Source organism: Podarcis tiliguerta, assembly GCF_965153285.1.
Source record: "Podarcis tiliguerta genome assembly, chromosome: 1".
Taxonomy (NCBI): Eukaryota; Metazoa; Chordata; class Lepidosauria; order Squamata; family Lacertidae; genus Podarcis; species Podarcis tiliguerta.
The window spans coordinates 92,655,153-92,714,340 of record NC_139534.1 but is presented as its reverse complement, the minus strand read 5'-3'; the positions used below and the strand labels follow the sequence as shown (position 1 = coordinate 92,714,340).

General features: G+C 43.6%; 1 protein-coding gene across 1 annotated transcript; it reads left to right on the top strand.

The window, feature by feature from the left end:
* The first annotated feature begins 696 nt into the window (after window positions 1–696).
* Window positions 697–58,475, top strand: ITPKA (inositol-trisphosphate 3-kinase A). The gene is made up of 8 exons (XM_083450703.1): window positions 697–1,765; window positions 46,002–46,098; window positions 48,415–48,628; window positions 49,464–49,668; window positions 51,465–51,566; window positions 52,623–52,694; window positions 53,826–54,959; window positions 55,129–58,475. Exons 1-7 carry the CDS (start codon window positions 1,322–1,324, stop codon window positions 54,027–54,029), a joined length of 1,338 nt encoding a protein of 445 aa, XP_083306829.1. The 5' UTR covers window positions 697–1,321; the 3' UTR covers window positions 54,030–54,959; window positions 55,129–58,475.
* Window positions 58,476–59,188: the final 713 nt, after the last annotated feature.

Genomic DNA, 59,188 nt, shown 5'->3' with positions numbered 1-59,188 from the left:
GAATTAACAAGGATTTGAGAAGCTACTCTAGTGACTAAGTAATATATATATGCAACTAATTGAAGGGGTGTGAAAAAATAAAGCTTTTCTTGGCTGTACCATTTTAGGTGCAGGTTGGGGAAAGAACATCTTTGAATGCTCTTTAATCTTAAAAATAAACTGTAAGAGCCTGTTAGATCAGGCCAATGGCCCATCTGGTCCAGCATTCTATTCTCAAACGAACTTTCAGAAACATAGAAAACCACCATGCTGGGGAGAAGGATTCAATTTAGGCTTCTCACTGACATGCTATTTTTCTATTTAAGGGAGATTTGGGAAAGAGAGAGAGAGGCTATGCTACTTCATTCAGCTGCATGGCTAAACTTAACTTCAGGATGCTGAATTCTGAAAATGACCCTGTGGGATTTGTGTGCTTTGCATTTGAAGTAAGCAAGCAGAAGGAAAATGGGCCTCTCGTCCATAAAAATGGCTCTAGCCAAGAAGGAGCAGGAGAAGGAACCCTCTTCTCGCCTTCTATCAATGTTTCAACTTGACCTTATCCGTTCCATGCTATTTCTATTATATTTAGCGGTGTGCTAGCCACGTTAGCTGCTCTGATCATCAGAAACGTTTGCGCTTGCCAACCGTCCCATCCCAAGTGGGCAAAGGCATTTCACGGTGCTGTTTCCTTGCGTAACTGCCCGCCCCTGGTGCCACGCGAGGAGACAGGAGGAGCGCGCTGAACTTTGTCCCTTTCCTGGGAGCTGAGTCGGGAGCTTTCCGGGCGGGGGAAGCGGGAAGCGGTTCCCCGCCAAGCCTGAGGCGCGCTTCTTTCCGCCGAGCCGCGCGGCTGGGGGGGGGGGCGCTGTGCGCTTCTCCTTTCTCGCCGCAGTCGGGAGAGGAGTTTCATTGAAAGAGAAACCAAAGAGGGCCTGGCAGGGGCGGCGTCAGTTAAAAGTACACAGGGGAAGCAGGAGCGGGGCGAGGCGGGCCGGCCTGGCCGGGGCGGGGCGCTGGTGGCGGCTCCTCCTTCTCCGCGGTTGCCTGAGGCGCCTGACGGCAGCGTGGAGCAACAGTCTGGAGCGACCCATATGGGCCGACCGGGCTCTCGGAGCAGGCGAGCGTCGGTCTGACGGGGCGCGGGGCTGGCCATGCTCGCCCGCGTGCGGCGGCGCCTCGAGCCCTCCGGCGCGCCCTTCCCCGCGAAGAAGCCCGCCAGCGCGGGCTCTCCTGCTCCCCGGCCGCGCCGCTTGCCGTCTTCGCGGCGCGCCCACACAGTTGCTGGGCTGCGGGCGGCGGCTGTGGCAGCAGCAGCAGGAGCTCCAGCTCGTTCTCCTCCTCCATGGAGCCCCGAGGCTCCCGCGACGGCAGTAGCGGCGACGGCAGCCCGGAGCTGGGCCGGGGCAAGCGGCTGAGCGTCGGCGAGCTGCGCTCGCTCTTCGAGGCGCGCTGCGCGGCCCCCAGCAAGCAGCTGCCCGAGCCGGCCAAGAAGAGCTGCCGGCCGCGCAACGGGGTGCTGCCGCCGGTGATCCCGCAGCTGACCGTCACCCCGGAGGACGACGCCGATGAGGCACAACGCAGCCCGGCCGGGCGCCCGCGGACGGAGCCCGACGGCGCCTGGCTCAGCGCGGACCTGCTGTCGTCGTCGCGCCGCTTGTCCACGTCGTCGCTCTCCTCCACCGGGTCGTCGTCGCTCTTCGAGGACTCCGAGGATGACCTGCTCAGCGACACGGAGAGCAGGAGCCAAGGCATCGTCCACCTGGAGCATGGCGAGGAAACGCACCAGGTACGGACAGCCCGGCACGGGACCAGGAGGAGGAAGGGGCGCCGTGGCGGAGGCGCGGAGCGGCTGCCCGGGTGTCGGGCACAGGCGCTGCGCACGTGCGGGACCGGCTGCCTTCCTGGCAGCGGCGCCCCGTCGTCAAGAGTTTAGTTGCCTCGGAAAGCTCAAATCGACGAGTTAATCCGTAGCGCCGCGCTTTGGCACTGGGCCTTCTGAAGCCTGGAACGAGGTTCCTTCGCAGGTTGCACGATTCCGACAGGCAGCGCAATCTTAGACACTCAGCGCAGTCTTAGGCTACTCAGAAGGAAGCCCCACTGGGACTTGCTCCTAGGTATGTGTGCATAGGATTACGGCCTCACAGTGTAACTCTTATGCATGTTTACTCTGGAGTAAGCCCTTCTTTGGTCTGTGTCCAGTGGCGGATGGCTTCCGGCTAAGTGTACTTGCCTTATACAGTACACTTGCAGCTTTGCTGTGAAATAAATGCTTTGTGTGCATAAGAAAAAGGCTACATGAAGATTACCTGTTGTGTAGAAGTTTGATAATTTCGCATGTGGGCTTTTTCTCTGTGTGTGCATGCCGTTCCATCAGTAGATTGGTGCAAATACATACAGGGGAAACCTGCAGGCAAGGTAAATTCCATAAGGAAAGTGCATATGGGTTTTATAGTGGTGCCTTCTAGGCAGGAATAACTTGTAAAGCGGCAGTGACATTGATCTCATATGAGTAGTGTTGTTTACTTTTGTTAAAGACACCTCCAGCAGATGGAAAACACTGTAGAAGTGATAGATTTGTAGGCCTGTAGGCACAGCCTCTGCTGTGAATACAGCATAATGAGCAGTATGATCATATGCATGTACATCTGTATATGTAATATCCTGGATTTCTGCAATAATAGCATTGCCTCCCCTCCCACTCTGTTTCTTTTTTTGAGATGCTAGGATCACTGTGTGTAAGCTAAGATTTAACCAGTGCAATCTGGTCCTTAACTGCAGACTGAATAACTCTGTGAGGCACATAAGTTTATATTGTGATGTTTCACCAACAGAAATTGTTCACTGCTTCTGTTTTGTATCCAGCTAAGACTGCGAATAATACTAAAGCAAAGTCTTCCGTTCTGTGAACAGACCAGTGGTCTATACTAGCTTTAAAAATGAAAGTGTACAACAAACAGGTCAATTTGGGAGTGATAAGACTCTCCCCCCCATTGTCTTGCCTTCCAGCAATGTTGGTTCAGAGCACCTGTTAATCCAGGACTTTATGTAGTATGTAACAAGTATTAGTGTGGGAGCATTTGTCAGTGGACAAATATGGTGGGTGCCTCACATGTGGCTTCTTCACAGAACTGAATGTTTTAAGGCAGTGGATAGTTTAATGCCAATCAAGGGGGTTCATCACTCTCAAGCCAAGCATGTAAAAAATGTAATATTTCAGATATGGGAATGTTATAATTCAGATGGTGATTCTTGAATGTTTCAAGTCAGTATGATTACTTGCCAGTGTTTCCATGAAAACCTGAGAACTAGAATAGACGGGTCTATTGAGTTCTGCGGTGCTTTGCCAGGGGTGGGTGTATAATGCAGCTTGCAGTTGCATGTTTCCAAGTATGGAATCTTGAACTGAGAGTGAAATCGGGATCCTTTGTGTGTCTGAGAGCGCATTTCTAGCTTTAAAGATTCGGAAAATACGTATACTATATAATTCTGTTAGCTTTGTTAGCAAAGGTTGTCCTGCGGAGGTCTTCCTCCTTGCACTTCCTTGTTATCAAATTGAAAAGAAAATGAAATAGTAATGGAGGAGTGGGTGGAAAGCTTCACAGATAAGCCTGAAGTTGTATGACAGTTGCTGGTGAAATCCCAGCAACCAGAGGGGGGTGGAAGCAGGATTTCCACTGTTCGTGGCTGCCGTACCTTCCCTATGACTTTGTCTCTTCCCATGACTAGCAGACATAGAATGAAGTATGTTGTAAACCATTGGTTCAGTTTATGTAATATATTTTTCTTGCACACTGCCACCATGTGCATCCTAGGGTTGCGTTTGAATATCATGACATGTGAATGGTGCAATTATGGATAATGTTGGCAGCAATACCAGCGATTACTACAGCACTTTTCATGAGTTCCACAATCTAGGGTATCGCTGCCAGCTTTATTAGTGAAGTGATTGCTTGTTTGGAATACATATTTTGGCTTACGAAACCAAGATATGAGCAAGCCTTTGTGCTTATACACCTTGTCTTTGCACTGCAGCTTCCCTCCTTCTGCCGTAGTTGACTATTTCGTGGGATAATTACGTAACCATTGCTTCCTATTAAACATCTGAACTGGGAAACTATGGCTAATAAACTCGGAACAAACCATGGCTTGAAATCACAGTTTGAAGTTGGTTTCATATCTTGACTTGTTCCAAACTTCATTAATGTTGTTTTGTTACATCTTATCAGGAAACTATAGTTAATTAACACAGGGAATTTTCAATCATGGCATGCCAAGAAGGGAAGAGGGAAGGATCAGTTCATAGACGGAGCATACAGGCACAAGGTTGGTCTGTATCTCAGTTAAATATATGTATGAGCTGGAGCTAAGTTTTGATATGCTAGTGTATATCCAAGGAAAGCTGCAGAGGATATAATGTTCAGCCAAACCATGGCTTAGCACAAATGTGCAAGCATGAAAGTTCTCAGAGGTGACCCTGGTTCTTCTGCTGCTGCACGGCTGCAATGAAACCATGGTTAGGCTTAGCATGTTGTCCAAGCCAGGACTCAGGGTTTGTCTGAGGCAATCCCAGGTTCAGATGAAATGACATGGCTGAGTTTATAGCAGCGAAGCAGCAGGAAGACCAAAAGAGGAGCAAAACAACTGCAGTCTCCTCTCTGGGAGCAGCCTGCAAGCTTGCATGTTTGCCAAAGGTGGCACCTCGGTATAGTGGTACCTCGGGTTACGAACACCTCGGGTTACAAACACTTTGGGTTACAGACTCCGTTAACCTGGAAGTAGTACCTCGGGTTAAGAACTTTACCTCAGGATGAGAAAAGAAATTGCGTGGCGGCAGCGGGAGGCCCTATTAGCTAAAGTGGTACCTTAGGTTAAGAACGGTTTCAGGTTAAGAAAGGACCTCTGGAACGAATTAAGTTTGTAACCAGAGGTAACCAGAGGTACTACTGTACATGTGAACTCGACCATTATTGTGTGAACAGGTCTTTGTGATCCCAAGTATACTTAGAATTCTCCCTAACACTGGATTGAGTTCAGAGGAGTTTACTCCCAAATATATTGGCTTATGTTGGACATTAAATAGAACATTCTATTTCTTTCAGTGAAAGTTGAGTGCATTGAGGTTTAAAATACCACAGTGCAGTCTTATAGTGCATTTTCTTGGAGATAAACTCTGTTGAAATCAATAGAAATTGGTCCAAAACAAAACTGCAATCCTAGGCTACCCTGCTTCCTTGGGAGTAAGGCCTGTTGAATTCAGTAAGACTTCTGAATAGGCAGGATTTGGATTACACAGTAAATGCATGTAGATTTGGCAGTGATAATGCTTCTAGAAATGTACAAACTGATAAGGGCATATGGAAGAATGAGGACACTATGCTAGATGGCAGGTCATGTTGGTGATTAATTCTGTCCTATGGTCGGTTTGGTTCAGAAGTGTCCTATGCTGTAGCAGCTGTACAGGCTTTTAAAGGGGGGCAGTGCCTAGCATTTTATAAAGTGCTTTAAAGTGTTCCACTGCTTCACCTGCAATATTTTTGTGATCCTCACTACATTCTTATAAGGTGAGCCAATATCATTACTGTTAGAGCTACAATTTGTAGGCACACCTAAAGCCATGGATTTCTGGTATATGCATTTTCTGCATATGGATTGCCCTGCTAGCTGAAGTCTTTGATACCCCCTTCCTTCCACCCCTTCATAGCTTAGGTTTGTGTGAAAGTAGACAGACAGGCCCAGGTGAGCTTAAATTCTCATGCCTTTGTTAAATTAACTTTTGAGGCAGTTCGAATTGAAGCACATCATGCCTTCTATATAGGATATTTGCCCTGCAGGTGTGTGAACGGGTTCATCCACCGTCACTTTATGATTTATGTTCCCTGGAATTGTTGCAGGGTTTTTACTTTAATGTAAGCATTGTCGTTCCAACATATTTCCTGTTTTGGGTAAACTATTAGTTGGCTTTGATCAAATAATTCTAAGTCATCTTGTCAGTGTGGTAAGGAGAGAGAGAGTGGATTGGTTTATACATAATGCCATAATACATAAAAAAGTCTGACCAACACTACAGCCAGTTTAGTGGTCCTAGATATAAACAAATATTTAGGGGATATTCACGGAGCAGGTGCCAACAGTTTCTTTGTAATTATAGCTTTCCCTCTCTTGAAGCTTTACTGTCTATTTATTTGCTTTTTTAACTGGACATATTTTAAATATTATTATAATTACTAGATTTTTATGACATTTTTCAAAGGTGTTAACCAGCAGGCATTTCATTCCCACCCACTTTTTGACTCGATACCATTTTTAAAACTGCTTCTTGCTGTGTGTGTGACTGGGGATTGGGAGGTGTTTGGAATGATTAGCAAGCATACCGCTGTCCACTTTGGCAATAATTCGTTCTTTCCAGTAAATCTGTTCTGCAATTTGGCAGGTGCTCATTAACATAAAGTCTTTTTTTTTTTTTTAAGGAAAGTAAGCTGTTTTTCATGGCATTTATGGCAGCTATTTTCCTTAGCTCTTATCATGGTTTTCTGGAGGAACTCGAACTGAAATCTGTTTTCCTTTGCAAATTCCTTTTCCTACCATATTGAGAGCACACAGAGCACTGTTAATAATAGACAACTCAGTCATTTGAGCAATTGGCACAGAATCTTTTCTAAGGAAAACAACACATTTTTTTTTTTAAAAAAGGAATTGAATGATGAATTGGAATATGTTGATAAAGCGTAGATTCCACAAACTGGAGTAATACTCTCGGGACTGCATTATAAGAACAATAACAGTCAAGTGATTAGAGGAGACGAGTCATTCGACCTTTGGGCTGCTTTAAATCCATATGCTCATAGTCTCGTGGGTTTAGTTTTGCAGTTTTATGTGCTTTTTTAAATTGGGTCTATAAAATGAGCTGAAATCAACTCTCTTTTTTAATAGGGATGTTGCAATGCCAGATTACTTTGTCTTAATATTTTTGCTTTATGTTCCTTAGTGGGAGCTAGGCATATGTCTAACTAAAATGTACCGTATTTTTTGCTCTATAAGACTCACTTTTCTCCTCCTAAAAAGTAAGGGGAAATGTGTGTGCATCTTATGGAGCAAATGCAGGCTGTGCAGCTATTCCAGAAGCCAGAACAGCAAGAGGGATTGCTGCTTTCACTGGGCAGTGATCCCTCTTGCTGTTCTGGCTTCTGAGATTCAGAATATTTTTTTTCTTGTTTTCCTCCTCCAAAAACTAGGTGCGTCTTGTGGTCTGGTGTGTCTTATAGAGCGAAAAATACGGTATTTATCCTACTTCTCAGTCCAGAGATCCCCTCCAAAGTGGCTATCAATAAAGCAATTATATAATTAATGAAAACAGGCACACCCACCCACACCCTCCCAGGCCACAAGAAGTGACTTTAAAGCAGTATCAGTTTACATATAGCCCAAATGCTGTTGGAATAGATACAGGAAGCAAAGCTATTATAAAAAGCCACTTTGCATGCTGTTTGTTTACCTGTGACCACAGAAAGGTGGAGATTTTGTATGCTATTTGAAGTGTCTTGTTAGGCCATTGGCAAAACATGTAAAGAAATGTGGCTTGGATCAGTGTCAGATAATTGTAGGGTTCCAAGCTTTTCTTTTAGCAGGACTGAAAAAACTGGATTGAGTTTTCATTCAGGCTGTCAGTCTGATCAGCATTAGGGATGTGTGTTCAGGATGGTACATGAGGGCCAAACTAAATGTGTCGTGGAAGGTCTGTGAATAGGATTTTGTAATGGTTAACAACAGCTGCAACAAGACCCAATTGAGACAGCAGTGTTAAGGCACTCATAGGTTTCCCCGGGAAGGTAGGGGCGGGACGGATGGACACAAATAGCAGCAGGGATGGGGCAGCAATTTTCATTGTAGAAATTGTATGCATGGCATTCACCTGTGCCTGCTTCTAATCCTTTAAATTCTACGGGAGATTCTAGCATTGAATTGTAGAGTTGGGAGGGACCCTGGGTCCCCTAGTCCAGCCCCCCTACAATACAAGAATCAGGATGGGGTTTGAGGGTTGTTGTTTTTAAGCATACACCCATATTCACCCCTAGATAGGAGAGGGAGATGCCCCCTGCCTCAGTTCCTGGAAATGACTCACAAGTGTTTGTAGATCCCCAGATGTTGTTGGACTACAATTCCCATCATCCCTGAGCTCTGGCCTTGCTAGCTAGGGGTGATGGGAGTTGTAGTTCAACAACATCTGGGGATCCACAGGTTGAGAAAGGCTGCTCTACAGCAGTGGTTCACAGTCAGCTAAGTACTGTGGACCAAGCCATGGACCCCCTGCTTTTGAAAATGTTGATATCTTTTTACACACTGAGCTTCTCAGGTAGACTGAAGGGGGAGCAAAGGCTTGATTACCTAGTTTCTCCCAGGGGGAGCAAAACCCAGCAGGACAGCTTACTTTATGGTCTTAACTCCTTCATGTGTTAGACTTAAGTATGTTGGTTATATGAGGCTGGTTATCCCACAAAGACATTTTCTTGGGGGCGGGGGCTTTACACCCTGAATATGTTTTACTTTGTGTTGTTGTTGAGTTTAGATTCTTGAGGTTTTAACTTTCAGCGGTTTAAGTTTAAAATATTGTATATTTTATTGTTGTAAACTGCTTTGAGATGAATAGTGAGATATGTGTATGTGTGTGTATGTGTGTATATATAATATATATGTATATATTATATATATGTAGTGTGTGTGTGTGTGTGTGTGTGTATATATATAACAAAATAATTGGCACTTGTCTGTCTTGAGAGACAATGGAGTGTGCCTTTGTGGGTGGAAGTCAAACCACTGCATTTGCAGCACTGAAGTGACCTCCCCAAGTTGCAGGCCTGGCATTGTATATGGAGATTCTGAGCTGCCCAGACGACAAGACCCCCCCCCCCGGCCTTACTGATATAGTCCAAAGGAAAGCAGAGCAATACATTTGGCATCAGTTTGACTGCAAGAGTAGCCTGAAAGAGGCATGCAAGACACGTATGTATGTGTGTGTTCATTCTACTTAATCAACCGTTCCCTCAAAGTAGGAATCACATTATTCCTGGAGTGTGTAACAGCTAGAACCCTAGAACCCAGTCAGCATAATCCACACCATGTGGATTCATAATCCAGCAAAATTATCAAGCCATATGGAAGGAGACACATATCAATCACAATTTGGCACATATAAATTTTCAATAATAGTTAATTGGAAGACTATCCCACAAAATATGCATAAAGTTAGCTTTATTATATTAGCCATCACCAGCGCCTGTCATCGGTTTCCAGAGAGATGACTTAGTTGGTGAAGTGTCAAAGGGTATAATACTTCATAATGAGTTTCTCTGATATTGATACAAGATGAGTATGCCAAACCCTGTGAAAGCATTTTATTCCACACTTGTGATTGAATAGGATAAAACCATTTGAAAAGAGCTTAATCAGGTATAGTAGCCAAAGGGGCCTGTCTTGGCATGTGTAATATTGTATATTCTAGCACACAAGACTCATTTGTTATGACTTCTGGTCCATTTTGAGACCTCACCAACCAATTTAAAAATTATCACTATAAATAAGTGTCAATAATATAGATCAACTGCTGTCCTTATAAAACAGTATGTCCTTTATAAAACCAGTCAGATGAGACTGAATATGAATATAGTCTGAAATAATCTTGTTTAATCTCTTTGCACAGACAGCTGCTAAATTTTGTAATCTTGGTTTAAAAGTGGTATTGGATGATACGGTGAGGTCAGTGGTGGATTTTTACCTTTTTTGCATATTAATATAATCCATGCCTCATCCCTATGATAACAGTGAATGGGTTCAGAATAAATGGTTTGACATTTGCCACCTTAGCTTTTTCAAAGCATAAAACAAATCCACTTCAAACCATGGATTATGAAGCTCGTTTGTTTCAATAAATCATAGTTAAGATGAACCACCTTTCAAGGTTTGTACATAAAAAATATTTTATTTTTATACATTTAACATAATTTATATACCACTAGTAGGACAAAAGACATCTAAGTGGTCTTCTGTTTTCCTTGAGGTTACGCCAAAGGAGTGGGGAGACTTGACTGCACAAGAACAAGACTCATTCACTTAACATCAAACCATGGATGTGATAATGTGCATTCAGTGTGGGATGCACGCACCTTTTTGGGATGCTATATGCACAGGGTCATCCCATGTTGCTCCTATTCCACACTATTTGTCAGCCTACAGTGCTTTCTGCTGGAACAGTTGTAAAGTGCTTCATACATGTGTATACACAGAGAGAGCACTTCCTCTGGTCATTTCTTACTGGAGCAGAGCTACTGATGTGGCCTGGCTGTGCCACTCCACTCGCCCTGTTTAACTTCTCTATGAGTGAAATAGGAAACAGTACAGTAACTTACTTGCCTCTGTGTACCGATATATTTCTTTTGTATATCAGTATATCAACACACCTCTGTTCTGAAAGACAGGGCAAATATTTTAAAAACCAAATCTCTTGAAACATTTATTATGAGGAAGGGAAAAGAGAAGTCTGTTGCACAGTACAGTGGTACCTCGGGTTACAGACGCTTCAGGTTACAGAAGCTTCAGGTTGCAGACTCTTCTATTATTATTTTTTTATAATAATTTTTTATTCATTTTCCAAACATTTTTATACAATCAACTCATATTAACTCTCATATTCATCAATTTTTGACTTCCCTCAGTTTCTCTGCCAATCTTTCGTTAAAATTTCTATTGTTAACGCATTTCTGAACTTATTATTGCCTTTAACCGTTCCTCTTCCTTTCTCCTACTTTCTTTTTTACAATATTTCTTAATTTTTCACAGAGACTCTTCAGAACCAACAAGCGTTGTCTGTGCATCACATATGTTTTTCAGATATTCTGTAAATTTCCCCCAGTCCTCGATAAACTTTTGGTCTTTCTGATATTGAATCTTCCCAGTCAATTTATCCAATTCCGCATATTCAGTCAGTTTCATTCTCCATTCTTCCACAGTTGGAATTTCTTCCTGCTTCCATCTTTGCGCCAGAAGTATTCTTGCAGCTGTTACAGCGTATTGGAAAAGTTTACAATCTTTTCTATTAATTTCATTACCTACCAATCCTAGTAAGAAGGCTTCTGGTTTTCTAACAAATATATATCTCAACATCTTTTTCAATTCCTGATATATCGTTTCCCAGAAGCCTTTCACCTTTTTGCATTCCCACCACATATGATAGAAAGTTCCTTCTTTTTCTTTACATTTCCAACACTTATTACATGTTTTATACATTTTAGCTAATTTAACTGGCGTTATGTACCATCTATATACCATTTTCATTACATTTTCCTTCAACGAGGTACACGCCGTAAATTTTAACCTTTCATTCCATAATTTCGTCCAATCATCATATTGTATATTATAACCAAAGTCTCTGGCCCAATGTATCATTACTGATTTCACCTCTTCATCTTTTGTATGCCATTCCAACAACATTCTATACATTTTAGACAAATTTTTATACTCATTATTCAATACCTCTATTTGAAATTTTGATTCTTTTCCTTCATATCCACACATTTTACAGTCTTTTTTAAACATTTCACTAATCTGGTAGTAGTGCAACCAATCATAAACAAATTCTTTCACCTCTTCATAAGTCTTCATTTTCCATTTCCCCCCCTCTCTTACTATCAATTCTCCATAAGTTATCCACCTCCCCCTCATGTTTATCTTTTACACACTCATCACTTCCAATGGTGAAAGCCAATGGGGGTGTCTTGGTTCCAACAAATTTTTATACCTCTCCCACACCTCTATCAATGATCTTCGGAAGATGTGGTTTTCAAAGCCTTTATGAATTTTTTTCTTTTCATACCACAGATATGCATGCCACCCGAATCTATTATCAAATCCTTCTAAATCTAACAACTCTCCATTCACTAATTTAATCCATTCCTTTAACCAACAGAGGCATGATGCTTCATAATATAGTTTCAAGTCTGGCAGAGCAAAGCCACCTCTTTCTCTCGCATCTGTTAATAACTTAAACTGAATCCTTGGCTTGGTGAAAGCCAAGGTTGCAGACTCTTCTAACCCAGAAATAGTACCTTGGGTTAAGAACTTTGCTTCAGGATGAGAACAGAAATTATGCTCCGGCGGCAGCAGGAGGCCCCATTAGCTAAAGTGATACCTCAGGTTAAGAAGAGTTTCAGGTTAAGAACAGACCTCCAGAACAAATTAAGTTCTTAACCCGAGGTACCACTGTAGTGTGAAAAACATCACCACCTGTGTGTATGAGCAAACAGGATAGTTGTTGCTACTGCTTTAGATGACACTATCAAGCAAAGGTTTGTACAGTTGCAAACTTCTATGTACAAAAGTACAAACTGCTATGTACAAAAGCACTCTGGGGAAAAAATGATGTGTGTGCATTTCAAAGGCTGCATGTGTACGTGGCCCTTTAAAGTCCAGAGCTTTATCAGACCAAAAGGCCCATCTAGTCCAGCATCCTGTTTCTCACAGTGACTAACTAGATAGCTAGATAGGTAGCCCACAAGCAGGATAGGAGAACAACAGTCCCTTCCATTTCTCCTCCTGCTTTGCTGAAGGGGCGCTGCGCAGAGAGGCGCTGTGCAGAGAGGGATAGCCGGCCGAAGCCTTCGGAGCACAGCTGGAGCGCTCCTGCTGCGCTCCGGAGGCTTCGCGTTGCTTTCGCTGAAGCCATGGAGTCTGCATTCGCTCCATAAGACGCACACACATTTCCCCTTACTTTTTAGGAGGGAAAAAGTGCATCTTATAGAGCGAAAAATACGGTACTTATTTTAAGTCTGTTTTCAAAGATTTAAGGACTGTTAAGTTTTTGCTTTTTTTTTAAAGACAGCTGAGATTCTCAGAATAATAATTTACGTACTCAACATGTGTTGCAATAGCAGACCACAGAGTATACACAGCCTTGGGCATAAAGGGTGGCATGAATTAGAATACTAATCCTGTAAACCAGTCAATAAGTACCCAGCAAAATTAGATGTCGTCTTGTTTCTGTGGTGATAAATTTGACATTTTGGGGGAGAAGGAGCACTCATCCAAATGATTCTTCATTAGCCTTGGTCTTACTGTCCTCTTTATGCCTGTAGAGACATTAGAGAGTGTGGTTGTGCCTTAATTGTCAACAGCTTTATTATTTCATCTGTTTTCATTTGTCATAAACCATTTTAAAATACAGCACCCACATTTCATAACTGTGAATGAAAAGTACCCATTATTTCAGCTCAGAAGCAAGTTACATAATCCGACGGTGTAGAATGTAATTTTCTTAAATTACTCAAAGTTGGCGAAAAGGCTTCTAATGGGTTTTTAAGTGGTGGTTTTAAAATTCTGGTTTTTCTTATTGGATTGACATTTGAACTAGAAGGGTGGTTCCTAACTGCTCTAATAAAGAAAGAATTGACATATCCCTAGACATTGCGATTCTCTTTTTATTGTACAAATAATATCGTATGTTGTTCTCTTCGTACTGAATCTCCTTTTTTTATTCCCCATGTACTTTCAAGCTATTGCTAGCTGCTGAACGGCTACTTCACAAAACACATTTTCCTTACATGGAATAAAGTGGCCCTGAGATTCTAGTAATACTGGTTCTAGGTCTTTGTGTGGTATCTTCCTGACAGAACAAGAACCACCAGCTTATTCCATACAACACAACATTGTGTGGGAAACAAACTTCTAAGCCAGAGATGGGGAACCTGTCACCTTTCAGATCAACACTATCTCCAGCTCCCCTCAACTCAGCTCAGCATAGGGGGTAGATTTCCTCAGTCCTTAAATATGCCCCAAAGCATTTTGATCTATCCCACAATGAAAAGTGAGGTGAATGAAAAAGAATAGCGTTTAGCTCTCATTATGATCAGTTTTGAAAATGCCATGATGCAAATTGATAGGGCATTAAAAGAACTAATTTTTTGAGGGGAAATGTTCAAAACAAAATTGTTTTCAGTTCAAATACGCAGAGAGTTTATTACATTAAGAATTGTATGGGAAATGTCTGACATCTCTGAAAGGTTGGTGCAAATGAAACACAAAAGCCTTCACCTACCTTTGCAAATTAACTGTGGTCATCCAGCTTTTGGTGACCCTCATGGTGCCTTTTCATCCTTTTTATTCTACATGGATGGTATTTACCGTCAGCCAGGCACGTGTAATGCTGAATGCTAGCTTTGGTTGTATGATAGTTTCAGTTACATAGACTCCATGTGTCTATTCCACTGAACAGACTAGTCTGAGGCTTAGGTCTCCCTCTCTGCCACCGACAGCCATTCACCTCCAAAATAGCAGTGAAGATGGTTATGGAAAGCCCTTAATACAAGATGTTAAACCGAAAGGGTTTTTGTTTTTGTTCCGCTGTCCTTATGTGGACGTAAATGCTGAATTAGTTGTCCACCCCTTTGCTGGGGTTTCGTTATAACAGTTGTTCAGTTAGAGCCTACCCATATTCACTTGTACAGCAAAGCAGAGTATGCTGCTTCTCAAGTGTGTGTGTGTGTGTGTGTGTGTGTGTGTTGGTGTTGTCAGAAATACTTCAAAGAGCAAGGCTCACTTGAGGCAGCTGCCAGACAGGTTTAACTGGGAGGAACTGGTATGGTTTTGCTAAGTAACTCGTATAAAGATTGAATTAGATACATCCCAGGTCTTCTGGATAAGCATAATGCAGTTAGACCTGTTTGTAAATGTGTGTCAGATGGGTTTATTTGCATCACAGTCTCTCCATGTTTGAGGACACGTTCTGTGTTTTTGGTTCTGAGAAATGGTGTTAGTCCTGTCCAGTAACGGAAGTCTCTTCTGCATTCAAGTTTGTTGTAGATCACTGCAGGAAAAGAACTAGTTTGAGGAGTGCTACTTGTCTCACTTGGTGCTGTATGTATGTGCGTGTCCTGAGAATTGGTCATCGGAAATACAGTAATTGACTTGCCAGATAATCTCAAGCAGCTCTGTTCACCAGTGGCCATTCAGATGCTTCTGGATAGGTGATAGTGTTTCCTTTTATTTGTGTATCCTCACCCCAGCCTTTGGTACTCAGGAAATATATTGCCACCAAACATGAATGTTCATTTTAGCTTTATCTATAGACATGTTCGGCAGGACGCGGGTGGTGCTGCGGGTTAAACCACAGAGCCTAGAACTTGCCGATCAGAAGGTTTGCAGTTCAAATCCCCGTGACGGGGTGAGCTCCTGTTGCACAGTCCCTGCTCCTGCCAACTTAGCAGTTCGAAAGCACATCACAGTGCAAGTAGATAAATAGGTACCGCTCCAGCGGGAAGGTAAATGGCGTTTCTGTGTGCTGCTCTGGTTCGCCAGAAGCGGCTTAGTCATGCTGGCCTCATGACCCAGAAGCTGTATGCCAGCTCCCTCAGCCAGTAAAGCGAGATGAGCGGCGCAACCCCAGAGTCAGGCACGACTTGACCCTAACGGTCAGGGGTCCCTTTACCTTTATAGACATGTTCTGCGTGAATTAGCCTGGCCAGGACTGCAGTTATGTCTGGGTTTGCCCTCCACTTCCTCCTCTCCTCTCCCAATTAGCTTCCATCTCCAGGACTTGGTGAAAGGAGGGAGTAAAGAATAATAATAATCAAGGGCCACCCCTGTGACATCAACAGGGGCTGTCCCTAGGTCTTAGATTTGGGCCTGAAATCTCAGGGCCTGGAATGTTTCTGACCTGGCATCCCTAATAACCAACTACTAGTGGGTGGATTCCATTATGTGAGTGGACTTCTCCACATACAGTGGGACTTCCTCTTCCCTTCCTCACCTCTGCAGCTCCTCCCCCTGCAAATCTGCTTTGCTCCAGGGCATCCCCCACTTTTCTTCTGTGTGGAGGGCTGCAGTGGGGAAGAGAAGAAGGTGAAGTTCCATTGCATGGATAGAATTCCATTTTGCTTGTGCGTGGACAGCATTGATACAACACACTGTACTGTAAACAATGCAGACAAATACTTCCTCTGATGGAAGTCGTGGGGCAACTTGCAGTGCTGGCATGGCCTAACTTTCCATTCCTTTGTAAATGCTTTTTCCACATGCTTCAGTGAAAAAAGTGGTATTGCAGTCTTGTCTCCCGTTCATTTTGGTGAGGTTCAGGGAGGTGTTTTTGGGCTCAAATGCAAGCGCATTTTCTTGAAAAGTAGACAGCTGAGCTGTCAATGGATTATGATTTGCCTGCCATTTATGATTTCACTAGGGGAATTTTCTTCATAGGTTACAATAAAATCTGTGGGCATTAAACATTTAGTGTGTATCTTTTCTTCTAACCCATAAAGTAAGTGGCTTCTTGCAGTGTGTTTTCATTGTGAAAAAAGGGACAGCCTTTGTACAGTTCAGAAATAGGTACTGTATATCTAATTTAACATGTGAAGCAGCTCCTACTGATTTCTCTTTTGAAATTATTTTATGCAGCCTGCTTCCTTTCAGTTCGTGTTTGCAAAGCCCTCAGAGCTTGTTTGATGAAGAAGTCCTGCATAAATGAATGTATTGTTTCTGTTTATTTTATGATGACAATTAGATACTGAATTGACATGGCTTCATGGTCCGTAGAACAGAGGGAACACGTACCAAGGGCTTTGAGCAATAGGTTATTGACTTTGCACTTCAATTGTACCAGCCTGAAGACTGAAAGAAAGAGCAACTTCTTCCAAAGCCCTTTGATTGCACACCAAAACCCAAGCAGATTTGAGAGCAAAGTCGCTACTTCTGTGATTGGGAAGGGAGAACTGAGGTTGGGGCTTGGTGGAAGAATGATGTAGGAACTCAGAATGGTATTAAGTCTTACAATTTGAGGATTTGAAATGGTGAATGCCAGAGTCCCTTTCCCTGCAAGATCAAGTGTGTAGTTTGGGAGTACTTCTGAACCCACTACTGTTGCTTTAAGCCCGGGTGGCTTCAGTGATATGAAGCGCCTTCCATCAGCTTTGGTTCTCCGGATAGGGATATCCTACCATCTGTTGTCTATAATCAGGTATCCTGTAGCTTAGATTACTCCAATGTGAAACTGCCTGAAGAATGATGAGGGCTCTACTGACTCCAGTTCTTCATGCACCTTGTGACTCTCCTCCCACAGTATATGGTAAGTTTGGAAGGAGATGGTGACAGTCACAGAGGACTAGACTTCTCTTGGCGGCAGGGTGGGACAGTGGGGAATCATGAGCTTTCTACCAAAGCTCTCCAAGAAGGCTTGGAATGATGGAGACAGTTCAGGATTAAGCTGGGTGGAACTCGGCCGTCACTAGTAAGAACAGACTCTTTGTACGGTGGGCCTGTTCTGTTTGTTGTTAATAACCCTGGCTATTTAGAGGCCTGAGGTTTCTGAGAAACCACCTGTCTGTTTGTATGCTAACATGACATTTAAAGATCACTAGACACTGTTTGCTTTTGGAACGTAAGTAATTATTATATTTTTTTGGTATTGTGGCAGCACTTAAGTGCCAGGGCTCTATTGTCACGGGCTCTGTAGAAACAGACATATTAAAAAGTCCTGTTCCTGATTACACAGAAGCTGAATTTAAGAGGGGAAGCAGCTGGTGGGGAGGATGACTGGAGAAAGGTGGAACAAGGAAAGCAATGGTTCCAAAGAGAAGCCACCACTACCTAATCACTGATAACTACTTAGTCCATAGCTGAGAAGCGTATGTAGCATGACCAAAGAAGAATAGAGTGAACCTGTACCATTGCTGGTTGTAGTTTGAGCACTAGAATTGCATGAGTTGTTTTAGGCACTGCATCACACTTCTGACTTATGTTGAAATCAGTTTAGCCCCCTGAATTCCCCCTCCCCATTTACTGCTATCAGGCCCGGAGGTCACTCATCCTGTATGTGTGCACTTGCTTTTGTCCTACCTAAATACAGAACTTCGCTTTTATAGCTCTTGAAAGCGAGTTTGTTAGTTTTGGCCTGATTCTCTGTCCTGCCAAATGCTATTGAATCCTGTTTAGCTACCCAACCCAATTCAGAGTGATCTGATGAGCACCCACTCTTTCATTCAAGCCATTTATAAAGCTATTAAACAATCCCAGGACAGAACTCTGTGGCCTGCCCACTTGTCATGACTCTCCAGATTGAAGAGGAGCTATTGATGCACATGAATGGTACATCAGCCACCTACAAAATCCACCTAACTGTAACATGGCATACGTTCCAGTGTATATTGTCAACATCCTAAATTTGCACACATGCATGTGTACCAGTCTCTTCACAAATCCTTCCTCTTTTTCCTCAGTTTGGGTGCTGTGCATGTGCCCTTGTTGCTTCAGCCCTCTGCCTGCACATCTATTTGTGATGTGCACATTTTTGTAGCTGCCATCACTCTTCTCTTTGCCGCAAGTGCCTCTCAGTGAAGATGTACATCTGTAATATTACATATAATCTTTTACTTTGATGCAGGTTGGTTATCTGTCCCTGTGCTGTCAGTAGGAGGCTGCAGGGGATTACAGAAAATGAGGCTTGCAGATGGAGTAAAGAAAAAGAGAATGAAGATTATAGGAGGAGAACTAAAAATATGTTTCAGTTTTACATTAACATAACCATTATGGCTATTTATCCTAAAGGAATTCTGAGATTCCAATCTGCCAAAAAAGATGCTACTATTACAATATGGAGCAAAGTTCTCTTGCTCTTGAAAGCACCTTGTTTTTTTCCAATTTAGAGTGATGGTCTGAGACTTCCCCTCTGCTCCTCTCTATGTGTACTTGTAAATAGATTTCTTGCCCCCATTGTAGAGCTATGTTCTTCCCAGTTTTCTGGGCATAATGACCAGGCCTTCCAAAATTTGTGGTTGCCACTAATTTGAGGAAAGGGCAGGTTTTCATTCCTGAACTCTCTCCACTGTTCTCATAGTCCCTCTGAAGCCCACTGCAAGCATCTCAGGCTTGGAGAAGGGTGGAAGATGCTATCTGAAATAATGGTCAGCTTCAGACGCATGGAGAAAGCATGCCCATCTCTCAACAGCTTAAAAGCTGAGTTCACTGTTGGTTATCAGGCTTCTCTGTTAAACCAGTGCAATTCTGAGACTCAAATATGACCACATAAGTTCCTGCGCAGAAGGCTTTAAAAAAAAGATACTAGAAAAGGCAGGGCAGAAGAGTTCAGTAATTCACAAGGATGGAGTCAAAGAAAGGCAGTGATGGCAGTAATGGAGGAGCAGGTAAGGTGAGGATGGTTCAGGATCAGCCCACCTAAGAAGTGGGTTTTGAGGAGGAACTTAAAGGGAGGATAGCCTAGTGGCTTGATTACTAGAGCTAGGGAGGTTTTTGAAGTATAAAGAATTAATTGGATAGCATGAAAATAGGCACGGAAGATGCAGGTAAATAAATGCTTATGGTATCTTTCATTCTCATTTCTTCCTAGGTGTGGCTGAATTTAGAAATTTATTACTTTTCCTTGTAATAAGTAGGTTTTTTCCCCCTTAAGTCATTTGACTGTATAATATGAAACTTGCCTGCTGCCCTCCAGGTGTATCTGGAATTGATCTGACTTGCTGCCTTTTGTTCTACCCATAAGATTACAGTTGTAATCCTTTGAATTTATTTATTTTTATTTGCGTTTAATTGCACTAAAGCATCCAAAGTAGTTCAGTGAAGCTGAATGGCGAGATTCAAGAGAGAAACAGGGGGTTTTATTTTATTTTTTAAACATAGGTAAAGGTAAAGGAACCTCTGACCGTTAGGTCCAGTTGCAGACAACTCTGGGGTTGTGGTGCTCATCTCGCTTTATTGGCTGAGGGAGCCGGCGTACAGCTTCCTGGTCATGTGACCAGCATGACTAAGCCACTTCTGACAAACCAGAGCAGCGCACGGAAACGCCGTTTACCTTCCCACTGGAGCGGTACCTATTTATCTACTTGCACTTTGACGTGCTTTCGAACTGCTAGGTTGGCAGGAGCAGGGACCGAACAACGGGAGCTCACCCCGTCACGGGGATTCGAACCGCCGACCTTCTGATCGGCTAATGGGGGAATTCGCTACTCCGAGATGGAGTGATGGCTACAGCTAGGAAGGCCTTCAAAGGGTATTAGACAAATTCATGGAGGGATAAGGCTTTTGGGGCAAATAGTTGTTATGGCCTATCTCTAGTAAATGAATACCATTTACTAGGGAGCAACCGTGAAAAAGAGTTGCTTTCCTCATGTTCCGCTTGTGGGCTTTCCAGAAGCATCTGGTTTGCTTCTGTGGGAAAGAGGGTGCTAGACTAGATAGGCTGTTGGTAGATGGTGTTGAGGTAAACTTTCAAGCAGGGATAAATTTATGACCAGCAGTAGATTAGATAGGCGAAACCTAGGATGAAAAAAGGGTGGAAGGACAACAGAGATGTAGCTAATAAAGAAAAGATCTATGGAGTCAGGGAAGGGTAGGTTGGGAAGTACTGTAAGACTGTTGACAAGTTGGAAAATGCAAGCAAAATATGTATCGGAAAATGTATAAATAACAAATAAATTTTAAAAAGATAGACTTTTGGTTTGGTCCAGGTAGGCTTTTCTTGTGTTTGAATGAAGAACTGTCCCAATCAATGGGGCAGGAGATCTGGATTTAAAAGTTGATGGGCTGTTTGGGTCCTCAAGGCTGGCTTCCCTGCAACCCTTCTGTCTCCAGATGCTTTCCTCTTAACCAACATTGCCTATGGCAGGCATGGCCAAACTTGCCTGTCCAGCTGTTTTGAAACTGCAACTCCCATCATTCCTAGCTAACAGGACCAGTGGTCAGGGATGATGGGAACTGTAGTCCCAAAACAGCTGGAGGGCCAGGTTTGGCCATGCTTGGCCTACTATGGTGTCAGTAACTGGAGAGAGTTATGCATTCTTTGCCTGTGTAGGAGAATGAATAGAATAATAGTTTAGCACTAATTGATTGATCTACTCTGCTGTTAATTATTTTATTGATGTTTTTAAATGCTCTTGTTTTTATGACGAATTTACTTGTAGACCACCAAGGGATGTATTTTATGAAGTGTGATACAGAAAATATCTTGTCATATATAATATATTTGACAATAAGCTGGTCATTACAAAAGCTGTTGAAGTCTTTGGAACTTTCACATGCAGAAGACGTTGTAAATGACTGTAAGCTTAGGGACATGGTACTATGAAACAATTGAGACATGTATTGACACACCCTAAGCCTTAGGAGTAGGATAAACTATGAATTCTCGTATGAAAAAGCAATTTGCTTCTTGTAGACAGCTGACATCCTTAGAATGGACACAACTTAATGCCATGGAAATTAATTCCTATAAATATACAGAGTGCTCGATCCAATGTTATTTTTTCTGCACCCCCTACATATCAGAGAATGCCAGAATATTATTTTTACCGGCTGGATGGATACTACTAAACTACACAACATATAGGAAGAAAGGCAAACCACATTTCTATGAAAGAACCCCACCTCCTTCAATTAACTAAAGAGAAGTATATAATTTACACTGACTCATTCTATGCTTTTAGGCAAGCCACATAATAAAATGAAGCACATAATAATAGTGTTTATTAGTTACTTCAGAAGGATGTTGTCAGGTTTAATTAATTAAGGAGCTTTGTGATGTTTGGACAAAAAGTGCCTTACTGTGGATACGAAGGCTAAAGATGGATATGAGCCAAGGTACAGAGTCCAGACACACTCAGATTTTTCAACAGTTTGTGCTTCAGGTTCAGATTTGTGGCAGATTTATTTCTGCCAGACTGATTGTAACATGGCCATCAAAGCCAATTGGGGAGTTTATTTATTTATTATTAAATTTCAATATTGCCCTTCATCTGAAGATCACAGGGCAGTTCAGATCTGCCTCTCTCCATATCTACAGTATAAACCCCTATTTCATGTAGCAGCTCTATTGGAAGTCCTAATTGTTTCATTCATCTTCGTAGGAGCCCTAATGAGAGGAACCACTTTTATTTTTGCAGAGGGAGAATTTTTTTTTTTTTAACTGAGGGAGTTTTACATTTACTTGTACAAAGCTGTACAGTCATGATATGCCTGAGCTGGGATTTCACCTCAGTTGGAGAATGCCTAAGTCACTAGCTTATGGTGCCTCTCTTAACATGCTAAATATTATATAGGTCATTGACCAGATTCATTTGCCCCAGTAAAGCTTCCAGTTCCCCTGTGGTGTGTTCATCAAGTATGGCATGTGGCAAATTGGATGCTCTTTCATAGGACTTTGGAATGTGTCTCCAGGAAAGATCTGGCTGGTTGTCTCAAACAAATGCACAGCATTTAGTTGACTGCTGCTTCCATGACCCACAGTCCCTGTGCATTCTCAGGTCTCTTAACAATGACTGCCTTCTCAACTCCTATCCCTGCAAAGGCTTCCTGGAGCTCCTATCCTTAGTGGGGATTTTACCCTGGCCCACTTTCCTCATCCCCATCCTTTCCATAACACAGGGGTGTGGAACCTGTTGTTGTTGTTGTTGTTTACAGCCCAGGGACTGTATTCTCTCCAAGGCCTACATGCCAGTGGTGGGTGGGGCCAGAGACAAAAGTGGATTTGAATTTTACCTCTGTATAGTAGGCTAGTTTCCACATTCCCTTCTTTTCCCCCTCCATGCAGGCAAGCAAGAGGCATTGTCAGAGTTCAAGGATACTTTCCAGCTAGGCAGAAACACTCAGGGAAGGGTGTAATGCAGGGCTGGTGAGGCACATGGCTCTGGGAAAGTCTTGAGGCCTAGACAGGTTTCCCACCCCAACTTAACAATTACCACTTCACTCATTCTTTGTTCCCTCCCTTGTTGTCTTTGTGCATAAATCCCTTATGTGAAGTCCAGTGCTGACCTTGCCACCTTCTCTTTCATCTGAGCTCTCTATTAGCTTCCATACCTTTCTGGACCTTTCTCTACTTTGTTTCTTAGATCTATCCCCCTTTGCCTCCCCAGTAGCAGCAGTGCTAGTAGCAGTACTCACCATTTTGTATAACACTCTTGAGAGTTCAAAGTGCTTCTCATGCATTATCTTGTTCTAATCCTTATAACATGCCTGTAAGGTAGGTAAATATTAATACACTCTTATTGCAGATAGGAGACTGAGGCTGAGAGAATAGTGGCTTGTCTGAGACATACCTGAGGGCAGCATTTGTACAGTGGTACCTTGGGTTACATACGCTTCAGGTTACATACGCTTCAGGTTACAGACTCCGCTAGCCCAGAAATAGTACATCAGGTTAAGAACTTGGATTCAGGATGAGAACAGAAATCGCGCGGTGGCAGCGGGAGGCCCCATTAGCTAAAATGGTACATCAGGTTAAGAACAGTTTCAGGTTAAGAACGGACCTCCAGAATGAATTAAGTTCTTAACTCGAGGTACCACTTTAATGCTTAAATGCAGACAAGCCTTCAGTGTCTTAGCTACGATCAGTAAACTTCCCATCTTGTCCCAAGGCCCTCTGGAGAGTTTTATAGGCTGACCTTAAATTTATCTGATGTAAGCTGCCCTTTCCCTCTCTGCAGCCAAAACACTCATAATAAAAATTCCATGACATAACACTACTCACCCAGCAGTTTTTATCCTATTACAATGGAAGGGCAGCATTTTATTTTTTATTTCGTATATGATGGTGGTTAGCTTATAAATTCTGCATGTACTTTTGCTTGCATTACATGGTCTTAGATAGAAAGATTCCTCAGCTCAGCTTGAAGCTATGACTTCAGTCTGAATGTAGACTCTTGCATTCCTTCTAAAAAAAACAAACCTAACTCCCACTCAGGAATTGAAGCAAAGGGAAAATTAAACCCTTTACAGGCATATAGTGCAAAATGAGAAAGTGCCTCTTGCAGCTAAGTAGAAATGAAAGTTTGTGTCTAGTAAAATAACCAGCTTTTTGAATAATATGTTAATTCCATGCATAGTTTTATGGGCTAGCTCTTTCTATGGCATTTGGCAACAGTCCTGGAAAAGGCGCAGTCTCAGCAAGCCCCAGGAGGATCTGTATGAAGATTTGAGCTTATTGAGTTCCGCGGTTCTTTCCTAACCCATTCCATCGCAGCTCCTTAAACATGAGCCAGTTCTACAACAAAGAAATGCAAAACAACAACCCTCCTGGCGTGATCTATTTCTCAGAACACATTGACTAAGGCGGCAATCCTGTACACTGCAGGTGGGCAATCTGCAGCCCTGGGTCTAATTGTCAAAAGCTGCCTGCAGGCAGGCAGGTCAGATTTCCTGCAACAGCAACCTGTCCATTCCCTTGTAGGCTGCTGGGTAGCAAGGAAAAATGGATAACAGAGAGACCGAAAAGGGGATGACCTCACTCATTTTGGGCTCTGGCCTTGGCTCCTACAAGGCCATCATGTGGATTACTACCCTCAAGGGAATGCAGCCTTCAACAGTAAAAATTCACCCGTCCCTTCTGTACATGCTTACCTGGGAGTAATTCTCTCGGCACTCAATAAGCCCTGCATTGTATTGAGAGTCATTGCTTTCTCCTGATTCGGCTTACTGGCTGCGCTCGGACCTAACACCAAACCATTTGGTTGCTGCCAGAGGATGCCATAATGAATCTCAGGCTTGCAAACGCCTCCTCCCTTATGCATGAGATAAGGAAATATGAACATTTGGTTGATGGTTTGTGACAAACCGCCTGTTTCATCTGAATGTTGGAAACTGGTTTGTACAAACCATAGTCACCCAAATAGGATACTGGTTAACTAAATATGGTTCATACAAAGAGAACCATGTTTGGACAAAGTGGTAAATTGCACTGTGCTACCACAAATGGAAGCTTCTGTTTTCTTCCCTTGCGTACAAAGGAGGAAACAGCACGAACCACTTGCCACTGCTTATTCTCCGAACAACAAACCATGTCTTGTATGTTTGAAGTAAAACAAAAAAAGTATGTAATTCCTAATAAGGTGACTAGGTAACTTGAGTAATTAGAAATACCTGCATACATAAATGACGCAGTTGTCTGTGTTTCAGGAAAAAACATGGCAGTTCTTCTTGTGGATGCTCATACTCCAGTGAAACTTGTCCCCAAAAATAAAGGAGGGGGAAGATAACTTTTGCTTTTCTGGGAACCAACTGGCAACAGTTTTTATACCAAACCTGAAGTGGAGCATCTTAGATGAGGTGATAAAAGCGGTGGATCTGCAACTTTGGCTGATGATCAAACTTGGCCTAAACCCTTGCTCTTGCATTTGTGTACTTGTGGTGATTGCTTGGAAAGGACAGCATTTGTGTGAGGAAACAGGTTCTCAGCATGCAAATTAGCTGTTTTGCTTGCAGAAGTCCTTGGTTTCCCCCCTCCCCCTCCTGGATGTTGCGTGGGGTGAATAGCTTTGCTTCATTTTGTATTCACAGTGAGCCATTGCTTCCTGATCTAGCACAACCTTGACTGTCTTTCCAAGTCGCACACTAATGTTGGAAGGCAATACTTTTTGCTGTTACAATGGTCCGATTCTGTTCAGGAGAGAGCTTGTCCTATTTGGGGAAGCCAGGAAACCACCCATCTTTCTGCTTTATACAAATCAGCTGCTACGGGTGAATTATGCTGCATCTGTAATTAATAGGGCCAATATTGTTACTTGTCTGGAGAAATCCCAGACTGGCTTCTCTACACTAGCTTAGCAGAAGGTCAGAACTAGTATACAGTTGACGTGGAGTTCCCTGGCTACATCTGACCATTTTCTCATAGCACAAAAGGTGTTGTGTACCCACATTAGTCTATTTTCCACCTGGTTCCTGAGCAGAGGAGTTGTTGTTTTGTTTTTGTTACGGTATAATTACTTGGAGAACTGGTTGCTGATTGAAGAAACTTTATTTTGCATGGATTGAATGGAAGCAAAGAGAAGGCTCCTTGCAATATGACCCAAATGTCACTGCACTATAAAATCTAATTTGCCTACCCTGCTTGTATATGTAAACTGCAGTCAGCATTTGCAAAGCACTTGTTACAACTGATCATTGGAAGTATTGGTCTGTTTTGTCCTTTTAAAAAGTCTTCAATCTGTGATGAGGGTCATTATTTATCCGTTGCTTCCCTGAAGTCCTGGAGCATCTCAGTGACTTTGGTGTTATTTGCAGGCTTAGATATTGTAGGGAGGACAAAGGATTATCAGGTGCAAGAGTTGGCACGAGTAAAGGCAATTGCTTCCAAACTCAAATAAGTCTTGGATTTTTAAATTTAGCACCGGATCTAGCATTAACATAATGTTTACATAGTTTACGAAAGAAAAGCACCATAATTGATTTGAAAACTGCAGGTGAACACATATAGCATGTTCCACATTGCATTTAAAAGTGAAGTGAACAACAAATGTATAGACTGAATTATAGGAAATTGTTTGGAGAACAACTAGTCTAAAAGAGCTGGGTGTGTAGGCGTGAACTTTTCCCCAGTTTCACACTGAATTTCTCTCTGTTGTGCTGTACAGAGAATGTGACATGCAGCTATGAAATATACTAGCCAACCTTTTTCATTTCATAAAATGTATATTGTATATCTCTTGATTATGAGGAAAAACCCTCAAAGTGGTTTTGGAGTGTACATGTGTTTTGTTTATACAAGTTTTTGATTTCCCCAGGTTTCAAATTCTCATAAAAATTAAAATTCAGACTTGCTTTTTGACATGGAAGGTTAGAGGGCTCACCACTAGGGAAGCTAAGCAAGAACTTCATTGTCTTACCTGAAACAAGGACAGAATACCAACAGGAAACGTCCGAGTCTACCCAGATACAATTAAATCCCAGGCCAACTAGTGATTAAACTATAAAATGATGCTATCAACACCCTTTTCATACTGTGATCTTCCATTTTTCAAAACATCCATTCTAATACCATTCTAATTCCATTCTGCTTACTGTTAGTGTACTAATAAAAACAAAGCCATACTTTGTTTGGCTTTTGAGTTTGCTTTATATTTGAATCGCCAGGGCCAAACGTATAGTATAGCTACTTATATATTGCTATCAAGCATTGCTTTGTTTTCTCAAAGAGTTACAATAGCATTTTCCCATAATCCGTTAAGACTGCAAAAGTCGCAGTGCACTAGCAGCATATTATAATGAAACCCACAGAGTCAAAGAGCCTGTGGAGCGACCCAACAGCTTCATCCTATGGATCTGTGCAAGCTGTGGCTTGCTCTGTGGAAACTAAGGTGCAAACCTGTGTGTGGGATGTGGAGCAGTGCCTGCTTTCCTTTAAGAAATTGGCTGTTACAAAAATACCCCTAAAGGGCCTGAACAATGGCACTACATTAGGAGAAAGTATGCCACACATGACCTTAATCTTGCATTCTGGCAGCTGGATCAGAGTAAAAACAAATTAATTTCTTTCACATAATCACTGCATGCTTTTACCTCTACCATTTGCAGAGGGAGTGAAGAGTAGTTCTGGAAAATAATGTAGTTATCAGTGCAGTTTAGCATTTGCTACGGTGCAAGAAAAATAATGTTATTTCATATCATAGATGAGTTTTCAGCCCAATGAGGTAAGATAATATGCTAGCTGGCCTAAGATACATTGAAAGGATACTATAATGGGGGTTTGTAGACAATGGGTTTTTTGAAGGCTAGACATTCATTTTAAGCATACACATTAGACTTAGACACGGGTTTAGAGCTTTGCTAAAGAGTTTATGCCGCTCCACAATGTTTCCCTGGAAAAGGCTGGCGTGGGTTTTTGAGGGTTAGATGCTGGTTAACTATCTCTGTTTCTGAATACCAAATGCTGATGACCATAAGCAGGTGGCCTGGTTTGCCCAGCATGGTCTTCCTGGGCCTTCTAGGGCAGAGGTGAGACACAATTTCAATTTCATCTCAGAAAAGCAGCTTCAGATCTATTGCGACTGAGTGTATGTGTATACTGCTAGACTGGCTGAAGTTGCTATTTAGTTTTGAATATTGTGACAGAAACCATAAATATTCCTGGATTAGTGAATTTTGGCTGTGGTTTTTAATGCCCTCATCTCCTGTTGAAACCAAAGTGAAGGATAGGGTTTCTCTTGGTCTGATGAAGTTTAGATCATAAGCCCTTTTTGGGCAGAGACCTGTGTTCTTGCTTACCGGTATGTTGCTCTTTAAGGTTCCATTCACACCAAATATGCCGTATAAATCCTTGGCATTCTCATCGTACTTTTGTTTTGCCTGTCTCTGCTTGGAGGGAACACTCATTTCATGGCTCCCTGAGAGCTCTTTTGGGGACGCGGGTGGCGCTGTGGGTTAAAGCCTCAGCGCCTAGGGCTTGCCGATCGAAAGGTAGGCGGTTCGAATCCCTGCGGCGGGGTGCGCTCCCGCTGTTCAGTCCCAGCGCCTGCCAACCTAGCAGTTTGAAAGCACTCTCGGGTGCAAGTAGATAACTAGGGACCGCTTACTAGCGGGAAGGTAAACGGCGTTTCCGTGTGCGGCTCTGGCTCGCCAGATGCAGCTTGTCACGCTGGCCACGTGACCCGGAAGTGTCTTCGGACAGCGCTGGCCCCCGGCCTCTTTGAGTGAGATGGGTGCACAACCCTAGAGTCTGTCAAGACTGGCCCGTACGGGCAGGGGTACCTTTACCTTTGAGAGCTCTTTCTGTGCCTCCCATTAAGCTGACATTTGTACTCTCTGTGAAGGGAAAATATGTCTCAGGTCACCTCACCTTTCTAACTTATCTACTTCACCACCTGAAAGAAGCTCTGCATTGTTCAAGGGCATTTCCATGCAGCCATTCATTTTTAAGATTGTTCCTCTAGGTCTGGGCCCTTTGAAACTCATCCTTTGCCAGGGATTGCTTGAGCTTCTTCAACTCCACTTTGTACTATAAACCAACAATTATGGCATGACTAAATCCTCTCCTTTGATTCAGTATTTGGGAACAACCCTGCAGGGAACAACCCTATCCAAGTGGTGGATTATTAAGCAAAGTAATTGCTGAAGGATGTGGCTTTTCTTGTAGGTAAACACCACTCCCTATTAGATAGCACACTGCATTACAGTATTGACTTTTGCATTCCTTTACCAGAGTCTGGCTCTTATTTTGTAAATACATGCATAGTACTTACTATATGAGTAACTGTTCATAATCTTTCAGAGGCTTGTTGGGTATGAGAATGGAGGAGACTTAGGATGAGGGGTCAGGGGAGAGCTATTGAGCTGTGGCTCTCCAAAGGTTAGAAGAGCAAGTCGAAAACTCCTATTCCTGCCTACATATTCTTTCTTATACCGAACTATAGGTCTTGATATATTTTAACACTGTATTTCAAGTGAGAATCGCCCAACACTTTACAGGTATCAGTGAATCAAAACATTTGATCCACTCCGTCAAGTCGGCAGCATTATCCGTATGTTTTTACGTTGTGGTAGCTGCGGTACTGAATTGGTATATGACTTGCCCAAGCATTGACAGTTCATAGAATCACAGAAGTGTGGAGTTGGAAAGGGATCATGAGGGTCATCTAGTCTAACCCCCGCAATGCAAGAGTCTTTTGCTCAGTGTGGGGCTCATACACATGACTCTGAGATTAGGATGCTTTACTGACTGAGACTGTAGTGGTACCTTGGGTTACAAACACCTCAGGTTACAAACACTTTGGGTTACAGACTCCGCTAACCCAGAAGTAGTACCTCGGGTGAATAACTTTGCCCCAGGATCAGAACAGAAATTGTGCAGCGCTAGTTAGTGGGAGGCCCCATTAGCTGGTACCTCAGGTTAAGAATTGTTTCAGGTTAAGAACAGACCTTCTGAACGAATTAAGTTCGTAACCCGAGGTACCACTGTATAAGAGTGTTTCACCCACAGCCAGAACCTCCATGTTAATTTTTTATGCATATATGTATGTGTGTGTGTATGTATAATAATAATAATAATAATTTATTATTTATACCCCGCCCATCTGGGTTTCCCCAGCCACTCTGGGCGGCTTCCAACTGAATATTAAAAACAATACAGCATTAGACATTAAAAACTTCCCTAAAGAGTGCTGCCTTCAGTTGTCTTTTAAAAGTAAAATAGTTGTTTATTTCCTTGACATCTGATGGGAGGGCGTTCCACAGGGCAGGCGCCACTACTGAGAAGGCCCTCTGCCTGGTTCCCTGTAACCTTACTTCTCGCAATGAAGGAACCGCTAGAAGGCCCTCGGCGCTGGATCTCAGTGTCCGGGCTGAACGATGGGGGTGGAGACGCCCCTTCAGGTATACAGGACCAAGGCCGTTTAGGGCTTTAAAGGTCAGCACCAACACTTTGAATTGTGCTCGGAAACGTACTGGGAGCCAATTCAGATCTCTCAGAACCGGTGTTATGTGGTCCCGGCGGCCTCTCCCAGTCACCAGTCTAGCTGCCGCATTCTGGATTAATTGCAGTTTCCGGGTCACCTTCAAAGGTAGCCCCATGTAGAGTGCATTGCAGTAGTCCAAGCAGGAGATAACTAGAGCATGCACCACTCTGGTGAGACAGTCCGTGGGCAGGTAGGGTCTCAGCCTGCGTACCAGGTGGAGCTGGTTAGACAGCTGCCCTGGACACAGAATTAACCTGTGCCTCCATGGACAACTGTGAGTCCAAAATGACTCCCAGGCTGCTCACCGGGTCCTTCAGGGGCACAGTTACCCCATTCAGGACCAGGGAATCCCCCACACCCGCCCGCCCCCTGTCCCCCAAAAACAGTACTTCTGTCTTGTCAGGATTCAACCTCAATCTGTTAGCCGCCATCCGTCCTCCAACCACCTCCAGGCACTCACACAGGACCTTCACCACCTTCACTGGTTCTAATTTAAAGGAGAGGTAGAGCTGGGTGTCATCTGCATACTGATGAACACCCAGCCCAAACCCCCTGATGATCTCTCCCAGCGGCTTCATATAGATATTAAAAAGCATGGGGGAGAGGACGGAACCCTGAGGCACCCCACAAGTGAGAGCCCAGGGGTCTGAACACTCATCCCCCAACACCACTTTCTGGACACGGCCCAGGAGAAAGGAGCGGAACCACCGTATAACAGTGCCCCCAGCTCCCAGCCCCTCAAGACGGTCCAGAAGGATGTTATGGTCGAGGGTGTCAAAGGCCGCTGAGAGATCCAGCAGAACTAGGAAACAGCTCCCACCTTTGTCCCTGGAGATCATCAACCAGCGCGACCAAGGCAGTTTCAGTCCCATGATGAGGCCTGAATCCCGATTGGAAGGTATAGAAAACCACTCACAGAACATCCAACTACTTGCAAAGCCCACAACCAGGGTCCCTACGGTACGGTTAAAAAGCTATCTTGCATACAGTTCTTACTCACCAATTTCTATTTTATATGCTTGCCACCTATAATACTGTCATGCATTATGTGGTGCAATGAAATACAACTTCCTTTCTAGAACTAGCCACTGACAGGCTTGGAAAGGCATTGTTAAGGATACCTTTGTCCTTGTGATTTGTGGAGATATATACTTGGGTTAGTTGCAGTGGTGAGTAAGCTGTGACATTTATCTCCACGTTATTGGGAGTTTGGTTTGTTTACTCAAGCACATATTGATTCATTGTAATGTGTACAGCAGAGTTGGCTTTCTGGGTGGGTTAATGTTGGAGATGCATAAAGTAGGACCTCTGTCTGACACGTCTACCATCAGCTAACATAATAAGGTTGACTCCCTAGTCAGGTAACCATTACCCTAGGAAAAAGTCTTTATTGTTTGTGCATGCCTGCATAGCATGCATTTTGTGTAGTGTGGTAATCCTATGATTAACAACTAATGACGTATGGACCAGACCTAGCTTGCAGATGACGGTTTCACTTGCTAACCAGGAACCTCCCTTGCTGCTTCATAGTTGGCCCTGCAGCTGCAATGAAGACTGCTCATTGTATGTGGGCATATGGCATAATAATGCAAAGCATTCTTACTGTTAACCAGAGAGAAAAGACACCTGCCTAGATGAAGAATAAAGTGGCCGCTTCTGCCATGCAAAGTCTGTTAGATCTTGTTTGACAAACCACAGCAAAGCTAATGCCTGTCTGAAGGAGCTCCATAATTACTAGTTTTATGTATTATTATTTATTTAAAAGTTCAATGGAATGGGCCAATGTTCATAAAGTACACAACCTGCTGTATACATAAGCAACACTAAAACATTACACCAGGCACATAAAAATAAATACATACAAACACAGACTACTGAAAACAGCAGGGCAGACTGCACACTCATTCAGGTAAAACAGTGACAATACTTCAGTGAATTAGCTTTGACTTGGCACTCAAATGATAACAATGGGAGGAATTCAGGGGTGCGCTTTGTCGAATGTTATGTCAGTGCAAGCATTTCATCTGGTCAGGTGGAACAGTTGCCCCATCCTCCACCTGCCTGCTATTCTGGGGGCTCTCCTGACAGCCCCTGAGCCAACTTGCCTTGGGGGGGGGCACATGGGGAGGAGAGGGAGGGGATATGGTGATGACTAGTAGCTGCGATCGCTTCTGGAAAAAGGCTTTGACAGATTAATAGAGGGCCATCTATGAAAGGGTCTTAGCCACAGCAACAGACCGTCTCATGTTTAGAGGAATATGCTGCAAGGCAGATGTTGGGGAGGCTCCCTGTCCGGCCGCTGTGGGGAAGCAGGATATTGCACTAGCTAATATCCCCCTGGGATGCCCTGGTGTCACTGGGGCTTCCTATGCCACTGGTGGTATGTCCTTGAGTGCACTGAGTGAAGTCCTCATTGCAACTAGGAGATCCATTGACTACAAATTTTAAGATCCTTTATATCCTTTTATTAATAGAGGTGGAATTGAGATGAGCAATTCTATTGTCTTTTCCTTGGAGTTTCTGCCCAGCTTCACCTCGCCCATCTTGCCTATTATTTGTCTGAAAGAAAATCTCCCTAGTGATTAATGGCTAAACTGGTCATCCTTTGTTTGCTCCCTGCCTTCCAGTTATCCTATCATTATCTTGATGGCCTCCATTTAGGAGTTTGAGTAGACTTTACTGGCAACTTGGTTTACATGTACTGACCTTTACAAGGTGCAAGGCACTCAGGAGATTTCCTGAATCCCCTCCAGGAGATGAAGCCGGAATCAGACTTGCACCAAGGTCACCAGAGTTCATCATGGAGGGTCTCCTGTCATATTAGAGTTATGTCAGTTTTCTTACCTATGGCATGATGTAAAGTAATAAACCACAGAATAAGTTAAGATTGACACACACACTTATTCACATAGACATCTGGCAGGATAATCCTCCTTCTGCTGGAAGGAGGCTAGGCTAGAGCAATGAAGTTTGAAGTGTGTATAGCGGGGATCACTATTCAGACCCCTAACTGGGTCAGGAATTTATTCTTCCACAGTGCGCTATCATTTCTCACACTGCATACATTTAGGGAAATACACTTAAGTTGGATATTTTGCACATGGTGCTTACCCAAAACACCAAGTCTGGCTTTTACCATCCTGAACAATGTGGTGCCATCTGTAAACTTTGCTGTCTCATTGTTGACACTTGACATATGAAGAAATTAAATAGCCCTAATTCACTGCAGATTCTTCAGGAACCTCACAGTTTCCTCTCCTAAAACTTTCAGTTTATCCTTATCCTTTGTTCGTAGAAATGTGATCATCAGAAAGTCATAATGCTGGTAAAGTTATAACTCCTGTTGAGTTTATAACATAGACGTAGCCAGGGCTTTTGTGGGGGGGCAGAACTGACGTGATTTGTCAGTTAAGTATTCCTATTTTACTTGATCTGAGAAGGGGCAGCTGCCTTTCCCTGTGCCCCCCCCCCCCCCGGCTATGCCCATGATTAATAAGCCTTAATATGTGTACTTTACCCAAATATGCTAGTAGACTTAATATAGAAATATGTGAAGGAAATTTAATAAACAACCCAGTAATTTTCTAGAATCCTTACTTAATGGAAGTTAACATGTGTTGAGAATAATGTTAATTTGCCATGTCCAGTGTGTAATGTTATCTGCACAGCGGTCTGCAAGGTAGTCGAAAGAGCCAGGCCCCCCCCCCTCATTTCAAACTTACTTGCTCTAACCCAGTGGTTCCCAATTAGTTAAGTCCTGCAGAGCCCCTATTCTCAAAACCCAAACCATGGACCCCCTATTTTTGAAAATTTTGATACCTCTATGGTAGTTTTTGTTATGTGAATCGTTCACGTACCCCCTCAGTGTCCACAGACCACCAGTTGAGAACCGCTGCTCTGACCTGACCCTCCTTTCAATCTGACTGCAGCAGGGAAAGGTTGTTCGATCACATTACTGCATTGAATTGGAGCATTCAATCATTCCTTATGCAGGCAACCAAATTAACAAAATTATCTGCCCTCAGAGTAGGCTGCTTGCCAAGAACAGTAATTCACACAGGGACAAAATTATATATCGGTTACAGTTCTAACGAGAAGTTCTTTGCTGCTTTCACTTTTTTTGGCCAACTGTGATTAGATTTAGCATATTAAAGAAACATTGAAAACAGGGAAAGGGTTGAACTGGATTGGGACAACATCAGAAGGCTAATAGAGCAGCAGTGGGGGAAGGAGAGGGAATGGAGTTTAGACTGGGGAAATAGGTCTACTCTGAGTACAACTTAATTGAATACCACTCATTGATCTTTAGCATCATGGTACGGTTTGGTTCTTAACAGTGTTAAAGCTGTTTGTTTTCAATTGACATTTTCAAGTACAGCAAGGGCTGTATAACAGCCATGATAAGAGAGAAAGAACAAGCAAGATTATACTGCAAACAACTGAACAAGGATCTTGCAGTCCAATACCATTAATTGCACAAGTTGGCCTAAGCTTAACATACATTTCAAGGATTACTGCGACTCATCGATTCCACAGAAGGAATCAACTGAAGGCAAACTTGGGCACTGGGTGTGGTGCTATGTGAAGATGAGAAATGTCAAAGGGCCCTCACTTTTTGAATTTCTTCCGCTTTTTTCTTTGTCTAACCAGCTCTTTGTTGTGACATGGAAAGAACAGTGATATTCTTGACAATGTTTTTGTGATGTTAAATGATTTGCAAAGTACTTTTGACAGATTCCTCAGCTGAATAAATGAATACTCATTTACCTGTTAAGTTAAAGTGGAGAGCAGGCACAGCTACCCATTCTGCCTGCTTTCTTAAATATCCCTACACTTTAGAGAGAGATCCGCTGTACATTTTTCATCACCATGGGGCAAAATAGGTCCAGCTTTGTGTGCACTTTGCAACACCTTGTTCTGCACCCCTACATCCTTGACCAAAAAAAACCGAAATGAAATGTTGCAGTGCTTGCCCTTCACCCACTTTCACGAATATCTCAATAAGGGCGCATGCTTCTGTCTGTTAGCATCCTGGGGTGATTCTGGTTTCTGCACTCAAGATGTAGCTAAAGGTCACAGCTGCTCTTCACTGAACCTTCAGCAGGTGTATCCTTTCTGGGGTTCTCGTTTCCTGTTTGTATCTCAGGACTGGCTGAGTTAGGCCTCCAGAGAGATGAGAAAGTATTCATTGAAATAAAAGAAAAGTGGCAAGATGCAAACCTCATTGCTCCAGATTTTATTCTTTACACCATGACTTGCAGTATGTTCTAGTTACAGGTAGGTAGCCGTGTTGGTCTGCCGTAGTCGAAACAAAAAATAAAAAAAAAAATCCTTCCAGTAGCACGGTAAAGGTAAAGGTACCCCTGACCGTACGGGCCAGTCTTGACAGACTCTAGGGTTGTGCGCTCATCTCACTCTAGAGGCCAGGAGCCAGCGCTGTCCGCAGACACTTCCGGGTCACGTGGCCAGCGTGACGAAGCTGCTCTGGCGAGCCAGCACCAGCGCAGCACACGGAAACGCCGTTTACCTTCCCGCTATAAAGCGGTACCTATTTATCTACTTGCACTTAGGGGTGCTTTCGAACTGCTAGGTGGGCAGGAGCTGGGACCGAACGACGGGAGCTCACCCCGCCGCGGGGATTCGAACCGCCGACCTTACGATCGGCAAGTCCTAGGCACTGAGGTTTTACCCACAGCGCCACCCGCACACGAAAGCTCATACCAATAGTAAACTTAGTTGGTCTCTAACGTGCTACTGGAAGGATTTTTTTTTTTAATTTTGCAGTATGTTGTTGAGCATGATGCCATGCATAACTAAACTTTATTTGCAGAGCACACACAATGACTGTGAGAAGGGAGCCAATATAGCAATCAAGAACCCCTGCAAACGTCATAGTTCAGATGCCACCATTTGAACCGATTGCCGCTGCTCCTTTGCATTGCCTCACTAGAACAAATTTTGGCCTGTGCTGCTAGCAATGCACCAATTGGCTTTCTAGATGGAGCAAACTAATCCCCGACAAATGTTCGTTTAGACGTATTTCCCTTCCTGTACTTGGTTTATGAAGGTGTACCCGCCTCTCTGTCTTTGCTTCCACTCTCAGATGAGCACAGAGTAGAAATCAAAGAGGTCTCTGTGTTTATATCCCACCCTTTTTTCAAGGATCATAGAATGATAGAATCTCCGAGTCCAACTCCCTGCAATGCAGGAATCTTAACTAAAGCATCCATGACAGATGGCCATCCAACCTCTGCTTAAAAACCTCCAAGGAAGAAGAGTCCACCACCTCTCATGGGAGTCTGTTCCACTGCTAAACAGCTCTTAATGTCAGAAGGGTTTTCCAAATGTTTAGTCAGAATCTCCTTTCTTGTAACTTGAAGCTATTGGTTTGAGTTCTACCCTCCAGAGTAGGAGAAAACAAACATGTTCTCTCTTCCATGTGACAGCTGTTAAGACATTTGAAGATGGCTATCTCCTCTCAGTCTCCTTTTTTCCAGGCTAAACATACCCAGCTCCTTCAAGAGCTCTTCCTAAAGTTTAGTTTCCATACCCTTGATCATCTCGGTTGCCCTCTTCTGAACATGTTCCAGCTTGTCAACATCCTTCTTAAATTGTTCAGATAGACACCCAGACAACCGTGTCCTCGTTCAGTTGATGTGCATCCTTAGCATAAGCCAATATAGATGGCAGGTGGGTGGATAATAGCAGGCACAGAAGCTTAAAAGAATTTTTAATGTGTGTTATGGTTTCAGTTCCATAGAACAGCTACGTACCTTCCATGTTCTTATTTTCCTAAGCACCACAGCTTGATCATTCTTGCTTTATTAGCAGGCCTCAGCTACCCAAATAGGTCCTTATCAAGCTTGTTTGATACTGTTGCCTTGGGCTCCTCTAGGAGGAAGGGTTGGATATAAACTTAATCAACAATTTAATAAATAAATATTGAACTTGCTGGCCTATTATTTTCATGGTCCTTCCTAGTGGATTTTGGAGTGTCCTGTTACCTTATTTGGAGTGAGGGGCATTAACATTTTCTCTACTAGCAATGTTCTTTTCACTCTCCCAGCAATAAGGAGGGAGTTGGTTACCGCCAGTAGCATCAGTCCTGAAGTGTCTGGTATAGACACTTGACCAGTGTCAAGTGGTCTGATTGAAGGGGCATGCTCTAATTTTGCCTCAGGCACTCTGCTCACGGTCTTAATCTCAGCGAGTATGTGTGAATGTTCTCCTGTCACGGCTTGCCCTGAAAGCCTTCCTACTTCTATCATATCTCACCCAGATAAATCTTTTTGACAAGCCTATAATTAATGCCTGATCTACATAAGAAGAATGTTTACCAGTGGTTCCTGAATGAGATAGGCTAAAACCGAGGGATCTTTTCTCCTCTGTAAACTGCTTCTGCCACCTTGGAACCAGAAATACCTGTTTTGCATAGACTGAGTCTCAGACCAAAATGTGTGCCTGGTTTGTGCATGTAGATGATTTATGGACTTCAAGAACAGCTGCTCACATATTTCCAATGAGAGGCACTCCTGTCTTGAGAGAAGCAGCGAGGGCCGAATCTTTTTGGCTCTGCTAGCTGCTTCTTTCTTCGCTCTTCCCCCAATCAGCAGTCTTCATGTGACAAAGTGCTGTAGGTTCACAGATCTCTGTTAGAGTCAGCAGCATAGAGATGCCTCCCAATTTAAGCCAGGCAGAAGCCCACGTATGGTCTATGCCAGTGGTAGCCAGGGTGGGTGTCCTTTAGATAATGTTGGCTCTCAGCTCCAGCCAGCATGGCCAGTGTTCAGAAATGATGGGAGTCATAATCCAGCAACATCTGGAAACATCAGAAAAAACTTCTGTCCTGGATGCTTTAGCTTGGTGGTGATGGTAGGAATGATGTCATATTTGGACCGCATTTCCTTCCAGAGCCACCTTCACTCAATCATGACATCCCATTTTTAAAGCCCCCTTGCCACTAATTGTGTCCTATTCTTTAATATAGTGGCTGGGAGTTGATTATACAGGGCTTGCTTCATTCTTCCACTTTGCACAGGGGTGAAAATGGAAACTTGTCTGTTTGAATGTAGCTTTCCTTGTGGGTAGACAGCGTAGAGAGTTTTTGTTCTCAGAAACTGTTTGTAAATTCAATTTGGGATAGAGTTTTATATGGTAGGAATGTGAGAATTACACATTCTCATCCTTTTTCTGCATTAAAATGCTGCTTTTCACTTTGAGAAATCTCCTTATGGAACCATTAGAGGATAATTTCTGAAATTCTAGTCACGTGCTTTAAAAACAACATTTTAATGGCGAGGTTGTCAGGGACTGTGTGTTCAAAAACAAAATGCTAATTCTGTGAAAAGGAAACTTGGATTATGTGCTTGGCATCTATCATGCATGTTAAGGAAATGCCCATATGTTTTCATAATCTGATTCCAAAATGAATCTGTTTTGCAAGAATAGTGATAGTATAGAACCAGGATTTGGAGACATAGGATGAGGATATATTAAGGTGTGAAAGGGGGGGGGGGGAGAGGAAATATGAAGCATGTGTCCAATACTCCCGTACAGTGCAGGTGTAGAATGGCTTAAAAATCCAGACATTTGAGACTTCCCAGATGCAATTTCCGTCCCAACTTAGCACATCCCTCCCTTGTACTGTGAACATACAGGTGTCCAGAATGTATACAAACCTGAGCGGCAAATGAAGATAGATATTTAGTTTAGTGGTGCAGTGTTTTTCTCTGACCTGTGACTGTGTTCTTGTCTGCAAATGTAAAGCAGAGTTCCACACCTCTTGCTGCTGTCCATTATTGTCATAGTGGAAAAGACCCGGCTAATGCCACAGCCTCATATTTTTTGGTATTGAAAAGGTCTGGATTGTGTTGAATTCTGTAGTGCACCATTGGCTGAATGCCTATCACTCGCCAGTCAATAGTCACTGTTCAGCCTTCATCCCAACAGCGGTGAGCAAAGACACAGAAATATTTATTTGTTTAAGTGGTGGGGAGCCCTTTTCAAGCCCAGGACTGCATTTCCTCAGAAGCAACCTCCGAGGGCATGAGACACGTGCTGCTGCTGCCGCTCAGGGTCAAAGGCAAAAATGGCCAGAGCAGCAGAAGTGACACTTTCCTTTGCATTCCAGTCATGCAAAGACCAGAGGTTTCTATGCACACACTGACACACCTCTCGGTCGAGGTAAGCAAGAGAGATTGCCTCACAGTTCAAGAACACACCCCAGCTAGGCAAAAGCACTTCAGGAGAGCACGGAGCTAGGCTGGTGAGGCGTGTGGTGGCCTTAGGAAATTCTCGAGAGTTAGATAGGTAACGAGGCCTGCCTTTGACCTGAGTTTCCTCCACCCCTGATTTACTCATGACTGGTCACTGGGTGTAAAATTTTGTTGAGGAAGGAATCCCACACATATTGGAACATGTCACAATAACATCTGGAGGACACAACACTTCCCACTGAAGAGGAATTGGAGGAAGGGCAAGTAACACAACACAATGGGGGATGTACTAGGAGACAAAGGCTGGTCTTAAATGTTTTGAAGGGAAAACATCCTGGTATTGTTAAATTCATCCGTGCGCTCCATGTGAGATGTGTGGCTGGACAATCGGCAGGGAGCGTGGACTTCATTGCAAGTGTGATTGAAATGCCACACATACTGTGAGCGCAATATTCAGGTCTACCTAAGTGGACAGGAGGGATCCTTGAGCCTGTAAGCCAGAGCTTTTCAACCTTTTGAGTCCACAGCTCCCTTGACCAACTACCTTCTTTCTGCGGCACCCCTGTGGGGCTCAGGAACCTATTTATGCCACCCCTTGCCTGCAGAGCTAGCAGCCCCTCGCCGCTTTTCAAACACCCTCCTTCTTGGAGTGTTCCCTCAGTCTCCTCTCTTCTCCCTTCTTTTTGGGAGTCCTTTGAGCAGCTGATGCTGCCACCCCTGGTCTCTGAGCTGCCACCCCTGGTCTCTGAGCTGCCACACCCCCCCCAGCCCCAAAGAGAGGTGCCTCCTCACATTGCCCCACAGGGGCCTGGGACTTGTCTGTCCATTCCCAACAGCAAGGACAGGTGAACTGGCTGGCTGGGCTCCCTCCCCCACTTGGTTGTTTACTCTGAGGCCACCTCAGCTTCTGGCTACCAGCACCCCCTGGCCAGCCCCAGAGGCACCATTTGCCTGGGGAGCTTGTAGCCAGGGCTGCTGCAACAAATAACTGTGCAAGCCTTGGGGAGGCATAGATGTGAGAGGGCATCAGAGGAGGGAGGCAAGGAAAGAGGGACAGAGGCCAGTGTTGCCCGTGGCACCCCTGACCATCATTCAAGGCACCCCAGGGTGCCATGGAACACAGGGTGAAAACTACTGCTGTAAGTAGTCACACAATTCATGCCTAGTTTGACCCTTAAGATGTATGTGTAGTGCAGCAACTAAGAGGCTTCCTATATCTTTCAGCCAAACTGAATGAATTGGGGTCTCTGAAGCCAAACATTATTTCTTTCTGTTTAGGTTTCTTAAGGATAAATTAGTAGAAAGTTCGTGCCAATGGTTAAGAACCTGCATTTTCAGTGTCTGTGTTGTGGCACTGATGACTACATGAGGGCTGGGAGGAGAAAAGAGCAATAAACAGATAATGACATGATCACATTAGCTCTGCTGTAAAATGGTGGAACTCATCCAACAGCAAATTCCCCCTAGAGAAAAATATGGCTGCTCTCATGTACTTATCATGCTAGCCATTTTTAAAAAATTTTCTGTACAATGCCCTGGTAGCTTTACAAGGCCATTATGTATGTACAATTCCCAAGGAAGGGACTGCACATTATGACATGAAATCACTTTCTGGGACAATTTCAAAACAGTTTTTTAAAAAAACAAAAAACCGCAATTATTAGCTGCTCTAAACAGAAAGAAGTGCTTTTTTGTTTGTTTGTAAAACGGGGCAGCTTTTTTGTTTTTCCCCAGGATTTTCATATCTATATCTATATCTATATCTATATCTATATCTATATCTATATCTATATCTATATCTATATCTATATCTATATCTATATCTATATCTATATATCTGCTGATGAACGGTATGAAACTGAGCCAGTTTTCTGAAAGGGCTAAACCAGCATTAGATGGAAAAGCGTGGATCCATCTGTCCCTGCTGTGAAAATGCCTTGCAGTAGCTCAGCATCTGACATGCCTCTTCATTTCTGCCAGTACAGTGGACGCTCGGGTTGCGAATGTGATCTGTGCGGGAGGCACGTTCGCAACCCGCAGTGCCGTGTCTGTGCACATGCAGGTTGCGATTCGGCACTTCTGCGCATGCGTGACCACCGAAACTTGGAAGTAACCCGTTCCAGTACTTCCGGGTTTTGGCGCGTCTGTAACCCGAAGAAACACAACCTGAAGCGTCTGTAACCCGAGGTATGGCTGTACCTGTCTTGAGGCAAACAAAGCACACCCCTCTATGCATGTAGCATGACGAAGCCGAGGCTCACTCAAGCCAGCCATTCAGCAGCATAGTTCAAACACGCTTTCCACTAATCGACAAGGTCCTCCCGCAGTGATCGCACAGCATATTGCATGCAAGGTGGTGGTGTTTTTTTTTTAAAAAAGAAAAGTAATGGAAAGTAATGGAGCCTGTGAGTTTCTACTCTGTCTTTGCAGCAAGTCAATGTCCACTTTGTTGCTAAGTAGCTGTAGTTACTCATCTGAACCTATACTGCTCCTCTTTCCAATGTCAATGGAGCTGTTCTTAATTTCTGCCGTGGCATCCGCAAGCTGTAAAAGTGTTAGGTACATCAGTGTTGTGTATCCTGTCAAGACTCGGCACATTGGGCTTTGTCCCAGGAGGACAAAGGGGGCTGGAACAGTTGGAAACCGTTCTCCTCCCTCCATCCCTTCTGTTTCCAGCGTGGAGACATGACTTCCAGCTCCCTCTCTTTCTGAGAGAGAGTTGCTGGAATATCAGGAGGGCTGTGGGCAGCAGTCTAGGATGGCGGATCAAGGGCTTATCCACACTTAGCTTTCTCCTCTGCTCTTTCCAGGCACATCATGATTTAATGCTCTGTGTCCAAGGCATCTCTGTCTCTCTCTTTTGCCCCAGAGCTTTCCCTGTGAAAACCTGCTCTTTACAGTTGAAGCGCAACAAACAGCAATTCGGGTTAAACACAGGGCTGCCTCTGAAGATGGTTTGGAAGCTTCAGCTGGTACAGAAGTTAGTGGCCAGGTTGCTCACAGAGGCAAGATGGTCTGAGCATATTACACAGATCCTGGCGCAACTGCACTGACTGCTGATTAGTTTCCGGGTCCAATTCAAAGTGCTCGTTTTGACCTATAAAGCCTTAAACAGCTCAGGACTGCAATATCTCAAGGACTGCCTCTCCTCGTATGAACCGATTCGGACCCTGCGCTCATCATCTGAGGCCCTTTATTGTGTGCCTCCCCTGTGAGAGGTCCAGAGGGTGGCAACATGGGAACGGGCCTTTTCTGTGGTGGCTCCCTATTTGTGGAATGCTCTCCCTAAGGAGATTCGCCTGGCCCCTTCATTGCATATCTTTAGGCGCCAGGTGAAAATGTTTCTCTTCAACCAGGCCTTTGGTGGATTAACATTCTGTGGCCTTTTAAATGTGTCTGTGGGATGGGGAATTATTGGTTTGTTTTGCTTTTGTTTCTGCTTTATTTGTTTTTTGTGTTTTCGGTTTGTATTTATGTTGCGAACCGTTGAGTGGTCTTTGGATGAAGTATACAAATTTAATAAATCAATAAATAATGCCAACTTGTTGAATGGAGATGCCTGGCATGGTTATTTTGCATGCAATTGTTTTTGGCACATTTAGATCATTGCTCACCTAGAACTGTACTGAGAGGTGGATGAAAAGTCTGGTTGTAACCAGGTAATAGGATCTCTACCTTCAGAGCTTGTATCCAGTAAAGTAAAGTAGCAGAAGACAATTGTCACCATCCTGACTTCCTTTGAAGTTCCCAGAGGAATCTGGGTGGCCACTGTTGAAGTGCTTGATAAGATGGACCTGATCCAACAAACACAATTACAGTATTCTAAAGTGCTGTCCTAAGACAACGTGAGACATTCTAGCCTGCAGAGATTTTGGTGTAATATATTGAGCCTTAGAATTTTCAACTCAGCTCAAAGGACATATAAAAGTAAAAGAAATAATAGAGGAGGATGACTGGCAATTAATTCAGTCTGTAAAGAAAAAGTCTTTCCCCCTTTTGTTTCTTGCTATCATAATAGCACTGTGTGGGCTTGTGTGGGCTTGTACCGTTGAGCATGAGAGCTCAGGGAAGGGGGAGAAAATTCCAACATCATTTTTGCTCCGAGCACCAGCAGAGATTTTCTTTGAGAAGGATCCAGGGGTCATGAAAATTAAACAGCGTAGGCAGGCTCGTCAGTAGGATTCCTCCCCCTCTCCTAATGGTAATTAATTAAACAAAAAAAAGCCAGCCTTTTGAAACTAGTCCATCAGCTATACAAGCCACATTTCCTTACACATTTTTAACCTATAATTGCATTTAAGTGAAATGTGTGATTAGTAGAACTGTGAGATCTTGGCAGGAAAACACGTGTCTTTCCCCCCATCCCTCTGCACCCCCAAATATATTTACTATTAGCTTGAGCTTCTGGACGGGATTAAAGAGCTGTACGGTATGTTTTAGCTTGTGGAATGAGAAAGGGGCACGAGGAAGAAGAAAGCCCAGGACAGAAACAGGGTATAGCACTTGCAAGTGCTGTGATGGGAGTTTCATAGGCTTCTGCAGGGGGTGGAGTGGAAACACTCTGCTTAGCAATGGAGCAAACCGTGCAGAAAACTTATATATTCCCCGATTCATGTTCCTATGGCAGCAGTCTTATTTGTGGAACAAAATGCTGCAGCCCTGGACTGAGACACTAGTCGTTTTCTTCCACTAAGACCCTTATCCTGTTCTTTAAGGTAGCTGGAGGATATGGTGCCATGTGTGAGTGAGAGAGAGAGAATCAGTGTGGAGTGCTCCTTATCTTAGTGAAATGTTTGTATAGTAATTGCTAGGCTTGCCAAATTGCTTCTCTGGCCCTTCCTGACTGCAAAACAATGCTTTTGTACATTAATTGTTCAGGGAACCTTGGAGTTGATCAGTTGGGGAGGGGAAAAGGGCTTTGGGAATCTTTTATAATAATAAAAAGTACTGTTAAACTAATCACCCCAGTTTCAGTTCTGGAGAGCAGGGTATTTTGTCTTTCCTTGCATATTTCTGCATGCGGTGGTATTAAAGGTCATTTTCTTCTGTTGATATGGCAGCTGTTCACTTTCCCCTTCGGCCAACAGAAGTATGTCCAAAGATGTCACAACTGAAACAGAAAGGTGTTAGCAAGGTGACACTGCGTGGCAGCGTTTTCTGGCCTTGTTAAAATGCTAGCGCAGGGAGGGGAGGTAGAAAAGGAATGTATTTATTTGAAATGTTATATCCCACTCTGAAGTATGAATGCTTTTTTGGGTTGGCTAACAATAATAATAATTTATTATTTATACCCCACTCATCTGGCTGGGCTTCCCCAGCCACTCTGGGCGGCTTCCAACAGAATATTAAAATACAATCGTCTATTAAACATTTAAAGCTTCCCTAAATAGGGATGCCTTCAGATGTCTTCTAAAAGTCTGGTGGCTGTTTTTCTCTTTGACATCTGGTGGGAGCACATTCCACAGGGTGGGTGCCACTACCGAGAAGGCCCTCTGCCTGGTTCCCTGTAACTTGGCTTCTCGCAGCAAGGCAACCGCCAGAAGGCCCTCGGCGCTGGACCTCAGTGTCCAGGCAGAAGGATGGGGGTGGAGACGCTCCTTCAGGTATACTGGGCTGAGGACGTTTTGGGCTTTAAAGGTCAGCACCAACACTTTGAATTGTGCTCAGAAACGTACTGGGAGCCAGTGTAGGTCTTTCAAGGGTGGGGCACCCAATAAAACTGATCAAAACTGAGCTAAAAATGGCAAGAGTCAGTAAAAGACGAGCGGATTAAAACCACATTCAGTTGGCATCTGAAAAGAACTGGGGAAAGAAGAAGAAGAAGAAGAAGAAGAGGAAGAAATTTGCTTGGTGCCAACAGGACTGTAGTGTATATTGCATAAGTGAGGTGCCCCGGCCGAAATGGCACTCTCAGTTGCTGCAACCCACCTCAAGGCTACCAGAGAGGCGCTTCTAACACTGGTTATGTGGCAGTGGGCAGTCATGCAGTCCCTAGTGTGTCCAGGTCTTTAAAGAGCTTTAAAGGTGAGCACCACCTATACTTTGGAACTGGCAGCCAATGAAAGTGTTTCACAGCCATCTTAGGTTGAACCATCAACTGACAGTAATTCCATGTTGTTTGGATTGGGTCACCCACCCCAAACCTCTCTTTAATTAAGAATAATGTTTAGTTAACAAGAAGCTCAAATAACTGATTTGGCAATTTTTTTGGCAAATTTGGGGGGTGAGAGAGAGAGAAAGAATGCAGATACAGCTTTTTGACTTGGTTTTTAAAATAAGTTACCCAACTCCAGGATTAGGTAGCATGCTGTTGTGTTGGACCTGTGCATTTCTTTAAATATCTGACCTTCTCACGGGGTGTTCCTCTCCTTGAGTTTGAGCATCACGAATTAGCCATGCCTGTGTTAGCCTTTCATCAACACTCTGTTCAATTAGGTGAGCCACTGAGACTGTCTTTAATGGCAATCCACTTTCATGTCACATCAGGTTGGCCTTGGAAGTCAGTGGGGAGCCATAAGTGCAAGCAGGAGACCTTGCATCTCCGTGCACAAATGCCTGTTTATGTGGTTTGTGACGATACTAATGGTTTTTCCTTTCTTTGTTTCAGAAAAAAGCATGGCAGACGTTAAAAACAATTGTCAATTTGCCAGTCATCAGTCCCTTCAAGAAGCGATACTCCTGGGTGCAGCTGGCTGGTCACACAGGTGAAAACTTTTCTTGGCTTGACTCTGTACAAATAGGAAGCTTATAATAAAATGGTTGATAAAAATGGAAGGATTGAAAGGATTTTGAGGGAAGTATGCCCCCCTTCTTTACCTGGACACTGCAAACCAATCAGCCCTATATGCCTAGATTATCTCTGGCAAGATAACTGCTTTTTCTATCTGATTGTCAATATGCTATGCACTCTGGACCTTTGGGGATGGGCAGCAAGCATTTTCAAATAAGTAAATTGATGGGAAAAGGAAGCATATTAATTGACTAAGTCTGCTTGTTTGTCTAGCAGACAGATTATGAGCTGTTTGTGGTTCTGGAGTCATTCCAGTGTGACCTCTAAGCTTGTAGAAATCTTGTTAAAATAATCACATTTGATATAAAACAGTGGGTTTTCTCCAGTTGTGCTGCCCAGCAGAATGGGTTGGATAGCCATTGGGGGGGGGTTATCCCCAGAAGTTCTTCCATGCCCCCCAATATCTGCTCCAGAGCCTTGGGGAACCCTCCAAAGTAGATTTAGAGGGGCACAGAGACACTGTGGGGCAGGGGGAGGAGAAACGTTTTAAACAATTGTTTCGCTACCTGTTGTGCTGTGAGAAACCTTACTAGTATCTGCTTAGCAACATGGTTGGATATAGCCCGGTATCTTCTTAACTTCACTAATGCGAAGAAAAATGTATAATACACAGGGTCAGTTTTTCTGACAAGGACAGTAACCAGAAGATTGATAAGAAATCCTAGCACAGAGTTCGTAATAGATATGAACCTAGTCTGTTTTGTGATTTTAATAAGAGTAACCATGTCTTGACTGTGCAGCTTGGTAGTACTTGATTTGTGTTTTCACTTAATGGCATGCAAGAAAAGATTTGCCCATGAGACAGTTGCTTTTTCTTTGTGAAATATCTGGAATAGATGTAAATCATTTGCATCCTTCAGGACTTAGCTGTGTGTGTGTGTGTGTGTGTGTGTGTGTCTGTGTCTGTCTGTCTGTCTGTCTGTCTGTCTCTGTCTGTCTGTCTTTCTATATATAGACCTATGTAAGCTTCTATATCTAAGTCTGTGGTCCATCCTTACACATGAAAGTTTCTGGAGCCTAAACTCTCAAGAAGAAACAAACATTGTCAAGGCCACTCCTGTAATGTGCTGAAAGTGTACGTCATAGAGAACGGAAAGGAAAGTTTGGCAGGGTGGCCAGTAAGGAGCTGCTTAAGCAGATTATGTTTAATGTAATGTTTGTAGAAATGGCTGGAATATCTCGGGCCAAGCTTTTTATTTCTTTTTTTTTTAAAAAAAATTGACTTGATGTAATTTATGCATGGTTGCTTTAGTGCTCCTATAGTAACTGACTGAGGTTAAAGGAAAACATAAGTCAACAAAGCTATGTGCAGAGTTCTCTGGAGCAGGAGGCATTTCCTTGTATAAAAATGAATAGGATTAATTGATTACAGCTCATTTTGCACTGATTCCAAGAGAACCCTGTGAATTCTGATGCCGGCTACAGAGAATTCTGCAGTTAGCGGGAGCTAACGTGAACCAGCTTACAGTGCAAGAAGACAATGTAAGATTCAGGTTCAGCCTTGTTGGCTGCATTTTAGGGTATAAATTTGTTTCAGAAGGCAATGGATTAATAGATTTGTGGATTGATAGATATTTCAGTGAAACAAAAACAGATCCTGACATTACACTTGCCTCGACAGTTGTGGAAGCTGCTTCCTCTGTACCTCTTGTTGCAGCCAGCTTCATTTTGTTGGCTGTGTGGCTGAGACTAGATTCCTTTGGAGCCTCAGAGTAGTGAAATTTTGAAGCTGCAGGATTCCGAGGGGGCTGGAGCGTGTGCGTGCTTGAAGTGCACAACTTGGCTTCTAGACAGGGCTTGTTGGTTAATGATCAGTGACTGATAGCTTCTCTCTTGTGTGCTAAGAGCAGGTACAGGATGAAGCTCAGTTCAGGACATAGTGGTAGCATTGCATAGATTTTATCACTGAATCTGGCTACCAAAGTAATAATGTGGTTTGCCCTGTTAACCTCCTGTGTAGTCTCGTGCATTTAGACTTGGCCATGTTTATATAATTAGTGGAGACAACTTTTTCTGTGATTCCCTCTGAATGCTGGCTGTGTGTGTTTGTGTGTGTGTGTTTTGACAGACAATGTTTGCGTTGGGTGTTCTTTTTACAAGGCACGTATGTTACTGTTCCAGGAAAGTATTTCAGCTGGAAGAAAGAGGTGCGGCAGTCAAACTAGGCGAAGACACCTTTCCCTCCTACCAGACTGAAAGCTGCAAGTTATCATGATTCTGTTTACTGCAGGGAGTTTCAAGGCAGCTGACGGTGGAACGATCCTGAAGCGCTACTCTGAGAATGAGGAGAAGTGCTTTGAACTGCTGATGAATGACCCACTGCGCTCCTGCGTCCCTGTCTTCCATGGCGTGGTGGAGAGAGATGGCGAGTCCTACATGCAACTAGATGACCTTCTAGCTAATTTTGAAGGGCCTTGTGTGATGGACTGCAAGATGGGAATCAGGTGGGAGGCATTAAACAACAATATCTCTGCTGTCCCATTGTGGGCGGCTTGTTGATAGCTGTGATTTTGAGGGGATGGCAGTCTGATGTTGGGTCGACCCATCCCTCAACTTCATGTGGATTGTGAGCCCCGTCTGCCTTCTGATGAACAGATGGTACATCGGCCATACAGTGGTACCTTGGGTTACAGACGCTTCAGGTTACAGACTCCGCTAACCCAGAAATAGTACCTCGGGTTAAGAACTTTGCTTCAGGATGAGAACAGAAATTGCGCGGCGGCGGCACAGTGGCAGGCCACTTTAGCCAAAGTGGTACCTCAGGTTAAGAACAGTTTCAGGTTAAGAACGGACCTCCAGAATGAATTAAGTTCTTAACCCGAGGTACCACTGTATTTGAATGTCATGGTGAGCATTAAACAATGACTTACCACCCATGAGCAAAATCAAATTTGCTTGTGCCTGAAGGAAACAAACCATGGCTCCTGGCTTAGTGTTACGTTTGAACTAGTAATAATACTTTGTTTTGCTGCTAACAAACTGTAGTCAGTAAGCGAATAACAAACCTTGGCTACAGATTGTGGTTTGTTCGTTTTTTAAAAACCACACACATTTAGCTACACCAGTGCTGCTCCTTTACCCTTGCCATGGATTGTGGCTCGGAGTTCAAAGTCCTGATATTGATTGGTCAGAGTTTTCTTGGAAATGTGATGCTATCTTGAAGAGGGTAATTATTTCTCTATGTAACGAACACTGAGCTCCCTATACAGTAAATGGAAATGGCATGGAAATATTCTTGGGCGTATCAAAAAAGTGCTCGATTTCCTTTTATTTTTGCAGGACGTATTTGGAGGAGGAATTGACTAAAGCGCGAGAGAAACCAAAGCTGCGTAAGGACATGTATAAGAAAATGATTGATGTAGATCCTCTGGCACCCACTGAGGAGGAGAACTCACAGCATGCAGTGACCAAACCACGCTATATGCAGTGGAGGGAGACAATCAGCTCCAGCGCTAACTTGGGTTTCAGGATCGAAGGGATTAAGGTGGGACATCTTCCCTTCCTAAACTAGCTTTCCCTAGCCTCAGCATCCTAGACTGTATGTACACCAGAAAGTTAGTGTACATGTGCTGCACAGATCCATTTTTTTCCTGTGTGCATGGGTCGTCCACACACAAGCACTTCAGCTGAACTTTATATTGGAATTTCCCTTTCACACTAATGGCTGGTGCTTGATGTAATGCACCTGAATACCAGTTGCTGGAAACCACAGGAGGAAAGAGTGGTTTTGTTCTCAAATCCTGCTTGTGGGTTTTCCATAGGCACCTGGTTGGCCATTGTGAGATCGGGATGATGTGTGTTTGTGTGGTACGCAAATAAAGTAACCTTTTGGAAAGAAGTCCGTGCTTTGGTGTTAGTTGACAAATGTGGAGGATGCTGTCAGATTTTCTCCATCAATGAGTGCAATGCTGGCATTGCAGAATGTGCTGTGCTTCTAGTGTACCATCTGGCCAAACTGAAAGGATATTTTCGCTGCCCTCACAGGCCTGCTGTAGTACATCCCTCCAGAGTGCTGCTGGATATCTCTGCCCACGATGTGCACTGCAGTTTCACAACTTTCTCTTGTCAAGACATATACATTTGTTGTGTTAGGCTGGCCCACACTTTTGCAGCCAAATATTACATGCACAAGGCCAAATCTGACTCAGATAGGTTTTGTACTACAACCCAGAGCAGAATTATATCAGTTTTCTAGGGCTCTTTTGCATTGCATCCAGAAGCATGATTTAATAGCATAGCTTGTTTTCATTAAGTGTCAGTATTTGTTCCTTTTATCCTGCCCACCTTGTTTATAATGTACACCATATCCTAAAATACATGTTTGTATTAGAGTCTCAGTGATACTTTATTTATGTAATGTATTTAACACAGTTCTATCCTGTTTGCCACCTGAGGAGCTTATGGTTAGACTGAGAGTGACTAGCTCAGGTTACCTAATGAGCTTCATGGCTGAGTCGGGATTTGAACCTGAGTCTTTCCAGTTGTAATCTGGCACTGTGTATTAGGGATGTCAGACTTCAAGCTCAAGGGATCTACTTTATGCCTAACTAGAACCCTGAGATCCACTGACCAGAGCTAGCCATTTAGAATTAAATACAGTGGTACCTTGGGTTACATACGCTTCAGGTTGCATACGCTTCAGGTTACAGACTCCGCTAACCCAGAAATAGTACCTCGGGTTAAGAACTTTGCTTCAGGATGAGAACAGAAATCGTGCTCTGGCGGCGCGGCAGCAGTGGGAGGCCCCATTAGCTAAAGTGGTGCTTCAGGTTAAGAACAGTTTCAGGTTAAGAACGGACCTCCGGAACGAATTAAGTACTTAACCCGAGGTACCACTGTAATTCCAATGAATTTGATTTGAATACCAGAACTGAATGGAGTCCCTTCCTTCCACAAAAAAAAATCCATTCCTGGTTACCCTAAGTTTTTCAGAGGAACAGCTTTCAGCTATATAACTTGGGTTGAAGCGGGTTCATTTTATAGCAATATACCAATACAATTGGTAGCCGGAAATCCTTGCCATTCTACTGCAAATCACCCAAAGATCTACCTTCAGCCCTCCCCTGCTCTGCACCACACTGCTGTAAATTCAGCAGCTAATATTCAGGGTAGGGGTAACCATCCTGGTGGAGTTAGTTCAGCTGCCTCTGAGGAAAAGCCAGCCAGCTTCACCTTTTGGGGATTCCTCTCCCCTTTGTCCCCATGCTGGTGTCTTCCCTTTCTTCTTCCCTCTGCGTGCAGAAGGACGTCTTCCATCTCCCTTCTTTTTATTCCTTACAGAAGGCTGATGGGACTTGTAACACCAACTTCAAGACAACGAAGACACGGGACCAAGTCTTCCAGGTTTTTGCAGAATTCATTAAGGGAGATACAACTATATTGGTAAGCTATACTTGGAAGTTTGAGACTGGCCCTTTGCTGGCCTGGCTCATTACATCTGTGAGGGCTGGTGGTAGACGAATAGGGAGAGGGAGCTGTGGACATTTCCTTACAGGAGGCCAAGGTGCCACCACTTCCTCCAGAGCAACTGGTAATAAGACCCATTATTTTAAGAAGCTTTCTTTAACCTGGGTAAAAGGTTGACCCAATGCATCATCTTGGGTGGGGAGAGGTTGGATGTGTGATAGTAGACCAACTCCCAGTTTTCTTAGACATAGATCTGCTATCATTGATGCTGACTGCATCATCTCTCTCTCTTGTTTTAAAATTATTGTATTTTATAATTGCTGTATGCTATTTTGGAGGCTTATCTGGCTGAACAGTGGCTGATAAATATTAATATCACACTACAAGTAGTACTTTTCCTGTGGTTTTGTGGTATTCTAGTTGGTCATAGTTTAAGCATATGAAAGGAAGGTAACACCTTGTATTCTGCATCCCTGCAGTGAGGCCCTTTATATACCAAGAACACAGATCAGCTCTGAACATGGATAGTTGATCCTCTTACCAGGGTTCCTATCAGGCACAAAACTCTTGTGCTTTGTAGGCTTTAGACCTCTGACCTCATTAGCAGAGGTGTGATGCTGTTTCTTTTCATTGACAGAATAACATTGTTCAGATTGCATCATGGGTCTTGGGGAACTTCGTTTCATTTTTCTATGCTGCGTTTCCCACACTCTGAACAGATGAGCTGAAAGCCTTCAGAGAGAATATTACAGATGTTTAGCTGTCACTAATTGCCAGCTCTGGGACCCACACACTTGTGCAATGGGTGAATTGCAACTTAAAACACCAAAAGAACATAATGTGCCCAAAAAATTGGCTCACGAAACTCCCATTCTCAGAAGATTCGTGTTTATGTTTCTGGTGGGTAGTATCTCAAATTACTCTGTGGTAAAGCAGTCTCTGAAGCAATTTCCTCCATCTACCAGGTTTTAAAAATTTTTGTATGACAGTAAAATGTTACATGATTCAACCCTCCACCCCTTCTTTTCACAGAAAAAATACTTGAGGCGTCTGTATGAAATTCGTGGTGTTCTTGAGTCTTCTAATTTCTTTAAACGGCATGAGGTGAGCAGTGGGTGAGAGAGAAGGCCAAGGAGGCAGCATGTGAAGAAAACAGTGTAGCATCAAGACTGGATTACTGCAGTGCCTTCTGTCTCTGTGTGTGTGGAGTGGGGGAAGCTGCCCTTGGGATTGGTTTGGAAGCTGTTGCAGAATGCAGGAACTAGGTTGCACAGAGAGGTAACCTACCATAACACTCCCGTGAAAGGAGCTGCACTAGCTTGCCACTTCAGCTACTGAGCTGAGATTAAGGTTCTGCTGTTCGTTTAGAAGGCCCTAAGCAAATTGGGAGAGAATGAGAGAATGCCACCACCTCCTATAGAAACCTACCCACTCCCTGAGGTCATCAGATGATGCTCTTTGCAAGAGATCCATCATTTAGTCAACTGAAGGAGAGTTTTCCCCTCAGAAATAAGGCAGCCAACTAGATGGTGATGATGATCATCAGTATTCTTCTTTTATTTATATGCCGCCCATATGACTGGGTTGCCCCAGCCACTCTGGGTGGCTTCCACAAAATTATAAAATCACAGTAAAAAAACAACCATTAAAAACTTCTTTATACAGGGCAGCCTTCAGCTGTCTCCTGAAAGTCAGATAATTGTTTATTTCCTTGACATCTGATGGGAGGGTGTTCCACAGGGCGGGCACCACTACCGTGAAGGCCCTCTGTCTGGTTCCCTGTAACCTCGCTTCTCGCAGTGAGGGAACCGCCAGAAGGCCCTTGAAGCTGGACTTCAGTGTCTGGGCTGAATGATGGGGGGTGGAGAGTTTCAGTGGTCGCTGAAGATGTTTTCTGACCATTAAACAGGGTGGGGGCAGCCTGGTAACTATGGATGCTGCACTATTTGGATTTTTTAATGTTCTGTCTTTTATTGTTTGTGGTATATTATCTGTGCACTGCTTTGAGGTATTTTAAATATAAAGCAGTATTAAAATGCTCCTGGTAAATAAATAAAAACGTAAGAACATTAGAAGAGCCTGCTGGATCAGGCCAGTGGATTCCTCAGTGAATTTGTTTAATCCTCAACTACAGGCATGCGTTGGCCCTAAGTTTATCGCGGGTGGAGCCAGGAGCAGCAAGACACCAGTTTTCCACAAAATACCTAGTAGCCTCTCTCTCCCTCTCCTCTGCAGGTAATTGGAAGTTCACTGCTGTTTGTGCATGATGATAGTGGGCATGCCAATGTGTGGCTCATTGATTTTGGAAAGACTACCCTTCTCCCAGATGAGCAGACCTTGGATCATAGGATCCCTTGGCAGGAAGGGAACCGAGAGGATGGCTACTTGCTTGGACTGGACAATTTGATTGACATCTTAGAAAATATATTTGAGAGATGAGAGGGACTGGCACAAAGTCACTATAGGACCGCTCAGTTGCTTTTAATTTTTCCAGAATCAACACCCCCTCTCCCCAGTCAGGGGGAAAGCTTTTAAAACGTTTGCCAGACTCTGGGGGCATTACCCTGCTGCAAAAACGAGGTGGAAACTCAGAGCCAGCCTCTGGGAGCCTGGGAAATCCAGGGTTAGCCATGAATGCAAAGGGCTAACTTCAGTTTTATTGAACTAACACAGAATAATTTCTGAACATTTGGACGTTGGATCAGGACAACTGCTTCCTGGAGGGAAGGTTGCTTGGAGCACATGGGACGGAAAATATTGGAATTCTCGTCTGAAATATCTTCAGAAGTAATAAGCAGACTTCCTAACCTTCATGCTGCTGTTGCTGCTGCTCACACTGTTAGATAGGAATGTTCCCATTCCATGCATTCACTTGTGTGCCAGGTAGCTTGGAACTTGGCGACGAATTTACAAACTCTCATTCTCATATATATATTAGTTTTAATGGTGGTGCAGAAAAGTTTAAAGATGCGCACAAAGTGCTGTTGAAGCTTCAGAAACCAAAGGGCACCTTGGGCTCCAGGAGCCAGTGCAAGAGTTTTTGTGCCCTACACAACTCTCCATACCCCTCTGCTCCTTCTCGTCTTCTGCCATTCCATTTTGTCGCCAACTGCTTTCCACAAATTAGTTTATCTGTGCCAAAACATGTGCAGCTTGCCACTAAGCCCCTCCCCCAAATATCTTGCACACATCTGCCCTGCAACCTTGACCACAACTGTGCAACAGGTAAGTCCTACTGATTTTTAATCAACCATCCAAAACTCATCATGGGCAGAACTGCAGTCTAATGCATGCTTTGATTGGAGCATGTGTGCTATAGAGGAACCTGGATCAGCTCTACCTGTTCGAGGAGCTGCCATGGTAATAGCAGTGGCATAGCGTGGGTTGTCAGCACCCGGGGCAAGGCAAGTAATTTGTGCCCCCTAACCCGTGGAGCCAGGTTGGGGCAGAGAGCTGCGAGTGCGAGCGCCCCCCCCGATGTTGCGCCCGGTGCAGCCGGCCCCCCCTGCACCCCCCATGCTACGCCACTGGGTAATAGGGAAGCAGAGGTTGAAACCAGACAATTCCAATTTGCACCGGGCTTTCTATTAGTGCCTCTTCATGATTGCTAGCCTCTGCTTTTCTTCACCTGAGACTGTGCATAAAGCTGTCCAGGTTTTAAAGTGTGTGATCCAAGAGAGACTTGGCCTTCCAGGGAGCAAGCAGTCAATTTTGGGGCAACTGAATTTCATCGAGGTTGGTGGTGGTCCAGAAGTGACCACTCATGAGCTGGAATGCATTATGACTATGTGTGGGATCACATCTTAGTGACTTGGTTTTTTTAGTAAACAAAGCAAAAACCTAACTAATTTAGGTGACATTGAAATGTTTCACATCCAGAAATCAGAACAAGCAGGCAAGTTGCTTGGTATTGAAATTACTTGGATCAGCAGATTTTTGCAAGAATTAAAAAAGAACAATTCTCCCCATAGAGATGTACTGGGCACTTGAAATATTAGGTGCTAAGCACTTCATTTGGGCAATATCCATTTGGGTATATCCACTTGGTGTATCGGGTGAATGTGGTATCTCTCATACAAAGGGTTATTTTAGGACTGCTGTGAAGGTGATAGTTTGCATAACAGGGAAATACTGTGATAAAAACTCCTTTCCCCCGAGAGATGCTTGAAGTCATGTGGATTGCCCCCCGATCATCATGGACCGGTATTGCAGAACGCATCTCCACTGTTCAACATTCCAGCCACACAATTCCAATAATCATGCCATGCTTGGTTATGTATTCACACGATTATTGGCTATGATCCAGAGCTCCATGCAGGCAGACATGGCATTCTTAAAGTTGTAGAGGAAATCAGCCAGTGGCCATTGTGTGATGACTGGGTAGTCATGGCCCCATGGTCTTATCTTGTGCAGTCTGCCTTAGGCTAAATCATGCAGAATTCATGCTCCATAGCTAAAGGTATAAGGGATCCCTAGTCTGGCAGCATGGTCATGACTTAGCCAGACATGAAACTAGCAGTCAGAGCAGCTAGTAGATATCTTCCAGCTTTTCAAATATTTACCCATGAAGTTAATTTTTTAACAATACCCTTTGCTCACCCATTCTTAGTAGGTAACATATTTGGGCTTCCTTTCCTCTGCCACTTGGCTTGGTGTCAGTTTTGGCAGACTTTGGCATGAGGCTAATTTTAGGAGGAGCAACAGCAGGTCTTTCGCTCCCTACAGCCTAACCTGCACTGGCTGTGGAAGGGCCTGCTGAGGGCAGACAAATGGGTGGGACAGTAAAACCTTAGGAGTCTGTAACGCACAGCAGAAACGGGCTGCTTCAGCTATCGAGCTCCATGCTTCTGCCGAGAAAATCTTATTAAAGCGTTGCAAATTCTTGCCCAACAGGTGGTGGAGGGGAAACCCCACATTAACATTCATTATGGAATTCAGAACCAGCAACTCAAGAGAGATGTACTGATGATACTCCGAAACAAGCTCCTTTGGCTTAATCTTGTAATTAATAATCCCCAGGACAGTGTTTTAAACATAGGATTAGCTAGAAAGTCCATCTAGCAGAGCCGATAAAGGATTTAGTTGGGTGCACAGTTCTGAAAATCAAAATTGAAAATAGCAATTTGTAAAATAATACCAGTTATTGTTCTTTGAAATTTGTATTTTATCTTTAAGTCCTTTTGTGTTAATAATGGAAAACTACTCCTTTATATGTTGCTGGTGGTGATGGGGTGTGTGCTGGGAAGGAAGCATGGGTAGCAGAAGTGGTTTTCAAATGGCTTCCATGATCTGCTAGCCTTTTAGAGTAGTGGGTTGAAAGGGGTTTCAGTGTAGCACAAAAAGTTTGAAGGGGATTTAGAGGCAAGCTTGGACTGCTTGTCAGTTTTTACGTAGCCCTATTTGTGGGTCACGGTATAAAAACCAATGTTTAAAATACTGGAAGTGCAACACAGCAAGGTGAAGACGTCCCAACAGGTAGCAACCATTCTACTCTACCCTGGGCCAGCAAACACTTATGATGATGCTCTCATGTAGATTTGGAGGCGTCTGGCCTTAGAATGCATATGGGCACTGTCTTTCTCAGTAATGTAAATACAGTCAATATCCAGCATAGTCAAGGCAATATTCCACAGTGGCCTGGTGGATGTGAGGGAGGGAAGGTCCCATTGGGCATGTGGACTTGACACTACTGGATATCTGACAGCCTCTCTCCACCCATCTTTGCCAACTCTGTGGCTGATTGGACTTCAGTGGTTCTTCCCTTTACTCATTCTCACCCTCACAGTAACCGCCTGGTCCATACCAACCAACCCAACCAGCCAGCTGCTGCTGCTTAGGCACACGCACATACACAAAACAGGGTCACCCTGGTTATTTTGTCTGCCCCATTGCCCACTCTTGGTAGCATCAAACTCTCCATCCTTTGCTCCAACTGTTCTTGCAGCAGGAACACCAGAAAAGTTCCTTTTGTTGCAGCAGCAAATGCTTGCTTCAGTCTGCTGCAGATTGGGTGAAAACACAAGAGAGCGTGTGGACTCCAATTGCTTTTTCCTTATTTAAAAATGTGGTTGGTTTTAAGGAGGAGGAGGAAGAGGAGGAGGTGCTATAAAGTAGCACTTCGTGCTGGAGGATGTGAACTTTTTCTCCAGGTCTGCTGATCTGTTTTCTCCCACCTCTTTAAAATGCAAACTGGAATATTCCTACCTCACAGGGTTGTTGTGAGGATCCGTAAATTGTTTTAATACGTTTATATTGATTTGTGGAAGAAAAGTGCAATATAAAAAAACTGCAAGGAATTTGAATAGGTATGGAAAGGACTGTTTCATAGTCCCTTGGAGGATATAAATTTGTGGAAACTTCAGTCCAGAAAAGGCAGGTGTACCTTTTAAATGTTGTGGGTGTTTCTGCAGGAAAGCTGCTTCTACAAGGAGACTTAATATTGGCAAATGGGTTGTTTTCAATAGGGTTTTTTTTGTTTAAATAAGTTACCGAATTTTCCATGGAAGGATGATAAATCCAGAAGGTGGCGGCGGCAGGACGTAGGTTGGTATTTTTATGCCAAAATGCCGTGTGGAAGCTGGGGAAAAGCTTGCATGAGGACCACCAGTCCTACAATAAACCCTTGCCTGGAAGCATCATTGATGAGGAAATTTCCTCCTCCTAGATTCTGTGAATAGACTAAAGCGATGGGGAATCTTGTTTTTAAATGGTTGACTTGGGCTACATTTCTACTACAAACCAGACAAAAAAAAAAAGCTTGTCTCATCTACAGAGGATGTTGCTTTGAACACTACAGTGCAAAAAATATTCTGAAATCCTAACTGTGTATAGGTTGATTTTATTACTTCCAAAATGTGCTATAACAAATAAATTTAACTGAAAACAGGTGCCCACTCATTTAATCTTTTCTGTTCTTTCTTGAATGGTGGTAGCTAAGGGCCAAACATGTCATGATGTTAAAAATAAAATAAAAAATAGCATCTGTGGAGAGAGGTCTGATCCTTCCTATCAAATAACAGCTTCAAAGGAGGGATTTTCCTCTACACAGCAGGGAAGGTAAAGGTTAACTAATCCTTTTCAGGGCAACTGTAATTCCAACAATTGCCAGCTCTTCTGCTTGCTTTTTAAGAGCATATGCAAATTTGTATTTTTTTATGGTACAATAATATACTGTGCTGCACGCTGGCTATACTTTCTTTTGCTGCCAAACTGCTATTTCGTGGCAAAGGTTGTGTTTTCTGCTTTATATGGTATTCACTTCAGTTCTCATCAACACATCTGGGCTAAAAAGAGTGCAGGGAATTGTGTGTTAGCTAATAAGGTTTCGAAAAGGAATCACACTTTGGGGTGGTAGTGATGGCATCATCTGTCAGTGCTGTGTGAATGTTTACTGGTGGAAGAGCAAAGTAACCCTTTTCTTAAATAATAAAGTAGGTGTTTGTAACGTTGCTATCCGGATGAGGCCAGAGACAAAGAACTTTCCTTTATTCGAAGACGTTATTGAGAGGTAAGCTGGAAGGGGCATGTTAACTGCTTATAGGGTATTGCTCGCCTCAGTTAGCTTCAGGACTCCTTCAGAAGCGAATAAAAAAATGTCA

Bases quoted from the DNA above. Each gene is read 5' to 3' on its own strand.
- ITPKA (XM_083450703.1), top strand. From the start codon at position 1,322: ATGGAGCCCCGAGGCTCCCGCGACGGCAGTAGCGGCGACGGCAGCCCG. The intron at 48,629-49,463 runs GTGGGAGGCATT...TTATTTTTGCAG, and splicing joins GACTGCAAGATGGGAATCAG to GACGTATTTGGAGGAGGAAT. The intron at 51,567-52,622 runs GTAAGCTATACT...TTCTTTTCACAG, and splicing joins AGGGAGATACAACTATATTG to AAAAAATACTTGAGGCGTCT.